The sequence below is a fragment of the Numenius arquata genome, chromosome 6, assembly GCF_964106895.1.
Source record: "Numenius arquata chromosome 6, bNumArq3.hap1.1, whole genome shotgun sequence".
Taxonomy (NCBI): Eukaryota; Metazoa; Chordata; class Aves; order Charadriiformes; family Scolopacidae; genus Numenius; species Numenius arquata.
The window spans coordinates 4,713,809-4,785,897 of record NC_133581.1 but is presented as its reverse complement, the minus strand read 5'-3'; the positions used below and the strand labels follow the sequence as shown (position 1 = coordinate 4,785,897).

The following is a 72,089-nucleotide window of genomic DNA, read 5'->3' as shown; positions in this document are numbered from 1 at the left end:
TTTCTGCAGGATTTCCACACAGGGTTGCTTTTGTTCCTGCACCTGAAGCATCATTGCTAGCAGGAGAAAATGAGATATAAATTGTGTAGTTACAGTCCTGACTACTCCTGCCCTCCTCTTGGTCCTTTCCATGTGGTACCACAGGAATACATCAAGTGGAAAAGGGAAGTAGCTCTGTTGGTTTAAAAATCCGCAGGAAGATTTACAGCAAGTGCAGAAAATAGTAGCAGCAATGCACAGGGAAGAAATATGTCAGGAGCAGTGGTCGTGCTGCACAGGGAGGGCAGCTGAAGCCATGAGTTAAGCGTAACTCTATGCATGTTCTAAGCACAGGGATTCCAGCATGCAGGCCTAAAAAACCAGTTGTATTCGAAAAAAAATAGAGAGACAGACCTCCTTGAATTCTCCTTAGAAGATGTAGGAGAGCAACACAGAGGAACACATGGAAAACCAGTACCTCGGAACCTGAAGTTCCCTTCTTCCTCCGCTCCCATCTTTATGTCACTTGGCAAGATTGGCAGAAACAAACACCCTTTCCTTCTCTTGGTTTCCAGCCACGGTGCTTCCTCACCTGAATGCAGGTGAAGGCTGTCACTCTTGCTGTGACAGCCTCAGCAAGCGAAGTGCTCCCCATCAAACTGATGGGAGAGCCCCATCAAACAAGTTCTTTCCCAGAATGTTCCACCTCATCATTTTTTCCTTTGGTCAGAGAGATTACCTTTTATTTTTTGGCCCAAGCACAGATGATCCGTTCAGGTCACAGCACCAGTTCTTTTTTCGTATGGGGTATTTCTCTCTCTCTCTGGCTGATTTGCTGGATCTGGAAGTTGCTGGGTCTCAGTGAAGCCACAGGAATCTTCCTTCATGCGCAGATCCAGCTGCAGGGATCAAGACTCAATCCCCTTACCATTTTTCGTAACTTCTGTAACAGCAGAGAGTAAGGGCAGGATCTGGCTTCCCAGGAACAGCCTATGACCCTGAAATAATATTCAGAAAAATATAAATAAATAAATAAATAAAAATTGACTTAAATAAATAAGAGTTCAGTGAAAGAACTGCTGTAATCAGCTACTTGGCTCCTGCCTCCCCGTGACTGTAACTTGTTATGCAACAGTTTCTGTATTAACGTCAATATTCTTGAAATGTCAGCTTTTACACCCAACGAATTGCATCCCACATCACCTCCACATATGCTGAAAGAAATGGTTTAGCTGGTTTTCCTGTGGCGTCAAGGCGGTGGCGGTCACACTGTATTTGCGTGCGCCCTGGTAACATCTGAACTCATTCCCAACCAAATCTGGAAAGAGCTTGAAGAAGGACCATTTAACAAAAGCTGACAGTCAGAGTAGGGGCTGTACAAATGCCTGGACTCAGGGGAGCTGCTCTTGGAGTTCCCTTGTCTTAGACCCTAGAGAATCACTGCGGACAAATGTTCACGTCTGTTTGTGCCGCTCCCTTTGTCCTCTCCTCCCATCCTCACGTCACTTGGAAAGGTTCAGGGGAAATGAAAGTCTTGAAAAGCACAAGTCCATAAGCGACCAGGCTTTGGCAATTTCCCCGCTGGCAAATCTACTCGATTTATTCCCTAGAAAATAAAAGAACAAACCAAACCGGGAGCGTAGGTCAGGGCTTAAAGACCGCAGCCTGGTGAGGAGAGAGGGAAGGAAGGGGCAGGAGGGGGACACAGCGCTGCCTGCCAGCAGCTGAGACACATGGCACATCAGCCTCCCTCTGCAAAGAGACAGCAGGGGCTGAGAGTCAAGGTTTTCCTTTTTTATTTTATTATTTTCCTTTAATTCTAGAGAACCAGATGCTTCACCTCCCTTCTGCAGACTTAGTATTGTCTGTGGACAGTTTTCTAATGGATCAGGAGAACATCATCGAGCTAACGCTCATCTTCTTCTATGGCCTTTGCCTCCGTGTCTGTCATTAGAAATGGCATTTGCTTTGGTTATGGAGTGGGCTGGGCTTTTAAAAATGATGGGGTGCTGCCCCATCTTTCTGACAGTCCTGCCAAATCCACTAGGTTTAGTAAGTTCAGCAAGTTAAGATCTAGAAGCATATGCCAATATTCTGCTTGGAAAACCACAAGACTCATGTTATTGGACTGAACTAGCACCCAGCTTAAAAGCAAAGTTGCCCAAACTCTTGAACATCAGGATCAGTAGTGGAAACACGAGGTTTTTATTAAGTACATAACCTAAAACCAGGTAGAGCTAAATCTTTATCTGAGGAACATGAAACTGGTTTCCCTAGTAACACCCCAACCATGAGATATACGTGCAAAAACACGTCGCTTTTGTTTTATATTTGCAAATAGTTTGCATTTCCCCCTCCTCCTGCAGGTGTCATGGCAAGGCAGAAGAAATGATGGAGACCCAGCAAACGGCTCACACATCCCCAGAGCGCTGCCAGCTTCCCAGGAGCCAGGTTCTGCATCGCCGAAATGCCACCATGGTCACCTCTGCCCCACCACGACCCACCGCTTCTCCTCGCCCAGCCTTTCATTCCCCTCCCCAGGACCCAAAGAGCCTCCCTGGAGACCTCAGCACCCTCGGCCCGTGCCTTACACCCACGGGGACTGGGGACGGCTCCGTGCATGGCAGAGGGAAAGGGTCCGATCTCTCGCCTGCTGTCCTGGAAGCCAAGCCTTTCAACCTGTTCTTAGGCCAAACTCCTCTTGAAACGACAGCTGAGTGTGGCCCAAGAAAGGACGGCAGCATTTAGCCCTCAGAGAAATCTTTAAAATAGCAGTGCCTAACTAAATTAAGGGTATAAATTAAGCAGTGGCTGTACTGTCACAGGTGGAAGCATCTTACTCCCTCTTCCCATTGCCCACTGATGATTTATATGGGACCAGGTCCAAGACCCAGATCAGACAAGTGTATTTTTATTCTCAATCATTTAAAGCAAGGGAAATCAGTTAGAGGGGAAAAATAAATCAACCTGAAAAAAAAAAAAAAGTATGCATTTTAGTAAACATATGGCCATATAAACAGTGTCTGGGTCCTACTTGACGCTTAATGTGCAATAAAGTTGAAGCTCATCAGTAGTCTCGCAGTCGTCTTCTCGCACGCGCAGATGTGTCCCATCAACTTTTGGAGAACCAGGGCCCCAGTTCCTGCTATTAAAGCACCAGAAAGAGGTTTTCCAGAGTGCTCTATTGGACACATTTTCCGCCCATCCTTTAGGAAATCTCTGGGTTTGGATGCCTTTGCCAGCTGCTTGCACTCAGAAGTCTTTGTGCTCAAGCCGCGGAAGGTGTAGATTCATGTTACTTTTGCTTTAAAACTGGGAACGTGCAGTATTGTGTTTTAAAAATTCAGAGCTTTATTTCTCAAGTTTTGTAATAACATTGTATCATAGTTTTGTACAGAGCCGTCCGTTTAAAATGATCTATGTTTGTTGAATCTATGGTGTGATACTGTGCTGAAACATGAATCAAGTGGAAGAGCTGGGTACGTTTAAGAACTATGCCTTTATATGGTAACTCGCTGTGACCAGACTAACGTTCAGGCTAAAGCTTATTTTGCTTTGCTTAATAGGACTTGCAACATCCTTGTAACGCTGAAAACTTTGCTGGACTAAGTTAGAAGTCACACCGAGAATTAAACCACTGGTTTATTTTAACCAAAGCATTGCTATGAGCATATTGAGAATGGGTTACTGAAAACTTTGCTGGACTAAGTTAGAAGTCACACCGAGAATTAAACCACTGGTTTATTTTAACCAGAGCATTGCTGTGAGCATATTGAGAATGGGTTACCAAAAGTGGAGATCAGCTGAGAGCAAGCTCATGGGCAGCTTCACTTCAGGAGCTCTGCCCAGGGGCATGGCTCCGTTGCAGCTGAAACCCCATTCCTGGCTGGCAGAAGGGCCAGTGGGCTGCAGAGCCCCGCTGGTTCCTGCAGAACCACGTAACCCACCCCAGGTTTGACTTCCAGATCTGTCTCTATCACATCTACAGCTTTCTCCTTTATTCCACCCCCCCCGTCTTTTTCCAGCCTCAGAGCACATTACCCAAGCATCAGTCCTTTTTCCTCTTTAATTCACCTCCTCTGCTCACAGATTAGACCCCAGGCTACAAAAAGCTGAGTATCAAACAGGTTTTCCCAGCAACTTTACAACCTCCATGTTTCCAGCGAGATCCTGCAGCCCAGCCTTCTCCTCCCCACCCCACCATTTTATCAATAGAAACAACATCATTTGGAGATTCAGGATGTGGGAACAAACAGGCTTTCTAGGGAACCTTACCTGCTGATGCTCCGTAGGCTGCTCTCTTCAGATGTTGCAGTAGGTGTCCACTTCTCTGACTGGGTCTTTCAGCTACTCCCATTATCCACCTAGAGCGAGTAGCTCTTTTCACACAGCCAGAGGTTTTATTGCTCTTGCCTTGGCCTTCAGAGAAAGAGCCTTTGGCATTTTCTTTCCACTGCCCTCAAGAGTTTATGGAGAAACGGGTTATTTTGAGCCACTGCTGGTTCTTTGTTCCATAGTCATCTGTGAAAACTATATTAAATTATCCATACAATCGTGTCCGGATAAGCAAGCTGAAGCACACCATTTATCATTTATTACTCCAGAGCAGCTCTGCTTCCATTACAGTGATTATTTAAGAACAGGGGGACAGAATCAGAGCAGAGCAAAGAAGGGTGTTCAACTGGGATGTGCAGGTTTGTTCCATTTGTGACCTTGAAATATAGCTCATGATCCGGAAGATTTTTCAGTGATTGCAAGGCCAAATTAATTGCTGGTAAAAACGACGTCACTTGCAGCTTCTTCAACAGGTCTGTGGTCATTTAAGCCAACAGTGAGTTTGGACCTCAAAAAAAGAATTCTTGTGGTATATTACAGCAACTACACATGGAGTTCAGTATGTAAACCGGGCTATGAACACCACAAGTGTCTATCTGCCAAATAAATGCATATTCCTTAAGTAATCATTGGCTGTATGATAAGATGAAGACATGGAAGAAATCAGCAGCAGCCTTTTCCAAGTATTTCGCATCCGAATTCAGATATGTTTAATAGGATGGATTTTCAGGGGTTGTTTTTTGGGGCTTTTGGTTTTGTTTTGTTTTATTTTTTAATTTCAATACTGAAAATATTACAAATTTTAGAATAAAATAAGTACTTGACAAGTTTCCTTTCTATTGTGGGGATGGGGAAAACCTATGATTCACCAGAATTTGTCCATCAAAGTCCTATGTTTTCCACATAGTTTATAAAGCACCTAAGCATGTAATTGTTGGATATGCTTAGTAATAATTTCCCATTGTTTTCTCTCAAAGAAACAGAGATGTCTAAGCGGAGCTCTATCTAGTACATGAGCACCACCACAGCATTGCACTGTACTTAGAGCATGGCTGGAATCTCTCTGTCCAAAGTTATGCCAGTCTCTCTCGGTTCGAGTGTACCATTTGGTCCCCTCCTACCTTCAGTAGAGCGGAGGGGGCTGAGAAATACCCTTCTGGTTAGAAAGAGAAAAGATAAATTGAAATAAAAGAAAAATGCATGAGCCCTTTTCAGCAAAATTAACCACTTTTCATACTGTCTATCCATAAAGCCTGGATCTACAGCTTCATATTTCTGGTTTTCTGTACACAGTGGTCAACTGAGTAGACCATGCAAGCTTACCAATACTATGTCAGCACTGTAGCAATTCTAGCTCTGTGATAATAGCCACGGCCATGAAAAATGGGTGAACATGTTAGTCATGGCGTTACATTCACCTAATGTACCTGAAAGCAAACAGTCATCAACCAACTCCATCAAGAACCATGTTTTGTTTGATCTCACAATCAAGCTGTGGGCAGGATATGAAGAACAGCTTTGCCATGTCTAGAAGCATGACGACAGAGGGTTAAAAATGGGGCAGTGGCAGTGACTGGCCTTCTCTAGGTGTTTGCAATTACTACACAGTGACAATCTTGCAGAATAACCGCGTTGTTTGCAGGATTTGCGATGGAAATACAAGGTCCACAGCACAGAAAAAGATTTCCAACTCCTTAGCGTAGAGCAGGTACCAAACCTTAAATACCAGTGGAGAATTTGATCAGTGAAAGTTAATCAGCATATCCAGCACTGTAAGCGTAACTCACTCCTTCATCCGTGCTGTGCTGGCACTTCATTCACCTTAGGGACTCTCTAATGCTCTCTTTCTGCGGCATGAACAACTCTTGGAAGAACCGTGTGTGACAATTCATACAGAGCCAGGTGTCAGTAGGAATTAGCAGGAGCTCTGCTCTTCCCTAATGGAGACGTTACGCAGACTCAGCTTACATTACTCAAACCAGAAGAAAGGAATCGCTCTGAGACAGTCAGCTCCTATCAAGTCAGTTTAGATACCCTCCCAGCCTGTCAAAGTAGGTTTTTTTCCTAGGATCAGCAGCCCACTGATGACACCTACGCTACGTTTCTGGTTGGTTTGACCTGCTGTGGGCATGCAGAACCTGACGTGTTTGTTTAGTACTTACGCAGCTTCATACAACATAATATACAATGAGTGTAGCCATGAATTGGTGACAACTAATTACCAAACCAATCAGTCAGAACAGATGGAGAAAGCCAGAGAGACCACAGAGAGACAGGGTTTGCCCAAAGAAGAAGAGGCAAAGAGGATGTCTGCTTCTGGGATCCTTCAAAATCCACAACTGGATTTTGTAATCTAAACGAAACCCCCAATAGCACACAATTTCCAGGAGTGATCCTTTGAGGCCAACAGATTTTTCTATACATTTTGCCATGTTTTGTAGTCTCCATTCTTCAAGGTTTTCACAGCTCAACTAGTCAAAACCATAACTGATCTGATCTATAGTGGTGGTGATAGTCCTCTGAATGGGAGCTTGGACAAGGCCATTTCCAGGGTCCCCTCCAAGTCAACATTTCTATGATTCTCTGTTCAGCAAGAGAAGCAGAATAGTCCAGAAAAGATAGGAGCAGCAGGGGTTCAGAAACCCTTAATCCTGTACCTTAATCCTCTTTGGTGAGCCAATATCATACACATAGAAGAATATGCCCCAGTAGTGACTACATTCATCATAGTAGCAGTCTACAAACCCATCCTGAATCACAGACAGATGTTTTGCTTTTCTAAAATACCTCCTTAATTGGAGAGACATCAGGGAGAACAGGAGGACAGAAGGGTTTTTATCCCTCCAAGGACTTTCAGCTGCTCTACTTCGCTTGCAGGGGCCTAGAGGACAGAGGAGAGACCTTAAGCTCCACAAGGCATGTTCTGTGGCACCTATGGCCCCTTGCAGAGGTCTGGGTGCATATCACAGCATGACTGCATGTAAATGAAATGACAGCCAATGTGATAATCTCTTCCAAACCATGACCTATCTCAAACCTAGCAAACACCCCAAGATTAAAGCTGTTATATCCTGGCACTAATTCCGTCACCTATATAAGCCCCAAATAAAGTAACTGCTGAAATTCCCTTCCATTTTGAAGAGTTCATCCCTACTCTCCACAAAGCCCTCAGTTAGTCCTACAACCTACCTTCTCCCAGCCCATCCCCGTGCTCTACAAACACCTTTGCATGATTCCGTGGTTGAACAGCCTCACCGTGCTGCCGGTGGGCACGAAGACCAGCGAAGGGGTCTTAGCCGCAGTTTCCCCCAACGTCTGCCACCCACAGCTGCTGGTCCAGGCTCCATCTACAGCAGATCCCAAGGCCCCGACCTTCCCACCAGCTGCCAGAAAGTGCAGCCAGTTCCTTTAGAGGGCTTTTTCATTAACTCCATTACTCGGATGGAGCCCACAAGTATTAATTAAGCAGATAGACTTCACAGTCACACTCCAGCCAGCAGCATAGGTAGTAATGGAATGAAAAGTGAGCACTTTTTTCTTTGTTTCCAACCGCTTCCAGCTTTCTGATATGAGAGAACGGAGGCACAGCAGTAGCTGGATCTTAATAAGGGAGAGGTCGGTAACTTGCTAGATTGTAAAGACTAAACAGGTTTTTGACTGCTGGAGCACTGAAACAAAATACTGAGATCTTGGGCTACTGGGATCTACAAGTGTTCAAGGCCAGGCTGGATGGGGCCTTGAGCAACCTGGTCTAGTGGGAGGTGTCCCTGCTCATGGCAGGGGGGGTTGGAACTCGATGATCTTTAAGGTCCCTTCCAACTTGAAACATTCTATGATTCTATGATCACTCATTTTCTGCCACTGGTTTCTTGAGTGGCTGTGGGCAAGCCATTTCTCTGTGCCTCAGTTTCCCCATCTTTAAAATAGGGGCAATAGTATCTTTCGAAGCGCTTTGACAACTGTTGATGAAAAATACCACAAAAGAAATATTGTTAGTAATAATAATAATAAAAAAATCATTCTTCTCTTTTTCGATGTCGTAACACACGTTTGTAGCCACATTAGAATCACAACAAAAGGAAGAGCGTAACTTTCAAAGAACTACTATTTGTCTAAGACCTCTCCAAACCTGGATTACAGAAACCCCTTGGAAACCCACAGGAATGTATCTGAAAGGAAGAGGGTGACTCTTATAGCAACAAGATTGCTTGTGCAAGGATTAAGATCTCTAATTTCTTCTACTTCTCATTTTTTTTTAACCTTGTAAGAATCATAAACAACAAGAATAAATTACACCTGTTGAAAATTCAACAGTGAAGAATATCACACTGGGAGCCTCTTAATGCAAGGAGGTCCCTGGATCCAAACCACAGCAAGTGAAGCCCATTGGGAGGTAACGAACAATAGCTTTGTACTAGTTAGGGACCATCTATCTGCATAACCAAGTGACTAACCTTGTCCCTGGTTGGGTTATACATCCTGCAGCTCACTTCCAGCCATTTGCCAAGGGGTACATCTTCTTACCCTCAAAAATATCTTGCAGTGCATGTATTGACTCTTGTGCTTACACTTTTGACGGTTACCTTGAAAGTGGATGGGGCAAAGTTTTAAACAACTTCCCCCCCTCCAAAAAACCCTTTAGCAATATCACACAAGGGGAAATACCAGGTTTTCAGAAGCATTCACTGAAATCCCTGTTTCCAGCATAATAACAACAAATTATAATTTAATAAAATACAAATAAGATATACTATATAAATATATTCTATATTTTATATATATTATATATAAAATATATTCTATAAAATATAATATAAAACATAATAACAAACAACCAACAAATGAACTTCTAGCTACAAAGAAAATCAAGTTTTACAAAATAACATAGCCCCATATCAGCCCATCAGCAACACTAGAAATGAAAAAATGAGTGCTTACATGGCCCAAGACACAGAGGAAAGATATTTTTTGGATCTACCTTAAAAAATATAAGCCCTATGACATTCAAAATACAACTTCACTTTCTAGGCTAATAAGAAGTGTGCCTACTTTTAGGGTATCAGTAAGCAGATGGAAATGAAAGCCTGTATTGTGGCAGTCCCCAAACATCAGCAGCTCTCCCAATAAAACAAAAGGTAGAGCAGCAGAGCACCGAAAACAGCTTCACAGCTAATTGCAAGTTAATCGATTTCAACTGGACCATCAGAATTGGGCTGGTGTGTTGAGTCGATCTCTGTTTCCTGCCCTGCCTAAACGGTGCCAGGCAATTACCGAGCGTCCGGAGCTCTCTGCAGTCTGCTACTCCTTGTCTGCCTGCATTGAGATGTGTGTGTATATATGTGTATATTAGTCAGAGGTGGATTTTTGCACTTTCTAATGATAAATTTCATGCAGAGATTTTTTTTTTTTTTTTTTAAATATACCCACCCACAAGCTCATTTGTACAGCATCAGCAATTGTAAGTTACAGCTGCCTTTAAGTTGCACTAAAGCTTTAATCTTCCTAAGAGCATCGGTTTCTCTACACAGTCTCAAAAGTATAATCTTTGGAGGTACATTATTGTAAACCTATTTATCATTCAAAGCATATTCGCTCTGTAGTATTCCTTATTTGTTAGGTTTTTTAAAAACAAGACCTTCTTTTACACAAACCCTGTAGCAATTTAGACGAGCACTCTGATTAAAAAAAACAGATGAGCTTCCTAATTAATAGTCTTTAACTGATTCCTCCAATAGCTTAATTAAAATAAACAAGCAGCCGAATTTTAACATGATTATTTCTAACCAGATTTTTTTTTAATCAGCTCATTTTACTTCTAATATTTCTAGCAGAAAATGGCTTATTTCTCATTAGGCTTTTTCATAGTGCTGAATCCCTCACTTGTCCTGCTTAGGGTAATTACAGACATCTGTACAAGTTTAGCACAAAGACTGTGAAGTCCTAAAGGGGATGCATTAAGTTGTTTACATAAACTAAATGTAAGCTTGCTTTACCTTTGGGAAAGCGTCAGTGCCTGTTTGTGCAAAAAAATATTTATGGAATGCAACAACAAATTAATTCGAGTAAACAGCAAATACAGTTAATACTCATTTTCTGTTATAGGCCTTTGGATTCACTATTTTAACTGCTTCCATTTTGTATGTAAATCAAGTGTTATTTTCTGGTTGATTTAGCATTTAATGTTTTTAATGTAAGTAATTCTTACTAAATTAAGATTAAAACCACAAATAAAAGCTTTCTTGCGTTCTTTTGCCTTGAATCCACTGGTTCACAATTTTACTGAGGCTGTTACAAGAGCTGGACACTGTCACCAGTACGAACTGCTGGGTTTCAAAGACAAACTCTTTCAAAATATAGGAGACATGTTAGAAATGCAATATGGATTATTAACTGCATCAGGCAGAGGTTTTAATGCAGTTCCCTTACAGAGTTTTGTCTAAGTCATTAGTTAAAATTGCTGGAGGAGGAAAAAGGACATTCATAAACATTACTTCAGTCCTTTGGGAACATAAACATGGTATATATACACCAAATAAGTCTCTGGTCCTGCACTAAACATAAAAATGAAAATACCCATCCAGTTAACTCCATTAAAGCTGCCAACGTCTGTTAACGTGCATTTTGTTAAAGACTTGTGTAAGGGCAGGGATACTGGGAGTCTTTGTTTCTGCCTACACAGGGGACTTCTGCATAGCCTCTTGCATGAAGCTCTGAGCAAAACCGTTTAGTCTCAGGGCAAACGTAAAGATTTTCCCTAGATGATTTGATTAAAAGGCGAAGTAAGACCACCTTACTCATTTTAATGCATACCAGTCATCTCCTTCTGTGGTCACAGGTCCCTGAGCAGCTCAGCCTGAGTCCTCCTCAGCTGTAGCTTGTTTAATTTATTAGGCTGTTCTGAGACTTTCTCTCAAAATCCCTGCCCTTCTACACTCAAGGTAAGTTGCGGTAACATGGTTTCTCAGGAGCAAGTGACTGTCCCCCTACTGTCTCAGAAGTCCCTTCTGTAGAACCCTCTGTCGGAGGCATCCATTTACTCCTTCAAAAGAAAAATCTCACTGAATGGCTGAGCAACAAGGGGAAAAAAGCAACCAGGTAGAGATTTATTATGCCGATAGCATCTTCCCTTCCTTTCTTTCTGTGTCACAACTAGGAGGTGGAAGGATCAAGAGGAATCAAAAAGGAGCCTTGTGGCCAGCGGGACTGCTTTGCTCCTGACTCAGGCGCTGAAACTACCATGAAACGTCACTTGTAAAGCAGATAAAAATGTTTTACTTTAATGGGAAGGTCATTGTTACTTCTCTGTTTCTCTGTGGGACAACCCACAGAGGAACCTGTAGTTGTACCTGGCAGTAACCAGCAGTTGTGGGGAGCTTTGTTAATCCATGCAACTCCTTGTTGTCTTACAGAACAGGAAAATGGGACTGGGACAAACCCCGGAGAGCCTGCTATCAAGCATGCAGTGCCCGAATCGCCACAAAGCAGTGTCCAGAAGATGCGTTCAAAAGGTGAACAAATGCATTCAAGTTGATGTGGACTTGGAAGAGGAGAACCCCAGGGCAGACCTGACCCTTCCTCCACCAACTGGCCTTTCTGGGAAGCCACAGAAATCTCCGGGGAACGTGTCACCTTCCCAGCAAGGTGTTTCCACGTCCTCCCAAGGACGGTCTGCCATGCCAGCTCTGCTACCTCTGCTGCCAGCCCCTCCACCCCTACCCCCCGGGTGTAAGGTGCCTTCTCCCTCCCTTCCTGTGCCTGGCATAAGTGCCCTATTGCTCCCACCTCCCCAGCCATGCAGTGATCCCAAGTGCAGTCATCTTACTTGTGGATATGGGGGGACACCTCCCCCTAAGAAGACACCGACATTGAGGATGAAGGTGTTTCACTGGCAGAAGCTCCCCTCTGACGTGGTGAGACGTACGTGCTTGTTTGTAATGCTGGGCTGATTGGTTCATTTACTTCGCATCCCAACAAACATGTTTACACTGGGGGGCTAAGCCTTCACTCAATAAGTCAGGTCATGCAAGTGGTCCCATTGCTCACTCTCAGGCCTACAAAAAATTAGCAATCACAAATAAATATGGAAAGCCAGGCCTTTGCCAATAAATGGAGGAGATAGCAGTTTGGGAAAAGCACTGAACGGAGGCTCTGTGGCTGTTATAATTATCTTCTCTTTACATCTCAGTTTCTATTTGTTACTTGTTAAAGCGATGTTGTGAGTCTGCACTAATTAAGGTTTGCAAAACGCTCGGAGTGTGTTGAGATGGAAAGATCTGTTGAACAGTTATGCTCTGTGGTTCTTCCTAATGAGCTCCTTGCACATCACTGGTGTCTTCTCAGCTGAAGCTTTTACTTTTTTTATTATTTTTTTTTTTTCTCTTGCACAGCCAGAAGATGCACTAGTCAAGATCCAAGGTCTGAGGCTGAAAACTGTTGTCAGTAGGGCAGGGGAACAGGTACCCTCAGGATAGGATGTAGCCTCCAACTTCATTTCATACTGACCACAGCCATCTGACTCGTGTGGGTTTTTTCCTCCACACAACATAACACTGAGGTCTGTGGTTAACATGTGGTCTGCCAAAGGAGTTTGCAAGTCCTGTTCAGCCTTCAGCAAGGAGACTGAACGCATTTCCATATTTGCTGCAGCTTTTAATACTCAGTTTACACAACACAGATCTCGCTGTTGTTCTCCGTTGTGCTTATCACCAAGAAAGGGGGACAACAGGGAGTAAGAACTTGTTGCTATGATAATATACACAAACACACATGTAAAAAAACTAGTCTGAGCCACAGTCTGCTTTCTTGGGCAGAGCTACAAATTTGGATTCATCCCCGATGTCTTCAGTGCCATCAGTTTCCTAAAGAAAAAGGAGGTGAGATCCTTTGTTAAAGATTCCAGTGTTGTAGACAAGTTCATGTTTTGAAGTCCCATGTGTTACTCGGGTGGCTCCTGATGATTCTGGTAATAATGCTGGGATTTAATTCCCATCTCTAATGTTGGGAGTCCTTACCTCTTGCAAAGTCAGATACTTACCTAATTGAATGCAACATTCCCTGTTTCTGTATCACAATTCTGTGACGTGTAGCCAGTCAGCAATAGCAAAAAGAATTTGGAGCAGCCCATCAAGCTAATCTGCTGACTTCAGTTCGGTGAATTGAATGTGGAAGTAGTTTTCCAGGTTTAAATAGCCTTCAGACCTGTGGGATGCTGTCTATGGGAGCTGCCATTCTTAAATATTTAACATTTGTCCAGGACTAATGAGCATCATTTTTCAACCATCCTCTAAAGTGTTTTCCCTTCCACAAATCACACTGCCTTGAAAGTTCTCCTCTACCTCTATGGTCCATCTTGAAGTGTCGTTCTCTTCCAGAAAGCCGCTCCATGTGGGCTGTGATGCCAAGCAGCAGCAAGGAGCTCGTAGAACCTGACTATGCAAGTTTGGAGCTACTTTTCTCTGTCCCACCAACAGCACCAAAGGAGAAAACGGGGCCAAAACCGAAGGAAAAAAAAGAGGTACTTGGACTGCTCGCTTTTGGTAGAGCCTGGGAAAATTCTTGCAAGTTAAAAGCTTATTCATTCTTTATTGTTGTCAATCATTTATAATGAGAAAGTTTGAAATATCTTTATATCCGTTGCCTAAGATTATCTAAAAAAAAGCACAGGAGAGGTTTAGAATTAAACATGTTGAAGTAGCTCTGTTGAGGGACAGGTCTTCATCTGAGACAGCGAGGACACGGGAATATCAGTATTAATTCTTATGAAATGGAATATTCTGGACAAATCGATTCCCTTCTCTACGCCTTTGCCTCTTTCTTTTTTTAAAATAGATCTAATGACCTGTACTGTTGTAAATTGCCCTGTGTTTGATCAATGAAGATTGTTGATAATGTTGTTACCAGAGAAGAATGTATCTCACCCAACAAGCAAACAAAAGCTTTAAAATTTCTATTTAAATCAAACTAAATGTATTTCTAGCTGACTGCTTTTTTTCTTTTCGTAGATGACGTTCATAGGTCCAAAGAAAAGTCTCCTTTTGAGTATATTTCTGAAGCAATTTAAGTGGTAAGATCTGGAGAGTACCATCTGAATTACTTATTTGATGTGTCTATGTGTTTATTCAGACATTAAATTAAATAAATTTAGCAGAAATACTTTACAACCACTATCTATCTCTAGCAAGGAGTCAACTTTTTTCCTCTTTTTTTTTTTTTTTTTTTTTTTTAAACTAGTGAGATGCGGCAGTCTCTTTCCAGACAATTAATATCATATCTCAAACTGGTATTAAATCTAAAATAGATCACTAGTTCCTAAATAGACAATATTCATAAATAACAGCAAAATCATGTGGAAACATATTTTTCTTTGGTATTATTGACATAAATATCAGCTACTGGCAGCAACCGTTAGTGAGAATTCCTGATTGGAAGTTTCAAGTTACTTAATTGATTTTAAAGAGACTTCTCCAGGGGTTCAGACCCAAAATTGTATGTACTTCTTATTTGCAGTTTTTTCTGTAAATAAGAAACAGTTTCTTTAACTAAAGGTCTGGAAATTTACCAAGTCACAGTCCTCGCTGGGGGGAAAAAAGCGCAAAAGAAAGGAATCTGTACTAGTTTTTTGCCAAAATATCTTGACTTTTTGATTCCTTGAAACTACTGCAGGATGAAGACGGATTTTCTCCTCTCTCCCTGCCCTTTGCAAAATGGCCCGTGTTACAAGGGCTTCAATAAGAAACAGCCTAGAAGTTCCTTTGTGTTAAGAACAAATCAGAATCAGAGATATTTTTTTATTATTTTTTTATCCTTTTTCCATTGCAAACCCCGTCTCGGTGGGGAAGAGCTGTGCATAGCCTAATCCGGTTGCTATTTCCTCTCTCTGCGTGATTCCCTGGGCAGCAGTTAAGCTCTCCTGAGAGCAGCTAGTGACCATGGGATCAAAGAGTTGAGCATTGCTCGCGCTGGTGAGGGAGGAGGCTGCTCCACAGCTGGGTGCTGCCTCTATTAGTGCCGATGGCTGCAGGGAGCTGAGCTCTCCAGAGCCCAAACCAGAACACTGTGGACTCCTTTCAAAGAGACGGGTTGTCTGCCAACGTTTCAGGCAAGAATTTTGGGTAAAACCTCCTGGGATCTTTATAAATACTTCTCAGCAGGAGGAGAGCCATCGGCTTTAGCCTTGGCTTTGCTGCAAGCAGTGGAGAAATTCAAAAGTAAATCTCCTCTCAGTGGCACTGGATACCCACGGTAAAAGGAGAGCCTTCAGGGTTTGTTGTGTAAAGATGAACAAAGCCCAGAAAGCACATCTAAATTATGAGGAATGTTGCTTTAGGCAAAGGATTTTTTTTATCTCTGCTGTACTTCTGAGAACTAAAATCCAAAATGTAATGGGAGGCAAGTATAGTAAGAATTACTTTATTTAGTCCTCCAGTGCTAGCTGAGAGATTGGGGGCTCTTCTGTTTGTCGTGTTACTCCTCCGTATGCCGTTGCTCCTCAGCACCTCCCTCTTTTCTACAGCTCCAATGAAGAGATTGCTGCCATGATTCAGAAAGGGGATAGGTCCAAGTTGGATGCTGAGATACTGAGGCAACTATTTAAACTGCTGCCTGAAGACCACGAGGTATCTATTAACTATGTTATTCTGGTGGGGGTCACTGTGTTTTGTGCTCAGCTTGAAACACTTGCGCTGCTAAGGCAGGAAGCTGTGACCAGATCCCACATCCTCCTCCACCCTCTCAGTCAATGACCTTCCAAGGTAGAGCAGTGAGGACCCATCTTTGTAAAGGGCTTTCGAGACTTGGATGCATTGTAGCTTGCTGAAGTCCTGCTTGTGGATCAGGGCTTTGTCGAACAAGGTTTGCTATACAAACGCAAATGACCTTCCAGTCAAAGCAAGACTGATGTGTTTGCCCTCGCAAACTAGTTTGTATACAGAGGCCATTGCCCCACCTTCAGAAAAGCCAGTGAAGTGACTGGGAACCACAAATATTTATGTGGGTATTTTACTGTCATATTCCCCGTTAGATAAATGGCCTCAAATCTTGCAAAGAAGAAAAATCAGAACTAGCAAATGCAGATCAGTTTTATCTACATCTCTTGGAAGTTCCCAGGTAAGCAAAATTTTCCTTGTCTTCAACCCATGAGTGTGGTTCTTCTATGATTTGTCCATAAGAATTAAGGCCCCTGTTTCCTGTGCTAGAGGGATGTTCCTGACATTCAGCCTTCAGGATAAATCGTCTGACTGCTATTTGTAGAGCTGGTTTGAGAAACTTTTCCTTCCCAAAGGCCAAACAGGCTATCGGGCACCTTTGGCAAACTACAGCGAAATTAACCTTGGTGTTAGGAAGGTAGTGAGAAAACTCTTGACCATTGTAACAGCTACTGTCTATAGGGCATGAAGTTGCAGACTCAGTGTTGCTGATTCACTTCACCCCTGGTTTAGAGATTCCAGCCTACCAAAGAGAGCCCACAAACCTATGAGTGAATCACAGCAGAGCTGGCCCTTTCACCGTTTCCCTGATTATTACCAAGTCAGGTGAGGTGTGCACAGAGAAATCTTTATGCTGTTCATAAAAACACGGTGACATGTCGTAATTCATAGGAATAGCCTCTCCATAAATCTCATCAGTTCCCATGCCACAGCCGGAGACGCTATTTTGAAAACATTGTGGTGCAAATGTGGCTTTTCATTTTCTCAAACTTACAGCGAGCTTTAAAAGTACTTCAGAAAATGTTTTCACGGCTCTTCCACACCATTAATCCATGGCATAAATATCATTAAAGGACATCACTGCAAAAATATTTCAAATTTCTGTTTGGGAAGTTAAAAGGAAGAACAAAAATCCTGGCTAGTGCTGCCCAGGAACTGTCAAAAATTACGGCCTCGTTATGCAAGGAAGTCACTGCCAGATGTCAGTGCAACATTGCTTTCTGAAAGAGGAGATGATAATTTGTTTCTAGGACATCTTTGGAAATATCTGTTTGATTTATTTATAATCCAGTTCTCGTGTCAGAGCATTAAAGAGAGCAGAATAATGCTGGTATTGCGCTTTGCCTAAAATGGGTGATTCTTTTGCTGAACACAAGTCAATTAATCAGGCCTGTGGGTTTTGGTTTTGTGGTGTTTATTGGGTTTTTTCCCACCAATCTCTTTCAGCTACCAGTTGCGGATTGAATGTATGCTGATTTGCGAGGAAACAAAATTTCTGCTGGAGTGTTTGTGGCCAAAAGCAGAAGCCATCAGGACAGCCTGTGAAAGTGAGTACATCAGTGCTGTGCCTATGCCCAGGCTCACTCCTTGGAAGCTCCTCTTCTACTTGAATAGCATCAGTGGTAGCATATGCTACAGTGTCATCAAAACTAACCTTTTAATCGCTGAATACGGAGCCAACGTTAAAATGATACTCCAGATTCCTGCTTCTAGAATTCATTCTGCAGAACTGCCATTTGTGCTGCCCTGCTTTGAAGTGGAGCTTCTGTCGACGTGAATAACACAAGCCTCTCTCCTATCGGTGGTTCTGCAGAGAAGAAGGAAATTTCCTTTATGTCAATTCCAGATTCTGTTTGAGTATCAGTTAAATTTTTGTGTACAGTGGACTCCATAACAATGAATCGGTTCCAGTTTTTCCTCTAGTGCACGCCGGTTGCAGTCCAGTTTAGCTCTGGGGTGGAGCAGGTCACAGTGACATACCAGGATCTGGTTTGGTTTCCAAACCAGATGTCCCGGATGATGTTCGCCAGTGTTTCAGGACCCCCCTCCGCACAAAATTAGCCTTGGTTTTAGTTTTACGTCGGCTCTTTCTTGGATTCCAGCGTCAGTTCAATAGTTTTAGACTCATTGGCCTCCTGTTGAACAGTTAAACTGCAAAACTTCTGCTTGTGGTTGCACATAAAGCTTGGCGATACCTGGCCATCTGAGGTCAGTGCTATAGTTACGCTTTACTGTGCTGCAATCAACAGCTCTCTGCAGTCTCACCCTGTCGTCACCGTCCCCCGCCCTCCATCCCATTGCCTGGGTCAGCGTTTCTGTTCTAGTTCTGCCAAAAAACTTCCTTCTTACCCTAGATTCTCCTGCAAAAATGCACAGCTCCTGGTTATCACCCTCACTAACAATGATAATGAGGCAAAAAGCCCTTTGCTTTTCTTAACCTAGAATAATATGTGCTGGAAATGGGTGTTATCGACTTTCACAAGTTTGTACACTTCCTCATATGCAGTTCTCCCTCGTAAGTGGCTACAGAGATGACACATCTATACTCCAAACTTGATGGGAAAACTAGTTTTTCATCTATTTGTAGAGACAAGACCTCAGTAGAAACTTATTCATTCCATTTCCATTCAGCTGATTTATTTCTGGACTGGTATACTTCCAAATCCATAACAATGGCTTGACATAATCTTGGATGTGAATTTTGTTACCCCTGCTGTCAAACCTGCGGCAAATTTTATTTCAGATAATTTAATTTAATTTATTGAAAATGTCTCTCTTTTTATTCTTCAGCACTTCTTACCAGTCACCGACTGCCAGTTTTCTGCCAATTGATTCTTAAAGTTGGAAACTTTCTGAACTATGTAAGTAAACCGATTCCTTTAATTGCTGTATTTTGATAACAGAAAATACAAATGCAAGACTTGGAAACCGAAAGAAGGAACTTTTTTCTGTATCTTCTAGGGGCATCACACTGGAGATGCTGGAGGTTTTAAAATTAGTGCCTTGCTCAGATTAACAGAAACAAAAGCAAACCAAAAGCACATTACTCTGCTTCACCATATTCTGGAGGTACAACGATACTGTGAAATTATTCCTGTGTGCATTATTCTCAAATATTAATTCCCCAGGAACTAAGGGGCTTTAACTTCAGTATCTCCCCACTATAGGTCCCCGGAGGATGAGCCTCTGTGCCTGAAATACACTGAAAACTTTTCCACTGCTCTCTGTGCAGACGGGATCAAACCCCTATGCAGTAACGTTTAGGGAGTTAACACTGGGTTTCCCTTCTCAAGTTTGCTCACCATGTCTGCTTGCCCTTTTCTTTCTCCTCCAACTGTTCTCTTGTGTTGACCTGTCTCCCAAACACATCTGTCAGATGAAATTAATTTTAGTGGTATGAAGACAAATTCTCAGGTCAGCTTGCGCTCTGTGGCAGCGCATGGGGCGTAAACCTGGGCTGTTAAAAGAGCCTTTTGCTTTCTTTTTAACTCCCTATGGGCGCAAACATGAGAAAAAGGATGAACAAGCTTAAATTTACCCCTCTGCTTATAAGAATGAAATCCGAAGCGTTAAATTTTCGGTCCTGATGTTGTCTAGCTGAAAAACTTTCATACTCTTTGACTGACTGTGCAAGGTAACCGTTTTTCACTTCAATTTTAGGAGGTTGAAAAAAACCACACAGATCTGCTGCAGCTTCCCAGGGATCTTGATTTTGTCTCCAAGGCAGCAGGGTAGGACACTATTGTTTGTTTTTGTCACGTATGAATTGCCAACCTCTTTAAAGCCAACAAGGAGCTGAGTCATTTTATGGTGGTGTAATAAGGTCACAGGACTTCTCTGCTAACACAAAACAGTGTTGAGATTTATAAATCAACTTGGTTATGACTTTTTATGTGGAGTTCAGTATGATTTTTTTCTTTTTTTTTTTTCTTTTCCCCCCTTCGGACGCTCCAGTACTACCTTAGAAGTAAAACTGTGTAAATAGTGAACTCCCTCAGTGAACTCGAGGCCCCACCTTGAGTACTGTGTCCAGTTTTGGGCCCCTTGCCACAAAAAAGACATTGAGGTGCTGGAGCGGGTCCAGAGAAGGGCAACAAAGCTGGTGAAGGAGGGTCTGGAGAACAAGTCTTCTGAGGAGCGGCTGAGGGAGCTGGGGTTGTTCAGCCTGGAGAAAAGGAGGCTGAGGGGAGACCTTCTCGCTCTCTACAACTCCCTGAAAGGAGGGTGTAGAGAGGGGGGGGGTTTGGTCTCTTCTCCCAAGTCACAGGCGACAGGACTAGAGGAAATGGCCTCAAGTTGTGCCAGGGGAGGTTCAGATTGGATATTAGGAAGAATTTTTACACTGGGAGGGTTATTAAGCCTTGGAACGGGCTGCCCAGGGAAGTGGTTGAGGCACCATCCCTGGAGGTATTTAAAAGATAGGTTGACATAGAGTTTAGTGACATGGTTTAGTGATGGTGTTTTATCAGAGTTAGGTTGATGGTTGGACTAGATGATCTTAAAGGTCCCTTTCAACCTAGGCAATTCTATGATTTTAGGGACCCGGTTCTTCTTCCACATATTGTAATAGAAACACATCTTCCCTGAAATTTCTCAGTCATATTCAAGTGCAAGCCCATCAGGAGGTGCATGTGCAGAACCTGGTGTAAGGAGGGAATGATTTGGGTGATTTACTGGCAATTTGGGGACCTCGGGAGTCCCTGCGCTGTGCATCAGCACAAGTTTCTAGTATATTTAGGTAGAAAGAAAAAAACCTGTTTCTGCAGACTTTCCCCCATGTGAGGGCTTTTTCCCCTGAAAGCCCCATGAGTCCAACACCAGCTCTTTCTGTTTAGCTCAGAAGAATGTTAAATGCGTGTTAAATTGCACTAATCAGAATCCACGGTTGTAGCACCAGGATTAACATTTTTAATCCTGTTACAAATTCATAGGAATCAAGGTTCGTAGGAACTTTGCAGTGTTTTATATTTCCTCATATCTAGAAGCAGAGGTAAATTTTAAATGTGGAGATGGATTGACATTTAAGTAGCTGCTAACTAATTTTTTTAAGTATTTTTATTCAGTAATGCAACAGAAAATACTATGGTTTTGGGGAGTTATCTGTGCAGAATTTAAGTTGGATGTTGCTTTGAAACATTAATTTCTTTTTGAGTTGTGTCATAATAGAAATACTTTAGTTACCTGAAACTAAATTTTGCTGGTCAATGATATAAGCGTGCTCTTTTTTTATGAAGTAATTGCCCTCCAGTTTAGTCAAACTCTCAAACTTAAAAAACTTGGTTTGCTGGTCAACCTGTGGGGAACTGTTTGCAATGCAAATCCTGCAAGGGACTCTTCTAATGCTGCTCACATCTGGATGCACCGTGAAACACCACATCAGGTTTTGCTAATACAGTGGTTTTTGTCTGGCATGAAGAACCACAGAAGGTGTTGGTTCGGCAGCGTAACATGTTTGGGTCTCCACGTGAGCTAAATGAACTCTGAGAAGAGATAAAAATACAAATTTGGACTATAAATAGATTAGGGAGAAAAGGCAAAGAGGGAAAAGAACCAGCTAAGTAAGGACAGTATTAGCACAAGGGACATGAGCGTGTGTTGCCTGTGAATAAAAACAGGCTGGAAAATTCAGAGGAGTCTTTTTGAATACTAGAACAGTGAGATTCTTCCACAGTCTGTCTAGGGAGGTAGTGAGGGCAAAAGCACAGATTCTTTCTTAGATGAGGGTTTGAGCACAAAGAAAAGGATTTATATAGAGGAGAACTACCTGCAAAAGCAGGGTTCAGGTTGGACAAGTAATTCTACATTCGTTTGCAGAGATGCTACTGTTTATAATAATCTTTTAACTTAATGAAAACGTAAGACTCGCCCCTTCAATGTACTGTCCCTTCTGTGGATTTTTCAGAATCCAATTTGATGTTATGCGGGCTGAGGCAGGTGCCAATTTGAAGAAACTGTTGGAAATAGAGAAGCGTTTATTTTTGTCCACAGACGATTTAAAAATACAGCATGCAGAATCTCTTCAAGTAGGTAATGTAGGTGTGACACACTCCCCGGCCTTCTTCCTAAACACTTTCCATCTCTTCACAAAGGCACTGTAATTCTGGTTGCAAATGGACATAGAGCTCTATGGGAACGGGGGGTCATAACTGCGCTCCTTCTGCGTTCTGGTGGAAGGAGCATCCCAGATTTTCCTCCACTTCTGTAACGTGGTATTGTGATAGGGAAACAGCTGAGGACCAGTCAGCTGTGTGTGTGGGTAAAAGAAAGGAAGGCCCTAAAAATGAAATGTAGGACACAACTCTAAATGTGTGCAGTGCAGGACAAAAATATGCTTTGTCTCACTGTTCTTTTTTGGGGAAAAAAGTGAACAGATTTGCAACATGTCTTTTTTGCATCTATTTCCAAACATCTTAGCTTTTCGTGTTCTCAAAACAGGGTCACTTAACTAAAGCTAAAAGGCGGAAATCCTGGTGCTGTATCTCCCTTGATCAGTCATCCCAGGTTGTGCCAAATTTCCAGTGATTGTATGATGAAAGTGGCAACGCACAATGAGCTGCTTTGGGCCAAATGAAACCAGGGGAAATGCAGACGGTTCAATTAAGAAGAAAATATCACACATTGTGAACCAATCTCAATTGTCAGTTGTTTGTTTGTTTTTTTTTTTTTTTTAAAAAACTGCCTGCTCTGTGTTAACTGACTTGAGTCTTCTGGGCAGCTCAGAATATGCTACTTCTTAACATGCATACATTGTGTTGCCAACTGTGTCTCAGGGCAGTCTCGATGCTTCAAAGGACCTTCAGAAGGAGTTTGACACCATCGAAAAGAAGAAGGAAGAACTTGCTGATTATCTTTGTGAAGATCGAAAAAAAATGTCTTTGGAAGACGTATTTAACACAATGAAAACCTTCAGAGAGCTCTTCCTCAAGGCCTTACAGGTGGTTTGCATTTGTGACAGTTTAGAAATAGATTGAGAACTTTTTTGTTTTTTTAAAAAAGCGAGCATTTCTTTTTACTTCTGCTCCAAGCTGGGCTACCCAAACCCTGGCTGCAGAAGTAAAAGTAACTGTGTATTTGCTTGCCATCTGCAGCAAGAAATGAGCATGTGGGCAAATATAAAATGTGATTTATTTTCTTTTTGCTATGGAGAACTAAGAAGCCTCCAAGTTATTGTTCCCACTGTAAAAGTATTAATCAGATCTCAGTGTAAGAGCCAGCTTAGTGGCGTGGGAAAGAACAAGCAACCTGACATGCTTTTTAGGCTTTGCCGATAGGCAAAAGATAAATTTTTCCAATAGGCAAAGACTAATTGGAAGAGATGTTTACCTGTAGGTATTTCATTGTACTAGTTCGTTCAAAACAGTATGTTTTGTGTCCCTACAAAACTATGTATCTCCCAAGAGATTATATTTGGCACTTTTTTAGTTTATAAGACTTTACTCCTTGCAGTAAGGAGTAAGAAAATAGCATTTTCACCATAAAAGTTGTGCGGACCACGTTCCAGTAAGTAAGCTTCCAGTGAACACCCATTTTGCATCCCCTACTGCATCCTTCACACCTGAGCTAATGTACTTCCTCTAGGGTTTTTCTAATGCCAGGTGATAATAGCGGCTTCACATTTATATATTTTAACAGCAACAATCACCCACTCCTGTGTTGACCCCAGCAGAGCCCCAGCCTGGATTTGACTTCTATAGAGGGCATCATCCACGTTTCAAGAAGTATTGCAAGCAGACAACTCTGCTGGGCAACATCAAGGCAAGAGAGGGTGAAGGAGGGCTTTAGGGCAGCTCCTGGTTTCGGATCAAAACAAAAGAGCTTCCAAGGAAGTACTGGAAGATGAAAGATGAAAAAAGATATCCTGTAACGTTCTTACTACCTGCTCCTCCTGTTGAGGCATTAGACTGCAATTTTGCAAGCAGTACAGCTACCCAGGCTCCAAAACAATCTGAAAACCACAGCCCCTTTGGCAATACACTTCACCCTTAGTGTTCCTAAAACTCTAGGCACGAAGGAAAGAAGAGAGTCAAGAACATCACGGCTCAGCATCTGTGGAGAGCTGCACTGGAAAATTGCTGTGAAGGGTAAATCCAGTAACTGCATATAAAGAAACAGTCCAAATAAAGGTTATGTAGTGTCCTAGCACAGCTGCAGAAGATTAAACTACTTTTTTTGGGTGCTGCCTGTTCACAGCCAGGCTGGAGCAACTAGGAAAAAGCTTCTTTCTTCTTTTTTATCTACCCAAGATGTAAACTCCCTTTCATCCTATTTTTGGTTCCATTTCTCAGCAGCACCTCAGCTCAAAGGTACCACAGCCGTTGGCCACCGAGTTCCCATCTCTTTTACCTCCACTGCAGACCCGGAATGGAATCTCCTCTCCCTTCTTGCCTTGCTTTCTCCTTCTTGCTGTAGTAAAGATACTGTCTATGCTTGAAACAGCAACATGCTGAAAAGCTGAAGGTTTTAATTTTTAAATCATCTTTTTGTCCTGTGATTTTGATTTTTGCACTAGAATCGGCCATGTGCCTCATCTCTTTCCAGTGCCATTTGACGTAAGCTTCAAGGCGAAGGTGTAACTTTCATTTTGAGATGAGTCTTCTGTGTAAAGTGGGTCTCTTAGCACTACCACAGTCGTTAGTGCTATCTTTCCATTTTCGTATCAAAGAAGAAGGGAAATAATTTTGACAGTGAACCTTCACAGCTCCTGAGCTTACCTAGAGAGATTTTGGTTCTGTTACTTCTTTGTTTAAACAAAATCCTTCTCCCTTCCATGAGGGTTCTTTCTGGTCTCTTATCCTTCAGGTAACAAAACTGAGCTACACAAATGAAATTACTATAATAAGAATCTGCCCTCTTCTTCTCCATCTATTTGAAGAGGGGAGGGGGGGGAAGCTTTTCAAACACCCAAATGATCCCCAAAACTGATACAGTGAAAAGGAGATGGTTCATCACCCGAGGCTGATGACTGTTTCACCAATTCTCAAAAAATAAAAGGAGCAGATGGCAGGAAGAAGGAGATGGAGAGAAAATAGCTTCCCAGCTCAAAAAAAAAACCACCCAGAATTGGAGATGTACTAAGAAAGGAGTTGTAAAATTGCAGGGAAAAGAAACACTGTGATTATAGGGCATTGGGAGAAACATTTGATTTCCCTTAGCACTCGCAGCTGTTCAAAGAGGGGAGCTCCCAACAAAGAGGCTGTCTAATCTCAGGAAAAAGGAAAAAAATGTAAAATAAAATCTGCTCTAGGAAGTACTGGGTTGATGACAGAGGTTATACAGAGGTTATCCCCCAGCTCTGCGCAGGGATGGCTCCTCTGAGTGCTCCCCTGGGATAACCGAGCTGGAGCAGCTGCTCCTCAGTAGGGTGCACATGGTGTTGGAACAGGATGCGCTTTAGATAGCGTGGGGCTAAACAGTTGTTGTGGAGCATCTTTAAATCCAAAGATCAAGCAAGTATCTAACATCCCACAAAGTGCAAATCCAAAGTGACACCCCTCTTTCATCTAATCTCATCCATACAGCTGCCTTCAGTAATCCAGGAGATGGAGAAGGGATTGTGACTGCTCATTCCTCTGCCTTGCTACCACTTTACCTTGTTGAGCTTTCTTGTGTTGAAGAAACTCTGTTAACAGTGTGTTTGCATTGAATTGTTATGTTTTGGGTTTTTTTTTTTAATTTCTCTGAACACTTCAGTTCAGGCTTGTTCAATCCATAAATTTATTCCTAACGTGTTTTGTTTTAAGTACAGTGTGTGCTGCTGGAGTAGTAGAACAATGTATCCCTGAATTCACCTCCTTGATTTCTTGCAGCTCGTTACAGAGAGACATTCTCCCAGGGCCCACAGGTCTGCAAGTCTCTCAGCAGCCGTAATATCTCAAAGACATCATGCTGAGGCACAGCAGGAATTTATCACGCAGGAGGCGCACAGTGATGAAAGGCTTTTAGCCGCTCCCTAAGACCTCACCACTTGTATCTCATTCTTTCAGAAGCACCATCCATTCAAGGCAAATATATCCTTCTCTTTCATTGTCAAGAGTACACCATTTTTCTCTCCTTTTCTAGGCATCCAGTGAAGGTCCCCATAACCTCAGCCTACAATGCTTCTATACTTCAGAGAGACTAACTCTATTAATGTTCACAAGTTTTCTTTATTTGTCTGGAAATTTCTTTGGACCAAAGGATCCTGGGCTGTTACTTTGTATAAAGGTTCTAAGAAACCTATGCGTGTTTCCTGGGACTTCTTCAGCCCATCTTATGGAAGTAGTGGTAGATGATCCATAGCAATCAACCAAATCTATCACTATAATGGGAAAATGTCTTTTCTGATGCCAAACTCTCTGCAAAGGAGACCAAACACATCTCATCAAGAATCCTATCTGTGCCAAATCATCAATGTCTTCCAGGACATCATTAAATTTTGTAATATGACACAGCAGCACCCTCCTCTTAACATCACAAATCTCTATGACCACAGGCCAAATAACTACTGATCTACCTACAACATGTAGATGTTCAGCTACAGTTATTTCAGCTGTTCAGAACTACCCTCTCCGATGATTGTGGTACTTATCAAAACCCAAAAATACTCCTCCACTTACTAGGAGTAATTGTTCCATTCCTTTCTCTTCTTCCATTAATCGTATCATCCCGGTACCAGCAGCTCTGTAGGAACCAGAGTCCTGCCTGTCTGCGTAAATCCCACCAGGATTTATGCCATCCCAGCAGTTGTGTGACTGCTACCAAAAGACACCCAGCTTGGACTCTGCCACCAAACACTGGTACAGAAATAGAGCTGGCAAATGTAGAAAAACTGTGAATTGCTGCTGAACACAGCTGAATTCCTGAATTTTCTGGTAGAAATCCCTGAATACAAACAATATAAATTCAAGGTTGCTATGGGATAAATCTCTAGAATGCTAATTAAGTTAAACTAGTGTTCTGTTTTGTGGACAAAGGGGCTAATTAAGAAGAATGCATTTCAGTCTAGAGTTGAACCTTGCAGTTAAAGCTAATGAAGTAATTTGCTGTTAACATCATCATACGGAGAAGATCAAAGGGACTGACCAGGAAGCTCTGTTCTGCTATTAACCCTCAAACCCCAGCAGCTGAGCGTTGTGTGTATGGGGCATATTCAGAATAGCTACTCATTGCAAATTGAGAGTTTCTTAACCGGCTTTTTCTCCAGTAACTCTTATTTATGTTTTCATTTGTCATTCTGTCTGAATGCAGGAAAATCAAGAAAGGAAGGAGCAAGCTGTAAAGTCTGAGAAAAGGAAGAAACGCCTTAAAGTAGAAGACGCGAAGAGGCTAAAGGGAGAGTATGGAAAGAGCATTACATTTAACAAAAATTAATTCTGGTGGTGTTAGCTAGCCTTTTATTAATTAGGATGAAATTATCTGTTTGGCTGGGGTTGATCTCATACAATGAGAGTGATGTAGCCACGGATGACGTAGTTGTCAAGCAGGTAGTATAGTTAGACATCAATTTGCAAGTGCGTGTGAGTGATCAAAGAAATCATGATAGGGATGTTAGAGAAAATATCATTCCCAATGAGCGAGTGAGAGGCGGGTGACACCTTGCTCTTGCTCTGAATAGTTGTTGGAAGACTTTTAGGGGTATAGAAAGCTGCACGTACTTCAAGCCACACTGTGTCACTGTGGTGAGAGAGTTGTGTCATGTCTTACTGTTACCGCAACATTTGCTTTTTTTGTGATTAGATTCCTTAAAGCCATTATGTGTGTGCTTAAAGGAGCATCTGTGCTTTGCTGAAGAAGGGCTGATTGATGTAACTGCAGGAAAGCGTCTGCTGCGCTGGGCCCGCCTGGGTGTGAAGCATTTCTAGTGCGAACGTTGGGCATGTGTGTATTTTAAAATTTTATCTTGGCAAATGCCTGGCATATACACTTTTCTTGCAGATTTCTGCCAATAACGCTAGGTTATGATTCTTGATTCTTCAGAGAACCACTGCAAAAATGGCATTAGAAAATGAGTGGAGTTCGTGTAAATATTACACTGGATGCTCACCCTTGGAAGACTTGTATCTGGTGTCTAAATTAATGGCCACCTTTTAGCTCCTCTTTCACAGTTACTCATCTTTAGAAATACATTTTAAAGATACATACAATTAATTGAAAACTGACCAAACCAATTTTCAATATTGTCTCGACAAGCTGGTCTGCAAATGTTTTATGTCACTTGCAGTCGTAACATGGTTAATGTAAAGTTCCCGATTAAAACAATAAACCTTTTTCCTGTAAGTACAGAATAGTAACTTAGTATATGGTAAAATGAACTGTGACATAATATAAATTGACATTCAGCAGCTGTAAGGATTAAAAGTGTGCTTCAACCCTGTGACGAGAAGGAGCACCAGACCAGAAGAACCTTCTGCACTTCCAACCCGCAGTTTAGATGGAACTGTCATTATTTTTGGTCCTTTGAGAGAAGGTAGACTTAATTCTTGGGGTATAAACTTGAACATGAGAGAGTATTTAGATTCTGAATCGTTTTTCAGTACTTATTTCAGAAAACTATGCGTAGCACTGGTGGCAATGCGAATCAGGCATTTTTTTAATCTATTTTAATCTCCATCAGGATACGGTGATGTAAATTATAGAGGGTATCAGATCTGGCATAGCAAGATGTTGGGGTTCATCTTAACATGCTTCAGTCTATGCAAAACCTTTTTTTTCTTTTTTTTTTTTCCCCATCATATAATTAGCAAGTTAAGTAATTTTTTTTCTGAAGGAGGGAATGAAAAAACAATAAATCTGGTGGAACCCTGTTATCTTGTGCCTACAGGATTATCAAGGCCTGGCTCCACAAAGAATTAAGTACAACCTTTAACTGTGGAGGTATCTCTCTTGAAGCCAGTGATACCCAGCACAGGGGGTAACCCTGTGTGCCTCAACCCTACAACCTTTCAGTCTCTGACCTTAACTCCCGTCACACGCTCTGCCGGTGCCAATATCTGGTTTATCCAGTTGTCTGAGGATCGTTTCTCTGCAGGTGACAGATCTGCCACCAACAGTGCGCAGCAGCAAAGTCCCTTAGGGCAGGAAATAATCTCACTCTCCCTGAGTTTAAACAGAAGAGGTGAAGGCAGAAGCAGCCAGCACAGATTTATTATTAACCGATTACAAGAGAGGACTCGCAGCTACTGAAAAATGCTGAGAACCAAGCTGAGTCAGAGACTGTAACCAAAATTTAAATGTATGGCATGATTAAGAGAACAGAGCGATATCCTACTTGATTCCATGTATTAAAAAAAAGCTTTTATGTGAATAAATTTTAAGATGCGATTTCCTAGAAGAGTTTGGTGACAGGCTGCTGCTGATACCAGAGACTCAGACATCTAGTTGGTTTTTTTTAACTCGTCTGAACATGTTTACATGTGTATTTACATTATGATATTTTTTCCCATGCTTGATTATGGATTAAGCAACTACCCTGCTTTAGCTTTTCTTGCAGCAACTTCTGTAACTGAGCATTTAAATTCTGCAGGAGAACTGTATCAGATACTTGCAAAGATCAAGTCTATATGTTATTTTGAGAGAAATAACATATAACATATATATGTTATTTCAAGAGAAATAACATATGGAGATTTCTTCAGCTAACCAAGTGGAAAAATGAGATGTTTCTAACGCAAATTTGGGGACACAGCTAATGACCAGAGTAAGCAACAGAACAAAAGCACTTAAGAACAAAAAGTGAAAATATCTGGCAAGAATTTATGTATGTCACTCCAATACTGTAACTGCAGGGGAGAATGAAACACTATTGAAGGATGAAGAGCAAGTAAATTTTGACAAACAGTACAGGAGCATAGCTACCATGTTTACATGTAGAAACTAACTGCAAAAGCAGACCCGCAGTCTAATTTCTTATGTTGATCTATTCAGGGTCAAATACAAGAGCTTGCCTGTGGCAAAATTCTTATTGTCTGCGCTTAACACAGGACTTATTCATTTGGCTGTAAGTAACAAACTGATATAAGACAAAGTGTCATCAGCATAAACTGGTCATGCAATAGTAAAAGCATCTGGTCTTCAAGAGCTGGGGAAATAAGCAAATGTTCTGCTGCTAAAAGCTTACTGCTTACTGTTGTATTGCCTGGATTTGCCTTTTTAAAGCATGTAATAATGGTTTAAAAACTGTGTATTAAGGACAAGCACAACTTTCAATGCAGAGTTGACTTACAACTGCATTGTACTGCAGTATGCATTTGTAATTCAGGATGTATTTCACTTTTGTATACATTCATTTTAGTAAACAGAGCTAAACAAACGTACCTGAATCTGTGAGGTTTATGAGTTGTGGCTTTAAATCACATACTAGCAAATAAGATCCCGAGCAACTGCTTTTCCTGTGCTGACCCTGAATACCCTCATGGTATTTTTATTTTATTTATTTTTAAGCACAACTGAAAGGACAGGCTATCTGGCTCTTAATCTCCTAAAGATGATGGTGAATAAATGAGAAAAAGCTTCTAATTAAGAAGCTTTTTTTTCTGTTGCATCTGGCAATATAAAACTGTTAAGCAGTTAAATAAATGCCACATAATTTCTAGACAACTGCAAAGATATTTTTTTTTAAAAAGTTCGTCTTTGCGCCCTGGAGTTCAATGAGTTTGCCAGAGTTCTCTTACTGGGAGCCTGGCAGACTTCAGGCCATGCTCTCACAGGCGTAAAGGAGCATAACCATATTGCAACGCTCCTTTAATCTCTTTTTAAAATATACATCCCCCCTGCAGAATCTCACAACTCATTATATTGGCTGGAGATGTGACTCAAATTTCATTTGATCTTATTTCATTTAAATGGGTTTTCAAATCTTTCCACAGGCTTTATGCAATCTTATTTCAGTGCATATTATTTGCTCAAACAGCTGAAACAACGTAAAGAAGCCTCTGGTTTTGGCATCAGATATTTTTTGGGGGGGCAGAGAAAGATACTATATAATTCAGCTATTAGAGGGCTCACCCTAGGATGCCAGAGACTAAATAAAGTTCCTGTTCACATCTCTAGTCAGGAAAAACAGATTTGAAGCAGTGTCTGTCACATCACATCTGAGAGCCTGACCTCCTCTGCCAGTCTGCAGTGACAATCCAAATACAATTTTGTGGGGCATTTTCTCTAGTTTATACATTCACTGTTCTCAAGGGAGGAACCTGATAGCAAAGCAGAACGCCTGATGTGAGACCCCTCTCAGAGCTTCCCAAGCTATACTGGGGGATGAGCTGCATGTCCCCACCCAGACATGAGAGTGACTACAGAATTAAGTGGCAACTTAACAGCTTTTTCAGAATTTGACCTGAGCATCTAGAGGTGGATACGCACTTTTTGAGGGTTTGGGTCAAAGTCTTCAGAATAGACCTACAGCACTGGGACTTACACAGTTAGTCAACTTGGTCTAACTCAAAGCAGTTGATGTTGAATCATTTTTGCCTAATCTCTTCTCAAAAATGCCCAAGGGCACAGGAATCCTGCACCCTGGACAAACTGCTGCTTTGTCCTTTTACGTGCTGTCCTTAGGAGTAGTCTTGGAGCAAAGTTGGTCTTATTCACAGCTTCTGTTTCAAACTTAATAAAGCTTCATATGCTTTCAAGTTTGTCCATGTTTATCAGATCAGATGGTCAGTCTAATAAAAGATGCAAACACTTTTCATTCATTTCATTTCATTCTATTCACCACAGAGCAAACACGTATATCTAATCTGTATCTGCCCTCTTTTAGTTTAAAGCCATTACCTCCTATTGCAACAGGCGCTGCTAAAAATATCTCTCCATCTTTCTTACAAGCCCCCTTAATTACTGAAACGCCACAATAAAGTTTCCCCAAAGCCTTCTCTTCTCCAGGCTGAACACTCCCAAGTCTCTCAGCTTGTCCCCATAGGAGAGGTGCTCCAGCCCACTGATCATCTTTTGTGGCCTCCTCTGGACCTACTCCAACAGGTCCATGTCCTTCCTGTGCTGAGGACTCCAGAGCTGGATGCAGTACTCCTGGTGAGGTCTCACCAGAGCGGAGTAGAGGGGCACAATCACCTCCCTCGACCTTTTGGCCACGCTTCTTTTGATGCAGCCCAGGACGGAGTTGGCCTTCTGGGCTGTGAGTGCACATTGTTGGCTCATGTCCAGCTTTTCATCCACCAACACCCTCAAGCCCTTTTTTGGCAGGGCTGATCTTGCTCCCTTCATCCCCCGGTTGCCCCGACCCAGGTGCAGGACCTTGCAATTGGCCTTGTTGAACCTCATGAGGTTCACATGGACCCACTTCTCGAGCTAGTTGACTGCAGTAGCGGGAGAAACGAGGTTCAAACATCAGAAGCTCCCTTCCAGTCTTCTCTTCTGTATTTATCACCTCCCCTGATCAATGCCAAGCACTCAGCTGGAGTACGCAGTGTTTAATCTTCCTTTACTCCTTTTCCTAGGGGAAATATTGCAAATGCTAGAAATGAAGTAGAGTAAATGTCTGATCTGTTTGTCACCACGAATGATTACAAGGTGCTGTAGTCTGGAATATGATCTATTCTATTTCTATACATGCACATACATAAGCTCATATGTGTGTGTATGTGCCTCGTGCTAATACAGCCGCGTGGGCCTCAGACTACTCCGTGAGCTTACACCTTCCAAGTTGCTTTTTTTTAAGGACATGGTGCCACGTGCCTGGAGCTAGAGGACAGAAGTCGTCACGCTGAGGGTATGGCTCGTGCGTGGGGAAGGGGTTATGGGTGCACAGTCAGTTCGCCTGTCGCAGCAGATAAGCAGGCATGTAAATCTGTCCCTGTGACACAGCTCCTTGCTTGTTTATTTGTCTCGCAGCGACAGTCCTGTCTTCTCTCAGTGAACACTCGGTGTGTGAGTGTATGCGTAGGTGTGCACCTGTGCCTTGCCAAAATGGTCTTGTGTCTCAAGCCACCAGGACAGGGTATGTATGTGCCTGTCAAGGGGGTATGTGCCCATTCAGGAACAACAGTCAGATGTATTTTTGGCTGGCGTGTGTTCTGTCAGACTCCAAGTGCGCCTGCCCACGTCCCTCAGGCCAGCGGGTGGATGTTTGTGTCTCATGACCCGTGTGTGCTGGAGGAGCTTGTGTGCCTGTCCTTCTCCCACTGTTACATACCACGGGGTACTCCGAGTGTACCCAGGCACGTATCAGGCTACTCTACCTGTGCCATTCTCTGTGTGTCTGACAGTGACAGCCCAAAATGCCTCAGAGCAACATCTGTCTTGCAGAGACAGCAGCCTGTGTTCCTCGACTCAGTGTCTGTCTGTCTGTCTAGCAACGACACAGGACTCTGTGTGTGTCTCACAGTGACACAGACCCTGTACCCAAAACCAGCACCTGGGTCCGTCTCGTTGTGTCCCTGTCACACACACCTCCGCGCTGCTCGTGCGTCTCCCAGTGACAGTCACGCACCTCAGGACAGCATGTGTCCGTATGTCCCCGTGACATGGCCCCACAGGCCTCAGACTGTTGTGACAGCTGCACGTCTTGTACCCGTGTGTGGTGTCTCTCTGTCACATTGCCACATGCCTCAGACCCCTGACAGTGACACAGCCACACGACTCACACCCTCACATGAGTGTGCCTCGCGGTGATGCAGACCCGTGTGACCCAGCCTAACCTCTGTCCGTCTGTCTGTCCGCCTGTACCACAGGCCGGGCTGCCTCAGACAAGCGGGTGACACAGGCCCATGTCCCTCCGAGCTGCCCCTGTCACGCGTGTGTGCCTCAGGACTGTGTGTCTCACAGTGTCACAGCCCCCCGGCCTCAGGGGTCAGGGTGTGCGAGTGTGAGGAGACTGTATGTGTGTGTGGAGACTCTGTGTGTGTGTGTGTGTGTGTGTAGACTGTGAGCATGTGTGAGGAGACTGGGTGCCTGTGGAAATTCTGTGTGTGTGTGTGAAGAGACTGTGGGGGTGTCTGTGGAGACTGTGGGTGTCTGTGGGGACTGCAGGTGTGTGTGAGAAGACTGGGTGTGTGAGGAGACTGTGCATGTGTGTGTGTAAACTGTGGGGGTGTGCATGGAGACTGTGGGTGTCTGTGGGGACTCTGTGTGTGTGTGGAGACTGTGGGTGTGTGTGAGGAGTCTGGGTGCCTCTGGAGACCCTGTGTGTGTGTATGTGTGTGTGTGTGTAGACTCTGGGTGTTTGTAGAAACTGTGCGTTTGTGAGGAGACTGGGTGCCTGTGGAAATTCTGTGTGTGTGTGAAGAGACTACAGGGGAGCGTATGGAGGCTGTGGGTGCCTGTGGAGACTGTGTGTGTGTGTGTGTGTGAGGAGACTGTGGGTGCGTGTGAGGAGACTGGGTGCCTGTGGAAATTCTGTGTGTGTGTGAAGAGACTACAGGGGAGCGTATGGAGGCTGTGGGTGCCTGTGGAGACTCTGTGTGTGTGTGTGTGTGTGTGAGGAGACTGTGGGTGCGTGAGGAGACTAGGTGCCTGAGGAGACTGTGTGTATGGAAACTGCGGAGGAGCGTGTGGAGACCGTGGGTGTCTGTGAAGAGACTCGGGGGGGTGTCTGTGGAGACAGTGGGTGTGTGCGAAGAAACCGCTGCTCTCTGTGGGGACTGTGGGTGTGTGAGCCCGACCGGCTGCGGTGGCCTCCGGGCCCGCACGTCAGCGCGCCGCGCGGGGCGGGCGGGCGGAGGCGCCGTTAAAGGCCGGCGGCGGCGGCGCGGCGCGGGCAGCACGCAGGGGTTGGGCTCGGCGCCGGTGGGGGAGCGAGGCGCAGCGAGGCGGCGGCGGCGGCTCCAGCCACAGCCACCCTCCCACCCACCATGTCGGGCACCCGGGCGTCCAACGACCGCAGCAGCCACCCCGCCGGCGGCGGGCTGAAGCGGGCGCGCAGCGAGCCGGGCGGTAACAAAGTGACGGTGGTGCTGGGGGCGCAGTGGGGGGACGAAGGCAAGGGCAAGGTGGTCGACCTGCTGGCCACCGAGTCGGACATTGTGTGCCGGTGCCAGGTGGGTGCTGGGCCGGGCCGGGCCGGCTCCGGCTGGCGCTCCCCGCTTTCTTCCCCGCTCCCTTCAGCCCGGCGCCCTCCTTCCCTTGCGGGTCCCCGCTTTCTCCCCCTTGCTGGTCTCCCTTTTCTCCCCGTCTTCCCCCAGCCCTGTTTCCCTCCGCCTGCCTGCCTTGATCTTTTCCCGCTTCTCGCGGTTTTCTTCCTCCCCTCCCCGCTCGCTCTCTCCGGCAGAGAGCGGTGGGTCGCGAATGCGCCCCGGTGGGCAGGCATGTGCCCTTCTCCCCCCCCCCACCCCAACCCTCCCCGGCAGCGCCTCGAAATGCCACTCGGAAAGAAAAAGCCCTGATCTATAAATATAAATAGCTGACCCTTCACGATAAGCGACATAGGATCCCGAGGTGCCGGCGGGGGGGACGGGGCCCGTCTGCCTGAGGCGGGGCGGGCAGGGCAAGCGCTGCCCGGGGAGGGTGGCTGGGCCCGGCCGAAGGGCCGTGCTCCGGGCCCTTCCCCGGCGCTGGGTTGTTTGGGAAGCAAAGCCCCAGGTCCCGGCCAGGGGTTTGTTGTTCGCAGAGGGCTATAACGCTGCTTGTTGAGGGGGTTGGTGTCTCCGGGCTTGGTGCCCCTCCGGTGGAGGGCGGCGGGGGGAGGAAAAAATAATGTTACGAGCCGGCATGAAGACCAGCTGGTGATGATGAGACTTCAGGAGTTTCCCTAAGTTTTACTGCAGGGGGCTTTTTGGATAGGCAGGTTGTGTTCCCCGCAAAGCGCCTGGAAGTTTGTTCTAAAAATATTTTTTAAATGGAGCGTGAGTAAAATGGAAAAAAAAACCCAACCAAACAAGTTACGTAAAAGTACAAGATTTAAACAGCTTGATGAAAACAAGGAATGTCTTACGTGGCTTTGCTTATATGCATTTTTGAATATAATACAAGGATGCTTAAAATGATCTATTTGCCTAGTATAAACCCAATTAGGCACAAAGGTGATCCCAAATGATAGTAATATCTTTTAAAAGAACTGTTTTCAAGCATTAATTATGAACATATTAGACCAATACAGCTAGTAATTTGTTCAGTTGTCCTGATAAACTATGTGACCACATTAAGAAGTAGTCAGCTTAGTCCAGCTCACTCGGTATGTACCATGAAATTTATTCTGCTTTTAAATGCATGATAGCTACTGAAAAGGTACAGATATCCTTGAATCTGAGATGGTAAATCCAAGGACGTTTGTATAATTAAGTATATTATGTAAATAAATGTTGTCATGTGAGTTAAATATTTAGAAGGTGGAGGAAGTATTTTCAACTGGGACATTAAACTCCCAAGATCTTGAATCACCTTGGGGAGAAGTTTCTGTGGAAAAGTTAGCTAATGAATATGTATTACCAGGACTATAGCTCCTTTCCTATCTTTAGTCCCCCTCCCTCCCCCTCTCCCTCCGGTAACCTGTTTCTAGGAATTTAAACACAGGTCTCATAATTGCTTTGGTGAGAAAACAAAATTTGAAAGTTTTAGCTGAGGAGAAGAAGCATTTCATATAGGCCACAGTCAAACAGTGCTTCCTCATGGGTTTACTATTGCAAGAAGTCATATTGGTTCTTCTTAGACCTGCTTTTGAAGGATACCCTGAGACTGCTTTCAAGCTGGATTTGCTGTCCATCCACAGAACTGGGTGCAAGGATGGCCACCAGGTGCAGCCTTAGAATACCCTTTGAAGGATACAGGACTGCAAGCGTGAGCGTGCCGGAAGGGTTAGTGTGTTAACAATAGGCTAGATGGCTTAGATGATTTAATATGCCTCTGGGCACATCTAGATCATCTTTCTGTAGCCTGGTGATGAGACCGGGATGCATGGAATGGAAGGGAGGTGGATCTAGAGGAGCTCTGGGCTCTCTTCAGAATAGTGTTCACTGATACATGTGTGCGCTCAGTGGGTATGAGACTACAACGGGATTAGGAATGCACCGATTTAAGGGAAGTGTCTTCAGGATTAGAGTTTAGGGAAGAAGGTAAAACATTGTGTAAAGTGAGGAAAATATGAGTAGTGATTTACTTTTGGGTAGAAAAAGGATACAACTTAAGTGAAAACTCATTTTAAGAAATATTTAAGTGGTTTTTTTGCAAATCGGGAATTTGAGGATGCTTTTTAAAAAGAGGCCATTTTAATAGCTTAATGTTTTGTACTTTCAAAGCCAATTATGCAAGTAGGTAATAGTGTATGATTTTTTTCCTCTCAGAACTCATACAGGACTCTTTACTAAAAATATGTGCATGTGTGTACGCATGTGAACAGTACTAACTAGAGTTCTCTCAGTGTGATAATGGTAGGTGATTAACTTGTAGGCCTAACCAGTGTGAGAGGATCTTTATTAATGACATGTTAATGACTCCATAAAAAAACTCAGCATTTGGACCAGAATCTTGCTTGCATTACATTCCTCCTAGAAACTAAGGAAAATCTTTTAGTGTGATTTCAGTTGTCCACTAGAATAGATGGCTTAAACAAGAAACACTGAAAGTCTCCCTTATTAGAGACTTTAGAGAAAATGTCAGAAAAAGTTCCATCAGGATTTTTCCTGATAACCTGTCCCCTCTGTTTTCTGAGACATTGATGGAAACAGTGTTCAGTAGCTTGTTTTAGTCCCCAGTGAAATGAAAGTAGGGGAAGGTAGCAAATGAATGACCAAAAGGGGGATGTTTATGTCTTTTAAACCAATACCTCAACTAGATTAATTCTTTATCACAGTAGGATACTCTTTGATCTAACATTTTTTAAAGCTGCTTCCCCCTCCCCTTCTGTGTAGAATTTTAAATTCAGGGTCAAATTTGATGAACTTTCTCAAAATACTGGTTCCCTACTACTTCTGTGGAAGGAAATAATTTTCGTTGAACATTTCTCAAGTATTTTTAGCATGTTGATTTCATGAGGAAAAATCTGTGACAGCTAGACTCCTGCAGAGGAAATGAAATGGTATTTCCTGAGATGCTGGAAAGAAAAGCAAGCAGGCAAATGGGAATAGGGAATCCTTTACAGGAATAAGGGAAGCTTCAAAATATGTTAAATAAAGAAAATTCTGCATTAAAAATCTGGCCTCTTTAATTTTCCTGAGTTTTCAGGATTTAATTTCACAAGAGTCTCCATGTGTTGATCACGTTGTTTCTGTTTTTCTCAGAACCTGGATTATACACATACAAACAAATTATGGAATATACCATAATTCACTTAATTTTTCGCATTAGTGACACTGAAATACGTGACGTAATTTAAATATGAAATCTTAGTTCACCTTCAGTAATTGATTGTTTCACCTGTATACTTGAAGCATTCTTTGTGAAAGAGGATGTTTCAATATGGGTAAAAGATCTCAGGATATTCTCGTAGATGATGCTCAACAAGAATTTGACAGGCTACCTTCCTTAAAATACCAGATATGCTGGCAGACATACCTATATAAACAAGCAGAAAAGGTATTTCTAAATAAATGAATAACAACAGGCAGTTTAGGGCTGCTAAAGAACCAGGTAGGTTTGTCTGTGTTCAGGTTATTAATGGAGATGATTTTTCCTCTAAATTGCTCTTTCAGCAAGCAAAGGCATTTGGAGGCAGAAGATAAAGGCTAATATGTTTTTTTCTTATTGTGGCCTACTGGGGTATAGAACTATCGCATTGTGTACTGCAATATTTTTAATCCCTGGTATATTTTCAGGGAAGGGTACGATCAAAGAGTTCAACTGCAAATGTTTCATTTTGATATCAGTTTCCTTTCAACACAGGTTTTGTGTGTTTGTTTAAAGCTTCTAGCTGATACTCTATCAGACACGAAGAGGGAAGTTCACTTTTACCTAGCCTCTTAGCATGTTGTCATAGAACGAGAAGTCTTAATGTAATCTTAAGTAATTTGGATGCATATAATTGTATTAATGAAGTGGGTTTTGGGCATTGTTCAAAACTTTGCTTCACATGGTGGCTTCTTCAGTGGCAGCTCTCATTCCAGCTGGACGTTTCTCATATCACCTCATACATTGTTGTGTGGCTGCCTTCAAAACTAGAGCTTGTGGCTGGTTTTACCAACCCAGGTTTTAATTAGATAATTTCTCAGACCTGGTTTGGAGCATGATCAAACAAAATAGTCAACTGTCACAGCTGCTGAGGTGATGTGCTTCCAGAGGCACCACTTAAACCAGCTCTGTTCCCAGAAAGTTGTATGTAGAACTGTAGTAACCTCAAGGTTAACTGAGGACAGCTGGTGGTCACACAGATCTGGCTCTTTCCTTAAGCTGAGACTGTGTAAGGTAGACATAATAATAACAACAACTTTTCACTCGATGTGTTTACTGTACAGTTCTTTATGGGTGTAAACGGAAAAGGAAATAGCATGCATTGGCATAAATGGCAGGATAAGTACCGTGCATCTTTGCCAATAATGGTAAATTATTTGTGAGACACTTTCCCTTTCATAGTACAGGGGTGTGCCAAGAATGTCTAGGAATTCCTGTTGTACTGGAGAGTAAACAATTCTGCCTTTCCTGGTGAAGTTTTCTTGTGCAATAAGTTGTTTTTCAACAAAACATCCAAAGCCTTGGAGGAAAATGCTCATAAATCATTTGATAAAAATTTTGAAGGGGAGGAAAGAGGCAAAGGTTTTCCAGCAGCTCAATGTGAAAGACACAAATGATGTTGCTTGTAAATTAGCAGAGTCCCTGTGATAATAAGCATTATCTGCAGTGGGTTTGATCTCAGTTACTGAACAGACTGATAGAACAGCTGCTGCACAAATGCATGTCCTTCCTTCACTTCATACTGAAACCGGTGACAATGATTCAGCAGCAGGGACTAGTTCAAGGCAGTTTTAAAGACTTTTTTCAAACCTTCGCTTGGCACTGCTGTTCCAGTGCTGGATGTGTCAGAACTGTGACACTTCTAGCATCTGGAAACAACCTGTCTGATGTTATCGGCATTCCCTTAAGAACTGGCATTGAAGAAACAAGGCTAAATTTTAAGAATGTGACTGCCATAACATGTTTAATAATAGCTTTTCTTAAGCTTCTCATATTAATGTACTTTTATTTTTCACTAAATATGCAGTCGCTTTTTAAAACACTTCCTCTATCCAAGTCAGTTTGCTTTCAAGTTAAGAATTGCTGTGGTTTTAAAAAGGGATCATCTGATCTTTTGAGATAGAAAAATTGTAGTTGATGTTAATACTGAAGAAAAGCTGAGGAGCTTGAAAAAGGTAACAGTGCAGTGAAGGTCTTTTGTGGTCAAGTCGTTTGGACCAAAGAGATTTACCCAAGTCATACACCAAGGACGTTGAATGTTTTCTTGATGTAATAAATGTTAACAAATAAGATTGAGAGGGGCTCATCGGTGAGAAAAGCTTAGCAATGTTTTGGCTTTGGGATACCATTGCAACATCAGAGAAAGGGTGAAGGGACATGCCCAACGCTTATGATACAATATACAGTGCAAATCACTGCTGCATATTATTGCCAGTAGTTTCCTTATTTCCTTGTTCTAGTGTTTTGATGAATGCAAAGTAAATACTATATATATTAGGATGGGTACTTTGAGGAATGCAAAGGAATATATAAGTGATGGAATAATAAAACCTAAACATGGCAGAAATGCCAGACGAAGTTTTTGTCACTGGTTTAGTTGCAAAACAGGGCGATTTCCTTTATTCCCCTGTTGTCCTGCTGACATGGTGGGACGAAGCAGTCACACATTGTCGTGACTGTCCCTATTGATCCTGGGCTGTTGGAACTGTTTGCAATGGGGATTAAATCAGGGCAGTTCTATGTGATGGTTATGTGGATTTACAGGGGCTTGTTGGCTACTGGTTTTTTCTGTGTGTATGTATCATGTGTTGCTCTCCTTTCAGTGAGATTTAACCCTGATATTTAGTATAATTTCTCCCTACAGGATAAAGTAGCATGTAAAGACTTTAATCTCCTAATGATTTAGTGCTTGATGATCTTCAGTGAAGAGATAGATGACCTTGGAATCGTGAGTGTTCAGTGACTGCAGGACTGTCGTTTTTGATTTCTCTAATGTTTGGGAAGGTTGATAATCCTGTTTGAATGTACATGTACATTCGTACAGGCATATTTCTAAGTAATTTTTTGCAAGATTCCTTGAAAAAAAACAAGTTTTAGTTTGATATTCAATGCAGGAGGGGGCTTATTAAGTGTGAGTGGTTTCCTTAGCTACAATACAGAAGTCCACCCCTTCAAAATTGAAACATTTTTTGGTAGCAATCCATCACTTACAAGGTATTTTATCCAAATTCTACTTTTCATTTTGCTTAAATGTACTTACACGCTACACTATCATTTTAGGCTTTAGAGCAACATGGTAACATTGCTATTTTAAACTGGCCTCTCCTTTGGGCATCAGTGAGATCATCTCAGGACCACCAGGATTATAAATACTGTATGAGAAGGTCAGGTTTAAAGTTTCCAAATCACCATAAGAAAGCAAGCTTAATTTTCAATCCCCTTTATAAAGCCTGATAAATTTATTATCCTCTACAAGCATCAAAAGAAAGCAACTGAAAATTAAGCTGAAATGACATCTGTTCTGTTTGATTCCCTGTTGTAACTCACTAGCTGTTGTTAACTTGTTTACACATATAAGAAAACTTATGTTCATATCCTTGGATCGTATTACTTCCCACAGGGATGTGACTATGCTTCTTCAGAAGAGAGGACTAAAGATGAGCAGACAGGTCGAGGTTTTTCATGTTTGATTTCCTTTATGTTAGGACTTTGCTAACATTAGTCAGAATGCTTTTTCCACTGTAGCATTTTCTACCAATATACCTTGAATTCGTTACTTTCTTTCCATCTTCTACTGAAGTTAAGCATGTGTTTTGTTGTAGTGATCTGTCACAGTAGATCATTTTTAAGTGGTTTGACAAAACTTTAAATTCGGTTTGAAAGAAAATAACTAGAGAACATAAGTTTGAGAGAAGACAACACTGACTGCTGTTTAAATCCTGAGTCGAATTAGACCTGGCTTTTCAAGTTGCATTTTTCAGATACTTAGGAAGACCAAGGTATCCATATAAGTTAAGGTTGCTTTTCTTTTGCAGTAAAGGAAAAATAGTGCATTTATTGCAAAATATGATATAAGCTTCAGGTTTTTATACTTGCACTATAAATAATTTTATATATTTCTTAAAAAGGTCAAAAGTTTTGCGCAGTTCTTCTCAGGAGTGTTTGTGTTTATAATCATACTAATTATCTCACTAGGCTTTAGAAGGTCTCCTTTCGTGGGAATTCATGAGATTTTGAAGAGATTGCTATTTTAATTGGAAAGGTGGGATCCTGTGGATTGTGGATTTTGTGGATAGATCCTGTGGATTCTATGAGACAGTGAGAAGAGACACAGCAGGGACACGCTTGAACAGATGGGGGAATCGGACATAGCAGTTCTGTGCAGAGTTGCTCTTCCTTGAAACCGTTATTGCAGACATTCTTTGGGAAGAAGAGCAAGGCAAACTAGATTTGGCTGGTGATGATGAATGTCAGGAGTTAAATACTTGCAACTTACTCCAGCTCTTTGTCACCACCATAGCTTTAAAAATCACTGCTCCCTCGGTTCTTCTGGTCTAAGTATGCTTCGCATTATTTCCTAACCCAGCTCTTTCCAAAGGCTTGGGTTTTAAAAAAGAAGTTATGATCCACTTTTTGGAACTGAGTTGGAGTGAGTTGGGGGTTATCAGGCGATAGTTTAACTGGAAAAAATAATAGCAAGAAAAAACTTTGAGTAAAGGAAACTGTAAGAAGCATCTATGGCAGCAACCTCCTGACTGGAATATACAGCACTTCCAGTCATATGACAACAGCTTTCACACACAGGGGATTTTGTGACACTGTGTCTAAGGGTGTGAGTGTTCAAAGCACTAAATGCGTTGTGTTTGTCTGTGTTGGATTTATTTATTTATTTTTAAACCAGTGATGTTCTAAACTCATTTGCAATAGTGTAAATTAGGAGAAATACCATGAAAGGTGTCCCATGGCAGGGGGGCTGGAACTCCATGATCTCTAAGATCCCTTCCAACCTGAACCATTCTATGATTCTATGAAAGGCAATGGGTTTATATCATTATAAAGTTCATGTCAAAGCCAGTTATGCTGCTAACACTTATAAGCTACATTTATTCAAGTTAGTTCCAAGCAGTTGCTAATGTAAGTTAGAAATAGCCATTGTTAATTAAATTGTAAAGAAAAAAGAAACAATTTACATAATGATGCTCCTTCTTTCTTATTCAGAATCACATATGAAATGCTATAAATGGAAGAAAGTGGCTCAATCCAGATAAGAAGTATGGTACAGTTTCACAGTATGATGAGAGGTATTTGGCCTGCCGATTTAGTTGAATTTCAGAAGATGTTTTGTTTCATCAGTGGATGGAATTAGCAGAGCTGGGAGACTTAGTGTGAAAAGAGATAGACAGGAATCATAGCATTTGTTTTCAGATGCAGACTGCCCAAACTGTTGGTTTGTAGCTGGTATTCCAATTCATAGATTATAAATTCATAGATTATAATGCCAGAGGGGATCATTTTGTAATCTTGTCTGAGGACCAAGGACACAGTATTCTAGTAGCAGTTGCACTACTGCCAAAAGGAGAGGTAATACAATCTCTCTACTCCTACTTGATATTCCCATTTATACACACGAGGTTTGCTTTAGGCATATCAGCCAGTACCGAAGCTGTGTTCAGACACCTCCATGTGCTTCCTAGCGTAGATATCTCCTGTCCAAAGTTTGGGCTACCTTTTTGGTTTTAATTCATTTATTCTAAACTTAGTCATGACAGTTTAGACACTTAGTGCATATACCAATTGGCTAAAGAACTCAAACTCCTGGTACACAGCTCAAAGGGTAGTTGTCAGCTGCAGATATTCAATAACGAGTTTCTATTTTTTCCCCATTGTATTGATTAACGTTGCTAACTGGAAGAGGGTGGGTTCCATCAGAAACATACCCGTTTTGTGTTCATCCTCTAGATACAGTTTGAAATTATCATCAGGTTTTAAGGCATTTTATATGTGCTGTGGTGATTTTTGGTATCAGTCTAGTTCGTTAATCAAAATATGTTTATGCATTGTGAGGAGCACTGAGCAAATGAAAGATGCGCTAACCAGTGGAAACCAGCAGAGCATCTGGAATCCACCATAAGCAGAATGCAGTCGCCTGCAAAAGAGCAGGCAGAAACTCATCTGAGCATCAGGACAGATTTCATTCCTGTTCAAACATGCATCTGACTGGGAGACTGGCTGACTGGGAGAAAAGAGTTCCTGCTGCAGGTACTCAACAGCCTCACTGCTGCTCTAAGTAGAAATTCTGTTTCTGCCTTGGGATGTTATGACTACAGAGGATAAAGCGATGATTTTAAAAACAATACAGAACAAAACACCAGCCTTCAAATGGCTGAGCACTTTGGAAGGTGGATTTGTTTCTTCCTTTTTGTAAGTTCTGCTAAACAGATGAATACTATGTGTTCTCTTCTGGCAACCTGTTAATAATAATTATTAATTCCCTGAAAGATAGTGTTTGTACCAGCCTGCAGTTGTTAACGCTGGTAAGGTGTAATAGCTTCTCAGTTTAGTGTATTGACGCAGTTCTTGTTTGTGTACTATGGAATAATAATCAAAGTACATCACTTCAGTGCAAGAATCCAGTATCGCAAGTAGATCACCACATAAGAAGCTTGGAAATGTATTTTCTTTTTAAATAAATTGTTGTACTGAAAAAAAAGTGAGACTGTTTTATGAGGTAACTAAAATTCCTCTAGCTCCTTCTGGTACTGGGACAATATGTAACTTTACACTTTGATTATTAGAAGTCTGAAAATACAGATTAAAATCATCCAGAAAAAAAATCCAATTTTTATTTCAGTCCAACTTAAACATTCTTTAAGAACAAATTAAAAAAAAATGCCAAATGTTTCCTGTTGTTTAACTCTTGAAAACAACATATTGCAGTTCTTACTATTAACTTAAAGTCTGTTTTCCAATCCCGGAATGACAGGCATTTTAGGTTGTTGAATTTAAACCACGTTGCTGGTGGTCTGCTGGATATTAGAAAAAAGGAGGCATAGCTTGCAGCACCACAAGGTAATAGAGCATTCCTTAAGCAGAATACATTAAATTATACATGTTTAATGCTGTTAATAGAGCTTCAACTTCTAGCGCTTTCAAAGTTAATAAAAAGTGATTTGTTAAGCAATGTAGGTACTTTCAAAAGGCTGAATACTAATTTTTCCACTGCAGGCTATGAATGACATCAATGGAAGTTATTTTTTTCTTAGGTGCCTGATTTAAATGTGAAGAACTTCTAACGCCTACCAAATACTGTTAGAAACAAGCATTTCTCTGCTCTGAAACTTCAATATAGCTGATATGGAGAACAACAGCCATGGCTGCACAGTCAAAAAGTATTGCTGTATATTTAAGGGGTTTTATTACTATAGTAAGGTATCTGTTGTCTTTGTAAAAAAACATATACTGTAAAGTATATGTTGTCTTTGACATGCTTAATGTTTTCTAGTTCTTAAGTCCCACTTCGTTATTGCAGTTTGCTGTATTTGATAGCCCCGATCACCTGCACCTGGTAGAAATCCTGCATTTGGTACAGTTTTAATAGAGTCATTAGAGACTAAAGTGGTTTAACAGAAGAGACCCAAGTGCTACTGAAGATGTTGGAATCACTGCAGGAGCAGTAAGGAAAGCTTAAGGTTGAAGTGGATGCTAATGTTCGAGCCTTTTGGAGCTTCAGCAGCTCACTCCATGGTTCCTTCTTGGGAACAGAACTTGCCACACCAGAGTAGTTTAATGGGAATGCCCGGGCTTCCCAGATTTTGGAAGTGAACTCTTAATTGTTATTTCTGGTCATACCATCATTTTGCAATGCGGATGATGCCAAAGTGGCATTGGTGATTAATCTGTCGGAAGTTGTTGCCTTAATTTTTGCCTTTGTTAGAGAAGTTTTTGAAGAACCACAAAAGAAGGCAGATACCACCTCTAGAGACCTAGGAAAGTGCAAATGATGAAAGATAAATGAAATCCAGGTGAGATCAGTGGTGCACAGCAGAGACTTTGTGAGCTGGGTCTGGATATTAAACAGAAGCTCATTAAGCAGAGCTGCATTTGAAGCAAGAGCCAAACAGAGACACCAAAGGTCTCTTGATCCAAGTGGAGGCATCCTGAGGGTCTGTATAAAAATGCACTCAGAAGACACTTGTTTAGGAAATGCAGACCAACATAAACAGAGCACAAAAATGGTTCCAGAGCTGTCAGCACTAGTTTCAAATTTGAAAGTGCTGTTTTATAAGGTCTGTCACTGAATTCTTGATTTATATTATCTGTCCAGAGGGACTGAAAGTGGATTCAGGGATTTTGACAATTAAATGATGTATCAGATCTGATGTTTCTGTGCTGCAGCAGTTTTTTTATGAATGCCAGCTTTCACAGTTGACTGATTAATGTCCCTTTTTAAGCATTTTCTAAAGAAAGAGACACCATTTGTTTGGGTATCAGTTATTCAGGAAAGTTTCCAAAAGCGTAAACTGTCTTTCATAAACATCCTCATACTGGTATATCCTACCTTCTAAAATTTTAGGACACAAGAAAACTCTTCTGACTCTAATTTAGGAGTGCTGTTATCTCAGATTGTGAGTCCTCAAGCCTGATTGCATTTGTTCATAACTGTGTTGATTAAGAAAAGCAGAATATAACTATAGTATTAGTGACAACAAATACTTTTGAAGGAGCCTGGTTCCCTATTTTTCCAGGAAAAGCAAAAGTTGTTTTTAGCAGAGATTAAATCAGTGTTAAATTGAGTCCATTCTTTTAAAGTTTCCATCTTGGTGGTGTCTATAGGCAAGGAGAAAAGGAAAGCTTATTGTCTCAGAAGTTACTGGCCTCTTTCTCAAGCCTGATACAGCTATAATAAAATAAACTGATGTTTCAACCAGTGCAATCCGTTCAGTCTCAGACCTCTTAAATATCATGTAAAGGAGTCTCCGGCATGATTTATTAACCTGCTGGATAGTTCAGTACCTTTAACTAGATTCAGGTTCCTACAATTGGCTGCTTCTATGTGAGAAGCACCCTAAATACCCAAGATGGGTCTGTTTTCTTCAGGATTACCTGAACAAGTTATAACTCTGTATTAACGAGACACCTGAGAGTCCCTCCCAGCCCAAGGGTTACCTACCCAGCAGATTGCTAAATTGAATGAAATTTGTGTGTGCACCAGTTTTTCTGTTACAGCTCCTGCTCGGCTCTCCCTTAGCAGGTTTATCTGTTTAAACTTCATTGTTGAGCTCACATCTTCCAAAACATGAGAATTACTTTTGTCATGTTTATAGGCATATTTCTTAATGTTTTCCTCCATCCCACTGCTTAAAAAAAGCTTGATTTTTTTTTTAATTTTTTTTATATCCAGTAGCTTTTATTTTCTTATGTTGTGTTTCAGCGTACATCCACGTTTTGAAAGGAATGTCGCTTGCCATTTTCCTGTGTATTACATGCAAACAAATGGGCAAATGAGTTGTTTCCTCTTAATTAAAACTCTGGAAGAACATGTGTTGTATTATTATTTTTTATAAATGACTGTCCTTTCTCAGTGTTTTCATATGATGACTTCACTCATTCAGCCAACACTCTTCATTATTTGCAAATTACCCGTGACTGTCGTGGTTCTCCTTCCAGTAGATGCCCTCATTCTAGATACTTCTGCGTCATTCAGGTCTCATGTCAAATACCTGAAGATTTGTAATCATTTTGGGAAACGGAGGGCCCTGTAGCCCCACAGCAGACAAGTGGTCGGATTTCCCAACCCTATCAGTAGGAGAAAAAGTTACATCATGACAGAACAGCGATGAACATTAAGCCTGTCAAGAAAACCTTTACTTTTTAAAACTCTACTGTTTCTGTTTAAATCAACTTATGACCTTGATATACTCACCTCTTCAAGTTTTTGTGTTGTTCCGTTATTCTCTTTTAAAGCTATTTGCGAAAACTCAGTTTTTTGAGGACAATACCAGTTCCAATTTTCAGGTCTTGTAGATGGTTGTGTAAGGTACGAGCTGTAGCAAACTCCATAAAGTGCTAACTCCATCCATAAAGTGCAAACTCCATCCTGTGCTAACTGGGAAGATCATCCCTTGACAGGGAGATTCTGTGAAGCTGCAAAGACTACATACGCTCCCAGCTTTATACAGCCCTTCTCTGTTGAACAGCTGGAGAAGCAGCAGCTGTTGGTGGGTGGGTGGGAAGGAAGAGCTTCAAGAAGAAATACTGGGTGTTGTAGGCTTAGACCCAAAGAAATAACTGTGCACAGAAGGTGCCCAAAAGGCATGGGCTTGTGTAGGCACGTCAGAGATGGGACTCCATGGGTGGTAGTTCCATCCAGTTTTGTTCCCAGAAAGCTGCTTCTGGCTTCTACCACCGCTCCTGCAGTTGCTCTTGCTCTGCCCCATCCTGCCTTGACTCCATGGTGTCATTCTGCTTTGTAACTCTACAATCCTTCAGTCCCCTAATCTTCCTTTTTGAATCCTATTTTACAATATTACATCATCTCAAGAACCTCTAAGGTGGAGAAAGCAGTGACCTAAGAGACAAATGTGTAAACAAAATAAAAAAGAGATGATCTTATCAAATGAGCCGCTGAGAGTTTAGAGGGGTAGTATAAGACCATTAATCTTCTGATGTTTCTCTCTGTTGCAGGGTGGGAATAACGCAGGCCATACTGTGGTTGTTGATGGGAAAGAATATGATTTTCACCTGTTTCCTAGTGGCATCATTAACGCAAAGGCAATTTCTTTTATTGGTAAGAGAATTTTTGAATTTATGAAATAAAATAACATTACATGGTGGGTGGCTGCAACTGTATTTTGTAGTAGCAAACAAAGGAAAACATACAGGTGACTGCCAGTCAGATTTGCTTCATCTGCTTGACTTTATTTCACTGCTGCTTTAACATGGAGAGTTATTTTATGTTCAGTGTCACTTTAGTGTCTGCTACTAGAAAACTGAAAGTAAGAACCCCTTTTTCCATTGTGGTGTTCTTTCTTGTATTTATGGTGCAAGTTTGGATCCCACCCACCACTTGAACACTCCTTTTATACTTTCAGAAATACAAATGTACTTTGAGGACACAAAACCCAGCACTTAGGCTAAATAAATAATATTGTTTCTCTCTGGCATTTCTTTACTGACTTTCCAGAAATAGGCCCCAGGTTACAGGGCTCTGGAAGGTCATTATCCAGTCTCCTTTTTGTTTGTGTTATTAGCTGTTGAAAGTGATGTTTGTATTTCACTGTAAAGCTATTTGATGCAAATGGCATTGCAAAAAAAGTTTGCATTGCTTACTGGACATTAAACTCATATTTAAGTGATAGACAAATTTAAGTCTTATACTTGTCCAAAATCATGGTTCTTTCTGACAGAAGAGGCATATGTAGATTGTGTAAGAAATGAGTGTAAATTTTAGTGAGTCGTGGAACTGTAGTTGCAGTTTTGTTCCATTTGATAATTTCCAGATGATTGAAATGTATAAAATACATATTTTATTTTTTTCCCCTCTGCTAAATACAGTGCATTATTTTGTTTTCCGCTTTCCTCCCGTCAGTTAGTAAAGACTATAACTTAAGTTATCCTAAATTTAGGCTGAGACAAGCTCTTGCAGATATTTCTGCTCTTCCCAAGAAGGAAGGTGCAGCTGTTTTCAGCCCACTCCATCACTAATCCTCCACCTCTCGTCCATAATGCTCTGTATTCCTTGTGCCTTCTATATTGTAGCTCAGAAGCAGGGAGAAGGCATTGCTAATGTATCACAGCATCGTTTGAGCCAAGTTTAAAACAAATACATGAATATTGAAGAAAATCTAAGTACTTTCACACAGGCTGTGTGTCAGTGCTGTAAGGCCACAGACTTCTTTGAGCTTGTACCAGTGAACAATTGAGGCTGAAGTCGTGGTGGTGCAAAGTCCTACCACAAAGAAAGACAAGAATCTGCTTAGCTCAGCTGGCTTCGGGGCAGGCCCTGCATTCACAGCTGGAACAAGTAAGCTCTGTTGTTTCTGATTGTATCAGGCTTGTAGCTGCTTACGCAAAATGAGGATTTATCCAAAAAGTTTTCCAGATTGCTTTGTGAGAAACTTTAGTCTTATTTTTTAAATAAAATTTCAGACTGCAAGTGTTTACATACCTTTACATCCTAAGAATATTTTATTTCTTGCTTTAAAATAAATCGTTTATGTTCCCAAAGGTAATGGAGTGGTTATACATTTACCAGGCCTGTTTGAAGAAGCTGAAAAGAATGAAAAGAAAGGTTTGTATCAAGTAATATTTAACCTTTATATTGGCAGCCAGGTTGACCTTTTTTTTTTCCGCCTTTGTTTCTGACCATAAATATTCAGTGTAATAACATTCTGGATTTTGAATGAGGAAAGTAGTATTTAAAATGTTGAGTTGTGTTGTAATCTTCAGACAGATTTTCAAAAGCAATCTTTTTCATGGGTTTTCAGGGAGTTTTATGGCATTTAATAACACCTTAGGTAGAAAATAAAATCCTAAAGTGAGTGGCAAAGCTCCCTTTGACCTCAAACTGTGATGATTTAACTCAGAGTTTCTGTGTCCCCATTTCTGTGCCCAAGTGTAAACTCAATTGGTTCTTCTTTGAGCGAGGCTTTGGACCAGGTGACCTTCTAAGGTCTCTTGCATCTTAAATTCTTTTATGATTCTATATACATAAATTCTCTACTTCTGAGGCACAAATGGGCTTTAAGTGATTTATCGTATAGCAAGTTAAACTGGACTCTTTCCTTAAAATAAGAATTGCATGTAAGCCCCAGCATTCTGGCATTAAGAAGTGTCTTTGTCCCATACCAAAATGAGAAAGCTGAAAAAGTAAAAAATGAGGAAAGTTTGTTAACAAAAAACACTGCTGATATTTGATATTCACGTTGTATCCATTTTGTCTACAGTCTTAACAAGAAGCTATATAAACTAGAAGAAAGACATAGATAAACTAAAAGTAAATCTCCAAGTTTGACCAGTCAGCACAGCTGAAATCATACTTTTCTTTATATTTTCTGCCAGGCTTAAAAGATTGGGAGAAAAGACTGATTATATCAGATAGAGCACATATAGGTAAGTGATGATTGAAGCAGGGAAAAAACTCATAAATGAGTTTATGGTGCTAAACTACATTATTACTTCACCACGCAGTCATATATGTGATCTAGTACGGCTTCTTTGCATGTGTTGTATCTGAAACATAATAATGGAATATGTATCCACTAAAGTGCCATGTTTTCAAGTTTTCACAAAGTTTAAGCGGTACTAGCTCTGTTTTCACATGAGGAGGTCTGTGCACTATCAACGATAACAAGGGCACTTAGTCTTGAAATTATAGATATCTGGGATTTAAAGAAGAATGTTTTTCTCCTTTGGTCTCCCATCATGTCCATTTGACTTTCCATTGCAGTGTTTGATTTTCACCAGGCAGTAGATGGGCTCCAGGAAGTGCAACGTCAAGCACAAGAAGGAAAAAAGTAAGTCTTTTTAGCACTTCCATTAATCATTAATAATGATGCAAATTTGAAAAACTGGTGTAATTTTGGAAAACAGAAATGCAGTGTATCTCTAAAGAGCCTTCCTGATGTTACAAATTCTGTGACTCTGTTCTGTTCCTGCTTATGTTAGTGAACAAACTCTGAGGTATTACTGAAAAGACGGTATGAATTCTTGCATATTTCCATTTTCCAGTTCTCTGCAACATATAGAGACATTTTGAAATTCCTACCAAATCCTCAAAACTAATTTCCATTAAAATAACTTTTCCAATCCAATTTTGATATCAGTCTAGTGATGCTCTTTTGAATCAGTGAAGTATTGGCACGATTAGGTTCCATGCTTGTAAACATTTATTATATATTCACTTATACTTCATGGAGATATTAGTTTCTATTTTAATTTAAATCTTGCACTTTAGCACAGTATTTGAACTTTGTTATTCTAGTTTCTGAAAGAACAAAGGTTTATGTGAACACACTGTATTTTTCTCTCTGTTAGTCATCTATTAGTTTTTGATCCCATTGGATAATTTCAGCCAAACTTAACATACAAGTAGAGGTCTCAAAATTGCTGTATTTCTAAAATGCACACAACAGTAGGCATGTGGGTAGGGAAACAGTTTTATTTTCATCCTTATCAAGATAAAGGAAGAAAGAGGTTTTTTCAGTGAGGGTAGTGAAATACTGGAATGGGTTTCCCACGCTCAGGGGGTTTATAGATGCCCCGTCCCTGGAAACATTCAAGGTCAGGTTGGACGGAGCTCTCAGGAACCTGATCTAGTTGAGGATGTCCCTGCTCATTGCAGGGGGGTTGGACTAGATGACTTTTAAAGGTCCCTTTCAACCCAAACTATGATTCTATAGGAGGCAGCAAAAGTTCATAGGGACAGAAGTGGTATGAATAATGGCAAAGCCATAGGAAACCAGTTTGATTGCTCACAGAACTGTTTTTTATTTATGATTAGAGGCAGCGCTGGAACTGTGAAAATGTGAAAATAACGTTTGTTTCCTATTGGTTGTGCGAAGGGATGTAGTAGTACCACAGGATAGTATAGTTTCAACTAATCTTATCTCAGCTAGACCAAAGGCTTAATGTTTTACTGCATACCATGAATACTAGCAATATTTATGTAAATCCACTGAAGCATGAAAGTTGCTATATATTTGTTATTACTATAGAACTTTAGTCATTTTTCTAATGTCTTGGAACTCCTCCCGGTATATGGTATATTGAAGAGCTGTAATAAAATTACTTAGCATAAAGTGTATTTTTGCTTATCATGCTAAATTTATGCTAAAGAATATTATACATATACATGTTGGGGGGGGGGGTTCTTTTTAATTAGTATTGGCACAACAAAGAAGGGGATTGGACCAACATATTCTTCCAAAGCTGCACGAACAGGCCTTCGAATTTGTGACCTCCTTTCTGACTTTGATGAATTTTCTTCAAGGTACAACTATTTTAATTTCTAAATATTATTTTAAAAAGAGTGATACCTTTTCACTGACAGATTTGCTTTTAAGGAGATGTTTTTAAATATGTCTGAATTTTGTATATAAATTGTGTAGGAGGTGAAAGAAAAACTGGAAAGAATGTGTGTGTGTATTTCCTGTACTTCACAGAGTTTCTCATAATTTAAAATGAAATTTTGTACATTGGGAAATGCACTAGTTGAGGTATTGAAGTTCTGGGCATTTTCTCCCTATAGCTCTCTTTATATACTGTGTATAACAGAAGTTATGTTCTTCTTGCCAAAGGCTCTACGAACTCAAAAAGTGTTCTTCATAGTTATGATTTCAATATTTTACAGATTTAAAAATCTGGCACAACAATACAAGTCAATGTTTCCCACATTGGAAATAGATATAGAAGGACAATTGAAAAAGCTAAAGGTAAGGATTTAACACTTAAAATATTTGTTCAATTTCAAGGAAAGTATAGAAGAAAACAGTAATATTTATTTTAATTAAAAAAAAAAATCATACCAGGACTACTACTTTCTTATTCATTATTTAAAATTAAAAATGCATATCTTCATTATTATAAAGCCATTTAATAAGCAGTAGCTATGCTTTGTAATAGAATGTTCTTTTATTGTGGGTATTAATATAAATTTTGTGGATGAGTTAATTCTCCTATAATACTTTTTTTCAAATTTTTTTTTAAATAGTTATTTTACAAAAAATTATTTTACAAAATAACTTCTCTACTAAAGTAGCCGAGAGATCACAGGGTGACACATGCAGTTAGCAGCCTCCAGCCATGCCTGAGCTAGGCTATCTGAGAGGCTTCCATGCTTACTGAAGAATTGTTTGTGGAAGCTGTGTTTCAAGATCCTGGTATTGTAAGAAAAATGTCTTTTTATAAATAAATTCAGAAGAGCCACTGGTAAAACATCTTCTTTCATGAATATGTAAGAAAAGAGGATGCTAAAAAAATCCCTTATCTTTCCCAGGTTTTGTCTGGTATTTGTTCAGAGCTGATGCCCTTCCTTTAAAGATATTTTTTTAATATTTGTTGTAGGGATTTTTGTTTTTCTTTTGGAGCTTGCACTATTTCTAAGTCCTACTGTCAGTGTGTCTAGACTATAGACACACTATATAGAGACTAAGTCAACAAAATGAGGTAGGTATACAACATCTCTGTGAATAGAAATGGTACAGAAATCATGGTATTCTAATGCCATAACAAGTCATGTTTTCTTATGTGAGTGTTTGAATACATTGACTTGTTTTCAATAGAAGATAAGCTAATGGTTGGATTTTTCAGGTAAAACAGAGTTATTGAAGCTGGTGTATTAGGTGTTATCTATGTGTTTCGTGTTTTGAAAGTGAACACAGTGTTCCCTGCTTCCAGCCATTCTCTGGGGAAGCTGACAGTTCTACTTAAATTTGCAGGGATACGCTGAAAAAATAAGACCCATGGTTCGAGATGGCGTGTATTTTATGTATGAAGCTCTTCATGGCTCCCCAAAGAAGATTTTAGTTGAAGGAGCCAATGCAGCGTTGCTTGATATCGACTTTGGTAAGTTAAGTTCTAAACTCAGTTGAACTCCGAAGAGGTTAGTTTAACTTTGATTAACTTTATTTTGATTTGTGTTTATATTAGCTTTATAAACAGCAGGAAAATAGAAAAACGAAATAGTCTTTCCTTTCATAGGAACAGATCTTCCAAAAGTAAAGCACAGTAAGCCAGAGATCGTACCATTAACAGGATTGTTCTTAGGGTTTAAATATTGCTTTTTACTGAAGTTTATTCCAGTGGAGTTGAAATATCACTCCAGATATTCTTGTCTTTATTACTTCAAAATGTGTGTGCGTGTTGCCATACGTTCCAGGGACCCACTGCAGTGCTGCTGAAATAATTCCTCTGCAGGGGAGGGAAGATTAAGCTGGTGCGGATAACCTGTAAGTCTGGCTTCTTCACTTGATCTCTGCTCTGCTCTCGTACCAAAAGTCTAATTAAACTACTCAACACTCTGTGAAGATGAAACAAAGAGCTGGAGAGACGCTTCAATCCAGAGTCACGGTGTAGAGATCATGAATGAGCTCTGAAGGCTTAAAAAATTTGCTGCAGAGTCTGAGCTGCTTGTGCAGAGCTCTGGGAATGTCAGACTGTGAACTTTGCACCAGGCTTTCCGTGAACGTTGTGGAAACGCTTTGTGAGACATATGACAGTGAAAAAAGCTTTACTCAGCAGCAGCAGCAGCATCCTGTAATAGATCCCATGCCTAATGGCAGTGGTATTGAGATGCTTTTAAATTTCTCCCTTGTGGGCAATCCTCAGTGGAAGTTGCAAAGGGTGAATGCAGAAAAGCTTACGGGTTGGAACAGATCACACATCCTCGATACCTCGTAAAGTATAAGAAAGTAGTATTTACTTGTCATGCTCGTTAATAGTACACTTATGCAAATTGCCAAGATAAGTCAGCTATTTGAGTGGAAAAACCCCTTCATTTTGGGGGGATTTCTGTGGATCTTACTCACTACAGAAGAAAGCAATTTGGGGAAGAGCAGCTTAATGTGTTCTCTTAAAAGCAAAACGGGGACATGTAGTAAGAAGAATTTGCCCTGCTCTTCAGCTGCTGTTTCATTTAGCTTTTAAAGCCAAACATACAGGTGAAAAATCTTCTTTCCACTCATAAAGGAAAATCAGTTTTTGTTTCTTGTTGTTGCTGAAAGAGGGTCATGCTGTTGTGTGTTTCTGACAGGCACGTATCCTTTCGTGACTTCATCGAACTGCACCGTAGGCGGTGTCTGCACTGGACTCGGGATTCCTCCCCAGCACGTTGGCGATGTGTACGGTGTGGTGAAGGCGTACACTACTCGGGTGGGAATCGGAGCCTTCCCCACCGAGCAGATCAACGTAGGTTTAATGTTACAAAATGCAGTATATGTGGTTGCCAAAAAACAAGGTCAATGGAATGGGGTAAGGGTATACCAGGGATAAATAAACACCGTAATAATAATGCCAAACCATCACGCTCTCAGAGAGAGGAGAATTACATTATAAACTTCAGGTATTTTCCTTCATAGAAGTGAAACACAAGCAATGATCTTACATTACAGTGACCACACTTCTGTTGTAACGAATGATGTGAAAACAGATTTCATCATTTTAGGTAATAGGTGCATTTCAGTGACAAGAGTTTGTTGGAGACTGTGCATTGCAGGAAAGCTTAAATGACAAGATACAACTTCTGTGCTTAACAGCCCGTGTTCTGGGCGATTTATAGAATAAATGTGGTGTGTGCATCAGCCAGTCACGCACCAACTGAGCAATAAAAAGAAGGGGAGAGATTTTGATTCTTTTAAACTGTCTATTGTATTCTCATTATCAAGAAACTAGAAAGCTTGGGGTATTGATTGAGCTATACACACAGCAAACTCTAGGTCAGTGATCCGAATCTAATCTAAGGATTTAGTCACTAAAATCCTTTCTCTAATGGCTCAAATGAATTGGTGATTTCCTTTAACTTTATGAATCATGAGCGTAAAGTATTTCTTCTTCATTTTTAACACATTATAAACACTGGCAGATTGAAGGGAACAGTTAGCAGTCTCATACAGTGGAAGAACCTTGGCTGTGACCTCCTTGGCACGGTCAAGGAGTCTGACCTACACGTTGTGTGAGCGTTGGTGTTGTCCCAAGCAGTTACAGTCTCACCCCCCCCCGAAACAATAGATACCAAAAGATCAGGCAAAGAAAGGAAATGCAAACAACATTAAAACAGGGCTGAATTGTCAAGGAAATCTTCCTATCAGATAAAGAAGGAAGAAAGGTGTCTCCTTGTAACACGAAATAGTCATATTAAAGAAGTGTCCTGGAAATGCTAGTGATTGAAATGCAGAAATCCTGTGTGTGAGGGGCTTTACTGTCCACCGAAGTCCCCTCGTAATAAAAACTCAATTCTTTTCTTCCTACAAAAAAGCCTTGGAGTTGAACAACTATATTTTTCCTGCTATTTGTCTATATTTGTTTAGATTTGGTTTTCCTGCTATTTGTCAGTGAAATGCCATTAGCATTCTTTCTGTCGTCTTCTAGGAAATTGGAGATCTTTTACAGTCCCGTGGCCACGAATGGGGAGTAACTACAGGCAGAAAGAGACGCTGTGGCTGGTTAGATCTTGTCATTTTGAAATATGCTCATATGATCAACGGATTCACTGCGTAAGCATCACAGATTTTGCGCTACATTTGGAAGTGATAATTTTGTGCTTCGCAGAATAAATATGTAGGTAACATTAATATAAGTCCAGTAAAGTGTTACATTTTAAGCAGTAAAATATTTCACAGTGGGCAACTGAGAATTGTCTTAACGCTAATAATAATTTAATTCCTTTGACTTTTTTTTTTTCCAAATCAAGTGATTTTTTACAACATCATAGCAGTGATTTTTTTTTTTTTTTTCATATATGTTTTCACTTGCTTACATCAGATGGCCAATGTAGATTGGATCAATGTATCGGTTTTCTACCAGTTTGCTCTAGTGTTCCTGACCCAGGGCTTTCATACTGTCTTATGTTGTAATCTAAAACCATCTGGTTTTGATCTTTGGTTGGCTCTGGTGGATTGTAGTTGTAGAACCAAATCTGCATCATTCAGAACTGCTACCTCTTTCAGTGAAGTAAGTGTGATGACACAAAGTGTACAGCAGCTGGCACAGCTCTCATTCCGGTCCTGACAGGTTCAGTTATTTACAAAGGTGTAGTCTAATATTGTATTATAAATGCTGCTTTTAATGGGTTGAGTTTTATTTTCATTGGGACTGAGTGACTGACTTGGTTGATAAATTATTTTGTAATTCAAAATATATCTTAAATTGACATTTTTAAGGAAAAGTGGCCATTTAAAGGAACTGTTTGAGAGCATAATGCCATCAAGCTGGTGTATGTCTCGTCCTAAAACGCTAGTAACTATCACAAGCCATTCATTTATAACTAGTTACCAATCTACATTTTCAGAAAAAATTGGAAACGTTTCATTACAGTTTTGTTCATGCATTCAGGCAAATCTGTTCGTATGCAAACACGTGACCCTGGGAATTTTAATGTTTTATAAACTGAGACTTAATATTGTTTATGCTACTAACGTTACAAAGGAACAATGATCTTTGTTCATTAATTTATCAGAAGGAGTTTTAAAATATTTTTTTTTTTTTACTTGGGTTTATGTTTTGCTTTAACTTACACAGGTCTAGTTTATGTGGGAATGGTATTAGGAAGGTGTTGTGTTTCCTTCCATTTCAGTTCTATACAGTTACTGCACTTCTATCATCAGAACTATGTCATCTCTGGTAACTGACAGTGAAAAAACATAGGAAGACAAAAACTTCCAAAAAGTTGAAGAACTGTCTCTGTGCTGATTCTTTCCCCAAAAGGTCTTTTCATTTAATCATTGCATTCATCGTTTGCTTACTGAGCATGTACAGCACGAGCTATAATCCACAGACCTGTCTAAATCCTTAGTTACTTGTATTTTTACCAAGGAATGCCTGGCATATCATTTCTGGAGAATTTGACTAGTTTTAAAATGCAGTTTTATTCTGATCAGTGAATGTTATGGTGTCGTCTTAGGGCTACAAAGATGATGAGGGGACTAGAACACCTCTCTTACGAGGAAAGGCTGAGGGACTTGTGTCTTTTTAGTCTGGAAAAGAGAAGACTGAGGGGGGGATCTGATCAATGCCTAGAAATACTTAAAGGGAGAGTGTCAGGAGGATGGGGCCGGTCTTTTTTTAGTGGTGCCCAGGGACAGGACAAGAGGAAATGGGCACAAACTTGGACATAAGAAGTTCCACCTAAACATGAGGAGGAACTTCTTTCCTTCGAGGGTGGCAGAGCCCTGGAAGAGGCTGCCCAGAGAGGTGGTGGAGTTCTCTGTCTCTGGAGACATTTAAAACCCACCTGGACACATTCCTGTGCAACCTGTTCTAGGTGGACCTGCTTTGGCAGGTGGGTTGGACTAGATGATCTCCAGAGATCCCTTCCAACCCCATAGCATTCTGTGATTCTTGAGGTTCCATTTTGTGTTCCATTGTGTTCTTTCACAGGATCAAAAAGGTTCGTTAAACTGACAACCCTGGTAGCACAGCCCACGCACTGAAAGGCAGGCTGGGATCTTCCTACTGAACTGTATATGTGATCTTCAGTAGGCAGATTATGCCAGTCTGTTTTAAAATTATGATTTAGTAAATAAGCCTGTCTGAGAGTTGTTGTGAACCAGCAGAAATAATCACTAGAAGTGATGGAAGGTGCCGTGCTGTCATACACACCCGAACCAAGTCCAGCAAGAGCCACTTTGCATTTTCACATGCTGAACCGAACGCTCTGCACCTGTACGAGCAGCCAAGCGTTTGGAAGTGTCTGAGTAACTCAGTCATGTGCTCATCCCAGAGGCGTGAATTAAATTACCAGTGTTCATAGTTCAATATATTTATGTATTTCTGCCTGCTGGGTTGCCTGAGCTGGATTTGTGAATATAAAACTATAAAGAAAATTAAAAAGAAAACAGGTGGAAAGTATTAAAGAGAAGATTCATAATGTGTGTAACTAACCAATGTTTTTCTATACAGTTTGGCATTAACAAAACTGGATATTCTTGATGTCCTTGATGAGATTAAAATTGGCGTGGCTTACAAATTGGGTGGAAAAAGAATTCCGTATTTTCCAGGTATGTTGCTAAATAGTTAAGTTTGGTTTTTTCTTTCCTGCCTGTTAAGTCGTACCTGTTGGGAAAGGCTGCTTTTTAACATCAGGCTTGATTTCTTTTTTGCTAGAACTTCTGTAGAAATTTGCCAACCTGCAGTATCGGTATGAAGACTGCTGTGTTGGTATGTTAGCATTTTCCATTTGCCTTCCATCTCTAGGTATGGTGACAAGAAGCAAATGAGAAATCTTGTGTTAGAGCCTCCGTGTCTTGTCCCATTAGATTTATTATCTTTATTTATTGGCAAAACCAGGGATCTGAAAGTCAGCAAGACTCAAGTCAATAACTGTGTTGTTGGCAACAGCCTTTAATGAAGTAAAGTAAAAGCAGTGCTTAAGTTGTGCAGTAGTGACACTGATACGAGCAGCATAAAGCGCTCATGGACTACCATCTTATAACTCTAATTAACAGCAACAACATTGCGGTTAATAAAAATGTATGTTGCCTCTCAATAGGATTGATCTTAAAACTTTTAAGATGTAATAATATGTAATTTTCTGACATTAATTATGTTTTCAAGACACCTGTGATGGTCTGTGCCAAAATGAGGGGTTTGTTCCATTGAGATGGGGGATTCTGGAGGCACGGGGAGGGCTGGCAGCAACCAGATTTCCCACCGTTGATAGTAATGTGGGCACAGTGGGAATTCCAGTGGAGAAATACTTGCAGACATCCAAGTTCTTATCAAGCCTGATTTAACCCTGTTCCACAAAGATAAAAAAGGCTGAGGCAGTAGTGTTTTGTCTACAGGAAGACTTCTTTTTTTTTTTTTTATGTGCAAATCTGAACCATAAAGTGGAACTACTGTAAACTTCAAATAATTTGTTTCCTTAAAAATAATACTGTAGTCTTCTGACAATGTACAGTTTTTAGACGAGGAAACTGGGTTCCTGGATCCTCTTGAATTGGAGTTATCTTCCAAAGTAACAACTTAATCTAAATTAAGAATGAATGAGTGAACCAACCTGTAGAAATACTGGTTTTTTCATCTATCAGATTTTAAGTGTTGTCAGAAGATTGTTGATTGAGAACCATAGGTGTGCTCTTTTAAGGTGGAGCAGCTAAAATCAACTGTGATTAAAAATTATTCTCCCACAGCTAATCAGGAGATACTACAGAAGGTGGAAGTAGAGTACGAAACAATGCCTGGGTGGAAGACTGACACAACTAGTGCACGGAAATGGGAGGACCTCCCACCCAAGGCCCAGAATTACATCCGATGTGTGGAGAACCACGTTGGAGTGCCAGGTAAATCTTTCTGTAGACCACAGGATGCCACAGCAGATAGGGAACACCTATATAGAAGCGCTCAGTTTCTTAGTTGGGGAGTGGCTTGATTTGGGCGGGAGGCAATGAAGGCACCCGTGGTTGGGCTGGTGATGGTAAATGGCAGCAGAGGGTGGTGTTCCGTGGGCAGGTCTGGGCCATTGGAGAGCACTCCAAGCTGCTGCTGACAAGGATTTCACCAGAGGAAAGAGAAACCTTTATTGTTCTTGTTAAACTGTGCCTTCTGTCATTTGAAAACTTTTGGGATCTCTGCACCATGCTTCAGTGCATGGTAAATCAGGTGTCCTCCCTTTACTAATCTCTCCCTTTCCCTTTACTTCCTGCACCATCTAGTTTTCTTCAAATCTAACTGCTAGAGCTCTACAGGTGCCAAGAGCTAGGTATGGCACGAGTGGTGGAGTTTGGAAGGGAATTTCAAAAGAGGGCTGCATCAAAAGCAGCATGGCCAGCAGGTGGAGGGAGATGATTCTACCCTTCTACTCCTCTCTGGTGGGGTTTGTTCAGCCTGGAGAAGACTCCAGGGAGACCTTATAGCCCCTTCCAGTACCTGAAGGGGGCTATAGGAGAGATGGGGAGGGACTCTTTATCAGGGAGTGGAGTGACAGAACAAGGGATAACAGTTTTAAACTGAAAGAGGGGAGATTTAGATCAGATATTAGGAAGAAATTCTTTACTGTGAGGGTGGTGAGACACTGGCCCAGGTTTCCCAGCGAAGTTGTGGCTGCCCCATCCCTGGAGGTGTTCAAGACCAGGCTGGATGGGGCTTTGAGCAACCTGGTCTAGTGAGAGGTGTCCCTGCCCAGGGCAGGGGCATTGGAACTCAATGATCTTTAAGATCCCTTCCAACCCAAACCATTCTATGAATTTCCACAGTAACAAAGACACTGGCAAACACACTGGCATGTGTGATTTTTGTTTCCCATAAAGCACCTCAAAGTTCCCATATGGGGAGCGTGAGGTAGTTTCAACTATAGGAATTCTGGTATTGTTCATGGATTAGGAAGTATCTGATAGCAGAGCCTGAAACTCAGCAAGTGGCCTGTGTGTGGTCATGGACACAGATGGAGGTGATGGGATATTGAAATAAAACTCCCCTTATTTATTTTCTTTCTCTGGTTCTCAGTGTGAAGGCAGGGTGCTTGGTGGGTTTGGCAGAAGGAGACCTACCTACTGTCAGTTCTATGATATCCACGGGCAATAAAAATTGTAGTGGAACAACTACAATATGGTATTTGGGGTTTCTAATTGCAGCCTTACATTTAACAATATTGTAGCATGTGTGCATCACTGTCTCCTGGTCCACATCAGGAAAACTTCACAGTCTGGTAGAGCTCTCACTTCCTCTCTGCAGGGATCGAGCTAGATATCATGTCACTCCAGATAGAGACAGTTAAACCTGCAACAAACACACTTGACCTTTTTTTAGGCCTTCCATCTGCTTTGTGTTTATGGTATAATTATTTCATGCCTTCAAACTTCAATATATCGCACTTCTGGTCTCGTAACGCAGCAGGAGTACAGTGATTTTTGACAGAAAAACTTGCTAGCGTTGTGTTCCAGCACAAAGTTGGCCTGTTTGTAGTGAAGCATGATGAAAGCTGAAAGTTCATGCAATTCATTGATTATAATATTTATCCTCGCTTTGTTCTAATAGATGTGTTTTCCTCTCTAGTTAAATGGGTCGGAGTTGGAAAATCCAGAGAGTCGATGATCCAGCTGTTTTAAACAAATGAAGAACTTCAGTGATGAGAAGCACAATGTAGTGTTCATCTGTTCCTTACTGCTTCCTCTTTAAATGGAGATGCTATTCAAAACCAACACGTTCTTCTAGGAATTGAATAGAAACAAAACATATATTCTGTATTGTAACATTTTATTTATCTTTAAGTTCTCAGTAAATTCAGTGTAAAATTTCCTTGATGGCCACCATAAAAAAAAAATAAATCTAAAAAGTATTCTTAACAAAATAAGGAAAAATATTTTTTTAAAATTTGATCCGTGTTACTATTTGAAATTATTTGACGTTCATATAGAGTTATTCCATCTTGCTGAAACCAGTATTAAGCCTTTTCCAGTAGTTACTGGGTAATTTTAGAATTGTGAAGCTTGGATTTTGTTCTTCAACTTTAAATGTTACAATATCTGTGTGTCTGCGTTGGCAGTAATAAGATGGATACCGTGGACTTAAATTGGTGAGAATATACAGAATTCAGTTTCTAAACCACACCTAAAGTTAGGTAAGGTATTTTTGACTGTGCAAAGCAAACACAATTATCTATATTTTTTTATATAATTATTTTTTAATAGCCCATTGAAATGAATGGAGAGCAGCTAAAGTATTTTTATCACAGAACCTATTCTAGTAGCTGAGATGACATCTGTAGAGGGCCCAAACTGGAGAAAGTTGACCTGTCTAATAATTCTTTCCAATACCCTGTGCAGTAGCAGACAACCCCTGTGGGAACGGTCGGATTCGCAGTATTTTATGCAGCGGGGAAGGAGTGGGTGAAGGAGGAAGGAAGAGAGTCCTCAGGGTCCAGAACACCCAGGGGGAGCGGAGCTGAGACACCACGCTGTGTTCTCTCGGTGAACCCCAGACGTTTCTTCCTGCTGATGTGGTGATTGTCATTTCCAAAGTTTTACTGTAATTACCTGTTGAGGAACGTTGGACTTGCAGCTCTGTGAGGCACCCTTGCTTCCACAGCTCCCAGGTTTCCAAGAATAAATCAATGCGTGACTTAACGATGACTGCTGCAGTATTACACCCCTCACCCGTTTTGACCTTCCTCAGCAAAGTGTAATGTCTATTTATAGAAGGGGATGACATGTGGCAGCCAGGGTTGGGACATGTAGAAACCATGAATCTTCAAAGAATATCCTTGGATTTCTTTGTGGATCTTCTAATTTATAATGGTTGTCCTTCAAGAGCTCTCAGAAAAAAAAAAAAAATATATATGGCCTACTTTTTTTTTGTAGAGTAAAAAGAATACACTAGAAAAAGAGTTAGTCCCTAATTGTGGAATTTTCCAAGTAAATGTTCCTTTTCTAATACGTCTCAGAGTTACAACAATATATTTATATCATTCCCAGGAGCTGTGGAAATGGCATCACAACCCCAGTAATGCCATTATCTAGGGTGTGAAAATAGCCCTTTTCTGAGGCGGTAACTCCAAGGATAGGAAACGATGATATTCTTTGCATCAGAGATGGGGGAAAAAGACAAATCTCTCTGGAGTATCATGTGTCACACTCATCCCCTTTGTCTTTTCTCACTCGATGTTAAATAACAGTAAATGTTCAAACCCATTTGTGTCAAGAAGGAATTACGAAAGTAGCGGTTCATGCACAGAGCAAGCGCTAAATTTAACTGTTTAGGGATGTATTGCTGCTTGTAAGGCAGAATTCTTACACCCTCCACCTCCAGTGCAGTCTCTTCATGTGCCGGTTCATCAAAGAGTGTGGCTTTATGCTATGAGCAAATACCCTTTATCTCTTAAAAAAAGCAAAAGAGCCCAAAGCTGTGAATCCTTAATCCAGCTACAACTCCTTTGTCAATCTTTGACAAGTGGTTGAATCTCCCTGCTGCTCTTTCTCATTCTGTATAATGGCAATTAGGGATACTTCCTTGGTTCTTCTACGGTTTTTTTGGAGGTGCGTGGGTCGAGCGGTGCAGTCCTTGCTCTGACATTGCTGAGGAAGCTCTCCTCGTCACGTTTATGGGTGCTCTAATGAAAAGAGCAATGAGATTTCTAACCTTATTTAATGTTTGCGAAGCACTTCTGAAAGGTGCTTGGTAAGTGCTAATTATTACAAGCTCTGTGAAATATCTCATTTATATGAGGTAATTTAAGCGTAAAGGTGCTTGGAGAGACAGCACTTAAGTTTTGTTTTCGCATGGCTTAACCCTGTGACATTTGCCTACTGGACGATCTAGACCCATTCCTTTCTTGGTCCAAGCTTCATCAGTGCATTTGTTTTAGGGGGTGGCCACTATATTTAAGCTTTGGTTGATTTATAGGCAAAGTCCACAATCACTAACAAGCCACTCGAATAACTGGATTAAATGGTCAACTCTAAATGAAGTATTTGGTATATTGAAAAAATTGGGTTCTATAGCTTAATTTTCACAGGATTACTTTTTCTTGTTCACCTAATCTTTTTATTTCCCATGAAGTAATTTTTCTATTAAGTCTTCTGTTAAGTTGTCTTCTAATCTTTCTATTAAGTCCCCTTTGCCTGTCTCTGCATTTGTCAAAAAGCCAGTAATGTTGTCAATGGGCGTGATATAATTGGCAATTATCCCCGACTTACTCTGTTACTGTAAAAATAATATCATGCATTTCCTTCATAGCATGGATTTTTAAAATGAAAATTCTACTCTTGAATTTCACGTGTGTTGACATCGAGTTAAATGTGAGTAAGTCCAGTTTTTTATCGAGAAGCTCTTTAATCTGTGGAGTGACACAATGCTTAATAAGAATGTCTTTATGTAAATTTGCTTTCATTTTGGCTGTTTCCCATGTGTATTATTTTGTATTGTTTGGAATTTCATTTTAATAACAATCACTGTGATGAATTTAATTTCTTCTTTCTCCCCAGCCAAATGCAATAATAATTATTAAAACCGGTTGATGCATCATCCTGTTAGATATTGGGGTGGAAGAATAAGGGTAAACATCTACCAAAAATGGCATTATTTCCTGGTAGAGATTATAGTTTTTTAAAAGTAGCAATTACTGGTTCACTCAGGCACATTAATGTATTTGACATATTTTCTCACACTTCCCCTTACAGTACGGCCTCGGTAGTCAGGTGTACGCTTCCTAACACATGCAGTATGGGATTTTGAAGCTTTTTGTAATTTTTAATTTGGCTATTTATGGTCTTACAGTTCTGGCATAATGCACTTTATAAAAGGAAAGAAAATTAAGCATTTCCATAGTAATGTGCAAACTATACTTACACCTTATGCAGATTTTTTTTCAGATGAATTTTGGATTCACACCTGTTTATTTTCTCCTGAAAGACGTATTAAAACCAATTCAAAGTAACCGTGCTTGGTCTTTCTCTCTGCGTCTTTTTAACACGATACACCTCATAGAAAAATCTGGTTCAGTATTTCATGGATTTTAAAAAATAACTAGCAGTGTCAATGAATGAATAGATATTTTCTTTCAATCTGCAATTCTCAGTGTTTGGCCTTTTTGATGTATTCTGTAAACTTTGTCACACTTTCCCATTTATGAACTGAGCAGGAAAGGTAGATATTGATTCAGATAATGTAATTATTACCTTAAAAATGCTCGAGGGCTTCAAACAAGTTCTGTTAGGGCTTTCAGAAGCCTTCACAGAAGAAGTCTGGAGCAGCAGGTGAGTCACTTGTCCTGTAAATGGCAGCAGGTACCCAGCAGCAGGTACCCAGTTCGGGGCAATATCCGAGAGCAGCACAACACCTACTCTGCTAATTCTGTTTCTTTGTTTCCTTTGCAGTTATGATTCATGTAGAATGGTCTTTGGTAGCCGAAGCATTTGAAGCAGTTTCATCTAACTCCATGTGACACTGGCAATACCAAAAATACATCAAAAAAACAACCTCTAAAAGTAAGGGAGTCTCTGAAAGTGGTTTTTTTTGTTGTTCCACCTGTTGTCTGGCAGCTGGAGAGCTGAGTCTTATGACTTGTTTCCTCTTTTTTTTTGTTTTCTTTTCCTTTACATTGTTTCCTCCCTATTCCCTTTCTTTTATCTTGTTTCCTCCCTCCCAACCCAGTAAAAATGGGAACAGTGTGACCATCTTGCCTGTGGAGATGACTTTTCTGCCCTACCGTTTTCTAGTACCACTTTCCGTGGTTGGGGTCAAGCTCTAGCCCACTTCTTATTCCTCGTGGAAGTGGCCCGTCTTCCTTCACAATAATGTTTCGTATCTAGCAGAGCTGGGTCCAAGCGCTGGATGTTTGCAAAAAGGGTGGATGAGCTGACACCAGCCTTTTAACTGGGCATCGTGCAAGAAAGAAAACCCAGCTCCAACCACCTCATGTTTAGAAGAAGTCAGTGTTTGTGGTAGAGGTGCTGTATCAAGGGAAGTAGCCTGAGGATTTGTTGACTGATAATTTAAGTGAGCCGTTCTTGTGGTGGAGAAGGCCAGTGGCATCCTGGGGTGCACCAGGTAGAGTGTGGCCAGTAGCTTGAGGGAGGTCATCTTCCCCCTTTAGTCTGCCCTGGTGAGGCCCCATCTGGAGTACTGTGCCCGGTGCTGGGCTCCCCGGTTCAATAAGGACAGGGAACTGCTGGAGAGGGTACAGCAAAGGGCTACGAAGATGGTGAGGGGACTAGAACATCTCTCTGATGAGGAAAGGCTGAGGGACTTGGGTCTTTTTAGTCTGGAAAAGAGAAGACTGGGGTGAGGGATCTGATCAATGCTTATAAATACTTAAAGGGTGGGTGTCAGGAGGATGGGGCCAGTCTTTTTTCAGTGGTGCCCAGGGACAGGACAAGAGGAAATGGGCACAAACTTGGACATAAGAAGTTCCACCTAAACATGAGGAGGAACTTCCTTACTTGGAGGGTGGCAGAGCCCTGGAAGAGGCTGCCCAGAGAGGTGGTGGAGTTCTCTGTCTCTGGAGACATTCAAAACCCACCTGGACACATTCCTGTGCAACCTGCTCTGGGTGGACCTGCTTTGGCAGGTGGGTTGGACTAGATGATCTCCAGAGGTCCCTTCCAACGCCGTATCATTCTGTGATTTTGTTAGTGCTGGTTTCGTGCCTTTGTGAGATCCGTGTTCCCAATGATAAAGAGGGTGCCTGGGGCATGGAGCCTGCCCAGTAGTGCGTGGGATCCACGCTGTGGGCGAACTGGTGCTGTGCAGCCCATTTCAGGCAGGTTCTTTTCTTCATGGGGTTCTTTCCTTCCCAAATCACAGCTCCATTACAACGGAGCTTTGGTAAGGAGCACCTTTCATTCTTGAATGGGGCTGGCTGAACCCTTAGATATTGCTCAAATTTCAAGGAAAAAAATTATCCATGAAGATGTCAGCCATAGAGTGAGGCATTAAAGGAGTCAAGCCTAAATAAGGATTTAAAGATTTTGCCTTTTAAGCCTATACTTACAGGAAATTAGTTGTTCCAAAACACCTTCATTTGTTATTAATATCTGTACATTTCTGGAGTAGAGATTGTGCATTCAATATTTGCCCATCAGATTGTCTGTAAGGAAAAAAAAAAAAACCCACCAACAAAAAAACCAAGCAAACAAAAAAAAACCCAAAACCAGGAAAGGTGATCATCTTTAAGCTTATACACTTCATAGCTTCCTTTAATGTAAGGAATTTGGGCCAGTAGCTGCATTTCTCAGTGGCTGGAAACAGTACAAATTTTACCACTGTCTACAAAATGTCTTTGGCGAGGAAATGTCTTTGTCGGGGAAAAAAATAACACTGGTATTTGAATGTTTTCTCAGTGTTGAGATAAGGTACCCGTCCTTTGACTGGGGTTACCTTTTAGAGTCTGGGAACATACGGCAGAGTTTACATTCCAGGCCTGTAAATAGTGCCTCAGACAACAGTGTTGGGTTTCAGGGATACCTTTACAGTGCTGGAGAAGTGGCAGAGCCCTTCAGACAGTTCGTGTTGTTGCTGAAATCCTTAAAATACCCTGGGCAGAAGCACGGGAGACGTGTTGCTTAAGGACCACAAAATAGTCAACTGTACGTGCCCTTCCAGCAGAGGTGACAGTATCCCATCTTCATCTTCCCCAGACAAATGTTTTAATGTTAATTGGGCCTAATTCCTCAAATGTGTGGAAGTGGCGTTTGGTGCTGAGGTGTGTGGAAGCCCTGCTGGCTTGTCAGTGGGAGATGGTCCTGTGTGACGGGTGCTGGAGTCACAAAGCTCAACCTTTGGTGAGCCTGACAAAACCACAAACTTAGTTAATGCGGCGTATTACCAGTCACTGTCACAAAAAGGTGTTTCATAGTGTACTTTGCCTGTAACTCCCAGTTGCAAGCCGGTTGTATTTAGAGTTGTGTTTCCATTGAGATTCTTCAAATAGCGCAGTGTTCTGCCAGGAATGGAAACCTGTCCTTTGGTGGGTTTTGCATTTAGGAGTGGCCTACAACAAATGGCAAAGACCTTGATAAGCTTGAGGGCTGGGCAAAGGGAAGCTCACGAAGCTCAGGAAGAAGCGCAGTGATCCCCGTGTCCCAGTACAGGCCAGGAAGCATCTGGCTGAGGAGTAGCTCCGCTAGGAAGGAGCTGCGGTTTACAGCAGAGGCGAGGGTGAACGTGAGCCAACGGTGCGCTTGCATCTAGACTAAAGCAAATGGCCTGTTGCGCTCTACCAGGGAGGTAGTGGCCAGGAGGTGGAGGAAACTAGTGCAGTGACTAGTGGTGTCCCTCAGGGGTCCATCCTGGGACCAGTACTGTTTAACATTTTTATCAAAGACATAGACAGAGGGATTGAGAGCACCATCAGCAAGTTTGCAGATGACACCAAGCTGTGTGGTGTTGTCGATACACCGGAGGGACGGGATGTCATTCAGAGGGACCTGGACAGGCTGGAGAGGTGGGCCCAGATGAACCTCATGAGGTTCAACAAAAGCAAGTGCAGGATTCTGCACCTGGGAAGAAACAATCCTCAGTATAAATACAGACTGGGGGATGAGGTGTTAGAAAGCAGCCCTGAGGAAAGGGACTTGGGGGTGCTGATTGACGAGAAGCTGGACATGAGCAGGCAATGTGCTCTCGCAGCCCAAAAGGCCAATCACATCCTGGGCTGCATCAAAAGAAGTGTTGCCAGCAGATCCAGAGAGGTGATTCTGCCACTTTACTCTGCTCTGGTGAGACCTCACCTGGAGCACTGTGTGCAGGTCTGGAGCCCTCAATATAGAAAGGACATGGACCTGATGGAGCGGGTCCAGAGGAGGGCCACCAAAATGATCAGGGGGCTGGAGCACCTCTCCTATGAGGACAGACTGAGGGAGCTGGGGTTGTTTAGCTTGGAGAAAAGGAGGCTCCGGGGAGACCTCATAGCGGCCTTCCAGTACCTGAGGGGGGCTACAGGAAGGCTGGGGAGGGTCTGTTTACAAAGGCCTGCAGTGACAGGACGAGGGGCAATGGTTTTAAGCTGGAGAAGGGGAGATTTAGATTGGATATTAGGAAAAAATTCTTTACCATGAGGGTGGTGGAACACTGGAACAGGTTGCCCAGGGAGGTGGTTGAGGCCCCTTCCCTTGAGATATTCAAGGTGAAGCTCGACGAGGCCCTGGGCAACCTGGTCTAGTTGGGGGTGTCCCTGCTGACTGCGGGGAGGTCGGACTAGATGACCTTTGGAGGTCCCTTCCGGCCTGGACCAATCTATGAATCTATGAAACATGTTTCTGTTACTCACGGTGGTGAGGAGAACCACTGATTCATGCTAAATGTCCACTGATGTCCATTGTAATGGCGAGTTTTGTGTTCTTAGTAAATGGGGGAAGAAGAAAAGGAGAATTGGGGAGATGATGTGACATTCTTATTTTAAGAACCTGCCTTGCTATGGTCCCCGTACAGTTACTTGTACGTCAGTTCTATGATTACAACTTCCCTGCTTCAAAATAAGCAGTGCCGTTCCAATTTTGAACTTTGCGTTTTATACTCGCATTTTCTTCTGCCTCAGTTGTTCCAGCCATTGAGGCTGTGACCTTGTGGTGGCTTCATCCTGCTCACAGTGACTGTTACCGCTGTCCCACACCTGTGGTTTGCACTACAACGTAGTGCACCCAGCATAGAAACAGTTCTCTTTGGATCAAACCACACAGGAGTTGTTCTCCAGCGGTGCCCCTGCTCTGCTCTGGATGCCAGTCAGAGTCCAGTCCACGGGGTCTCACAAGAACTGGTTGGAACCAACCCTCCACCTACAGCGTGAGCATTGAGCACCAACCGCTTTGCGTCTTTGTTCCTGTAGGACTGAACCGCTCACTAATGCAGACGCAGCTCTTGAACATCAGCTGTTCCATCTCCCCTCGTCCAGTTCTCTGTTCAGTTTATACTAATCCCAAAACTAATAACTAATTATTCTCTTTATGGTTCTATATCAAATGCTTAATGAAGTCTAAGTAGATTAGAATGACTGCATTTCCTTTGTCCATAAAATCAGTTATTATATGAGATACTCAGGGGTCATCTATTTTTAAGTTCATTTTGCATTTTAATCCATTTAGAATTTACCTCCATGTTTTTCGTGAGCCTTTCCTTGAGAATATTGCCGAAGTCTTGCAAACTACTGAGTCTAGACTATTAACCATCTGGTTGTCAGCATAAATTTTTCCCTGCCACCTTTAAAGGTATTACATTTTCAGATAATGCGATACCACTCCCAACTTGGAAGATTATTAGAAGCGTTTCTTCCTGCCTTGCAATTGCACAGACCCATTCTTTCAGAAATCAGGAATACAGTTTCTGTCTGTACCAACGGGGCCATAATCACGTCTAGGTGAGAGAAAATAGAATTTGAAGACAGTTACTGAGTAAGTTCACAAAAGGTTTGCCTTGTTGTTCTGAAACAGCATTAAGTTTCTATCTATAGCTTTTAAAGAAGATTACTGGAAAAGGTAACTTAGGCATCAAACCTATTTCCTGAGGGTTTGGTCCACTGATTTTAAGTATGCACGTCTCTACAGGCCTATGTTGCGTAGCAAAATAAATGGGGGACTGGACAAAAGAAGGATTTCCAACTTTTCCAGAAGAACTGAATTTGGAATAAAACAGCAGGAAGCTCCTGTGCTGGATGCTGAACTTGGCCAAAAGAACAACCGCTGTCTGGGACGAACACTGTGAATTTTGAAGAGCCAGGAGGAACATCAGGCTACTCTGCTCCATTATTGTCAGTTACTCGATGCCAGTTTTATATTTGCAGCAGTTTCAGTGGTGATACATTTGTATGGATGGATAGGCCTTCCTAGAGTTAAGGTACCGATAAAGAATCAGAATTAGAAAGAGAGGCCACGCTGAGCACCTTCACCATCAGTCTGGAGA

The 72,089-nt window shown here is 41.5% G+C and overlaps 1 protein-coding gene across 1 annotated transcript; it reads left to right on the top strand.

The window, feature by feature from the left end:
• The first annotated feature begins 34,711 nt into the window (after nucleotides 1-34,711).
• ADSS1 (adenylosuccinate synthase 1) lies at nucleotides 34,712-66,130 on the top strand. The gene is made up of 13 exons (XM_074149495.1): nucleotides 34,712-34,987; nucleotides 48,732-48,834; nucleotides 50,275-50,337; nucleotides 51,108-51,158; nucleotides 51,496-51,562; nucleotides 52,930-53,037; nucleotides 53,398-53,479; nucleotides 54,485-54,611; nucleotides 55,798-55,952; nucleotides 57,132-57,256; nucleotides 59,661-59,758; nucleotides 60,893-61,042; nucleotides 62,754-66,130. Exons 1-13 carry the CDS (start codon nucleotides 34,802-34,804, stop codon nucleotides 62,804-62,806), a joined length of 1,368 nt encoding a protein of 455 aa, XP_074005596.1. The 5' UTR covers nucleotides 34,712-34,801; the 3' UTR covers nucleotides 62,807-66,130.
• The last annotated feature ends 5,959 nt before the right edge of the window (nucleotides 66,131-72,089 follow it).

Coding starts and splice junctions, on each gene's coding strand:
- ADSS1 (XM_074149495.1), top strand. CDS start 34,802: ATGTCGGGCACCCGGGCGTCCAACGACCGCAGCAGCCACCCCGCCGGC. Junction 48,835..50,274: donor AAAGGCAATTTCTTTTATTG/GTAAGAGAATTT, acceptor ATGTTCCCAAAG/GTAATGGAGTGGTTATACAT. Junction 54,612..55,797: donor GTTGCTTGATATCGACTTTG/GTAAGTTAAGTT, acceptor TGTTTCTGACAG/GCACGTATCCTTTCGTGACT.